Source organism: Musa acuminata, chromosome BXJ1-8 (assembly GCF_036884655.1).
Source record: "Musa acuminata AAA Group cultivar baxijiao chromosome BXJ1-8, Cavendish_Baxijiao_AAA, whole genome shotgun sequence".
NCBI lineage: Eukaryota > Viridiplantae > Streptophyta > Magnoliopsida > Zingiberales > Musaceae > Musa > Musa acuminata.
The window spans coordinates 30,362,503-30,434,591 of NC_088334.1; the positions used below are offsets into that span (position 1 = coordinate 30,362,503).

Consider the following 72,089-nt stretch of genomic DNA (forward strand, 5'->3'; position numbering starts at 1 on the left):
TTTTGCTTCAATTTTAAGCCATTTGAGGTCTATAAATACCCCAACTATTTTTACAGTGAGATGTAAGAATTAAGCAGAAAGGAGAAAGAATTCTAAGTTGTAAAAGTGTTGAAAGATTGAGTTTCCTTCTCCTTGAGCTTAGAGGTTGTTCTAAGGAAGGTGTGTGAGGGTTACCTTGAGGGGTGTAAAGGTTATCTCTTGAACTTGTAAAAAGGACAAAGAGTATAAAAGGGTAGTTGATCTTTGCCCATTGAAAGAAGATCGATAGTGGAAGCTAGTGGCCTCGAGTGAAGAGGAATCGGGAGTGGATGTAGGTCACGACGATCGAACCACTATAAATCTGGTTTGCATTTACTTTGAGCTTTTTATTTTCATTACAAACTGATTTCTTACATTCACTACGCTTATGAAAGTGTTTTCAAGTTAACATCTTTCCAATTAGTTTTCATCGAATGAGAATTTTCAAACCGACGTGATTTTATCGTAAGTACTAATTCACCCCCCCCTCCCCTCTTAGTGCTGACTTGGTCCTAATAGCTTGGGTAGTTAGATGGAGATCCAATACCCAATAGGGCAGGATCCATTAGGGTTAAGTTGACAAGGGGTCTCTATAAATATGAGGGAACCAAAGGTTCATAGGCTAGAGCTTCTCTTAGTTGCCATCTCCTATTCTCCTCTCCCCTTCTCCTCCTCAAATAACAGGTCTGAAGATTTGAGAAGCGTCGTCGTAGCCCTCCTGTGTGGATCATCACTGGAGAGGGGGGTGCATGACTTCCTTCATCCTCTCCTACAGATCTGTAGGGATCCAAGGATATACGATCTCCCTAGGTAATTATGTAGTTTTCAGTTTTGTGGATTTTGCGCACCAATCTTCGCGTGACAGTGAAGATAATTTATGAGAAATTTGGGGATTTTTATTTTCTATTTTTTCGCTACACATGTGATGTCGCCCCTAGATTTCCTTACAGGGCCCAGTTCTCTATCTCAATGTAGCCAAGCTCAGCTACTTGAGGGGTACACCTGGGCCGAGCTTACACACCCCCAAGCCATGCACCTGGGCATGAAGACCTGAGGGTGGCACCTTGGATGAGTAAAAGTTAAAAAGGATTCGCTCCCGAGCCATGCACCTCAGCGTGAAGCCCCAAGAGCTACATCTAGACCGAGCCTACATGCTTCCTAGCCATGCACCTCGGCATGAAGACCCGAGGGTTGCACCTAGATCGAGCTTATACGCTCTCATGCACTCGGCATGAAGACTTGAGGCCTGCACCTAGGCCGAGTCTACGCACTCCCTAGTCGTGCATCTCGGCATGAAGACCCGAGGGTTGCACCTAGGCCAAGTTTATATGCTCCTTAGTCGTGCACTTGGTATAAAGACCTAAGGCTTGCACTTAGGCCGAGTCTACACACTCCCTAGCCGTGCACCGTGGCATGAAGACCCGAGGGTGGCACCTCGGATGAGTAAGAGTTAAAAAGGACTTGCTCTTGAGCTATACATCTCGGTGTGAAGCCCTGAGGGCTACACCTAGGCCAAGCCTACAAGCTCTCTAGCCATGCACCTCAGTATGAAGACCCAAGGGTTGCACCTAGATCGAGCTTACATGCTCCCTAGATGTGCATTCAGCATAAGAACCCGAGGCCTGCACCTAGGCCAAGCCTACGTGCTCCCTAGCTGTGCACCTTAGTATGAAGACCCGAGGGTGGCACCTTAGATGAGTAAGAGTTAAAAATGATTCGCTCTTGAGCCATGCACCTCAGCGTGAGGCCTCGAGGGTTGCACCTAGGCCGAGCCTACATGCTCCCTAGCTGTGCACCTCATTGAGAAGCTCTGAGGCCTACACCTAGGCCAAGCCTATGTGCTCCCTAGTTGTGCACCTTAGTAAGAAGCCCCGAGGCCTACACCTAAGCTAACCCTACGTGCTCCCTAGTCGTGCACATCAGCATAAAGACCCGATGGTGGCACCTTGGATGAGTAAGAGTTAAAAAGGACTCACGCTCGAGACATGCACCTCAACATGAAGCCTTGAGGGCTACATGCTCCTAAGGGATGCACCTAGGCCAAGCTTACACGCTCCTGAGCCATGCACTCGACATGAAGACCCCAGGACTATACCTCAACCAGACCAACACATTCCAAACACCCCAGCCAATAGACTTCCATCAGAGCATGCATCAGATAGAAGAGCACGCAAGTGTGCCCTCCAAAGAAAGGCCCCGAAGGATGCCTTTCCGAGAGGGGGCAAATGATAGGGACCATTTTGCCCCCATGCCAGCTCATTTGCCACTGAAACTGACACCTAAGCAGGGCTCCTAGTCACTAGCCCCAAGATGACACCGTAATGCATCCAGATGTACCCCACTAGCAATAACCGTCCTACCTTATCAAGATCAGAGAATGATCAAGCAGTTCACCTAATCTTATCCTAAGCCAGCCAGTAAGAAGACTAAGGGATCAGGTATAAAAAGGAACCCATCAGCTCACGCTGAAGGGTGGCCTCTCTCTCTCTCTACACAGACACACACATACTCTCTCTCTCTCTCTCTCTCTCTCTCTCTTCTCTCTCTCTCTCTTGACCCTCTTGATTACTAGAAAAAGTCATTAGATCTCTCTTGAGTGTTAATCTAATTGAGAGAAGTACACTCTGATACTAATTGTTAAGATCATAATGACACTAAGAGGGGTGTGGGGGTGGGGGTGAATTAATGTTATAGCAATTTTAACTGATTTTAAAGTTTTACCGATATCCATGTAAAAAATATGATTAACCAAAAGTGCAAGTAAAGGTTGTGAGTAAAGTAAATTAGTAAGCAATTGCAGCAAATCAAGGAAAGAGAAGAATGCAAATCGATCTATAATGGTTCGATCATCCCGACCTACGTCCACTCTCGATTCCTCTTCCCTTGAGGCCATCGGCTTTCACTACCAATCTTCTTTCCAATGGGCAAACATCAACTACCCTTGTTACAACTCTTCTCCTTTTAGTAAGCTTAGGAGAGAACCTCCACACTCACTCTTTTACAAGATATCTCACCTCTTACAACTTAGAATCATCTTTGAACTCAAGAAGAAGGAAGAGACTCAAACAATGCTCAAAGAGAGAGTTTATAACACTTTTGTACTCAAGAATTAATGCTCCATCAAGCAAGCATGAGTGGGGTATTTATAGATCCCAAAAAGCTTCAAGAATGGAGCCAAAAATCCAAATCCCTGAAATTTCGGGGTACTGACGATACTATTGTCAGCACTGAGTGAAACTACTATCATCATGGGGCCAAGAATCCAAGCTCTAGTGGTACCACCATTGGCCTGGGCGATACTATCATCGAAACTATCGAAAAAGCATAATTGTGCTTTTCGATTGACTCAAGTGTTACTATTGCCTAGGCCTGGCGGTACCACTGCCTAGGCTTGCTTTAGGTCATCGATTTGACCTTCTAATAGGCCTAATTCGGTCCTAGTTCAAGCCCAATGGGTTTCTTCACAAGTTGGCATGGTTTCAACCCAATGCCAACTCAATTTGATAAAAAAAATCTCAATCAAGACTTTAATAATCCAACCACATATCCTGCATCATTATGAAGCTTTCAGCACGTTATACACCATTCCAACATGTCGTCTGATCTTCCAGCACTTCGTCTAAACCTCCGGCACATCATCATTTTCTTCAACATATCACTCAATCTATTAGTATGTCGACTTTCTCACAGCATTCGATCTTTAGGTGCAATACCCGATCTTTCCAACACGATGCCCAATCTTATTGTACGAAATCCAATCTTTAGCACATCAACTAATCCTCCGGCTCGACATCCAATTCCCGACATGATACTTTTCTCGGCACAACATCTAATTCTCTTACTTCGATAATTTGCCCTTTAATGGTTTGAGTCCGTCATCAAAGTATTTCTTGCATCACTTATCTCAAAAGTATATTAGTCTATAAATTCATCAATTGATTTCATTATCAAAATCCGGGATTCAACACTACTACCATGTTGAAAAGCATAAATAGTGCTTATCAATTGACTTAGACGATACCACCGCTTTGGCCTAGTAGTACCACCACCCAAGCCTAGTTTAGGTCACTTGTTTTGCCTTCTAATGGGCCCAATTTAGCCCGACTTCAAGCCCAATATTTTTCTTAACAAGTGAGCTTTCTTTCAGCCCAATACCAACTTAAATTGATCCAAAATGATCTCAATTAAGACCTTGACAAATCAACCACACATTCGACATATTTACAAAACTTTCGACATGTCGTACGCTCTTTTGGAATATCATCTAATCTTCCAACACTTCATCTAAACTTTTAACACATCATCCTTTCCTTCGGTATATCACCAATTTCACTAGCATATCGACTTTCCCATTACAGTCAATCTTTCGATGAAATATTCAATCCTTCATGCACGATATTCGAACCATTAGCACAAAATCCGATCTCCAACATGTCGACCAACCCTCCAATTGGATGTTCAATTTTCAATACGATAATTTTTTAATACAACATTCGACTCTCCTAATCGATAGTTAGCTCTTCAGTAGTTTGATTCTATGATCGAAGTATTTTTCTATATTATCTATCTCGAAAGCATATTAGTCTCATAAACTCATCAATTAATTTTATTATCAAAATTTAAGATTCAACATTTAGTCTAATTTAAAAAAAATTATAAACAATGAAAACAACTTGATCCATCTTTTATGTAGTCGATTTAAATTACATATAATTTGTGAACGGAGTCTAAATATTTTAGTGAGGGAATCTCATATCATATATCACCAACAACTTCAAATGAACAAAGCATGTAGCATCGATGTAATTTATGTGTGATTTGAGAACATGATATGGTGAGATCAAATATTTACGGAATTCCACATTTATTAACATGTTCTCAGTACTTCTTTTGGAGCTTAACCAGGTTTTCAAATTTGGTTCTGAATTGGCCCTGAAAAAAATGGCAAAAACAAATTCTTCTTAGTGAGGAGTTTCTTACTGATTAAGAAGCTTGCTTGAAATGGCAAAAACAAATTCATCTCAAAGAACAAATTCATCTTAGTGAGGAGTTTCTTACTGATTAAATGGCAAACACAAAAATGGTTCTCGACAAATTCTCTTGCTTGAAGTGTCATATGCGAAGTGGCTACATAGATACTCTTTTACAGGTTATAGTACGAATCGATGTGTTGCACGTGTGGCTGCTTTTGCTAGATGTTATGTTATCTTAACAATAAAGTTAAATTGAATGTCCAGTATAAAGCATAGACATAACATGAGTTGCATGCCATAATCTCGTAGGTATACAATACAAAAAAGAGGAACCCGTTTAAATCAAGCAAAAAGAAGAAACTACATTATGTTGAACATGAAATTTCTTATGTAACATTTGCAGTCGAGAAGGATCACTCACAATGACACGAGATCCATCATCTTGTCAAGAGACGCACATTTCATGTAACCTGTAAGTTTCGAGGAAAGATTTTTCCAGATTCATGCATGTTCTCACAGTTCATAACATTGAATAATTTAAAGACTCAAACATTCAAAGTCAGGAACCAACAATACAAGGCAATCATATCCACATGCCACACTCGATCCAGCATTTACAAGCATACGACAATAATGGCCCAGTACATAAGATATGCCAATGTACTAGATTTCAAAGCTAACAAGATAAGATAATACGAAATCATATTAGTGAAAGATTGAATAAAATTATAATATCACAACATTGAGAAAAATATCGAGACATTGACCCTTGTCTAAAAAGGTTTTGGACTTAGCGTCTGCAAGTTTGATATATCCACAATATCATAAACTAGGATCATCACGAACTGCAATATCTTGACATAGAGAAAGCAGGAGGATGAGTAAGATCCAGAGATATATCAAGGAAAAATAGGTCCACAATCTCATAGGCACTATGAAATCTGTGTTGTATACATCATCGAAATTCTACCTCAACCGAGTATAACAAGTTCGCCCAATCCGATAAATGTGCAAAACTAGTGGAGACCGCAAACCAGCTGTCTCTCAAACCGCAGAAATTCCGATCACAAAAGGGCAAGTGCTCACTTGCAGATTCTGTTAAATATCCATCAAATATTAATAGCATTACAAAGATGCTTGCACCTGCTATCATTCACTATTCAGGAGCATGACATATCACATCAAATAAAAGCATGCAGCTAATGATCTATCAGATAAGAGTAAAACACCCAGTAGAGTAACACACAACTTGGTAAGCATCACTTTAGGAATATCAAACAAAAAAAGAAAGACATGCTAATAAACAATGGATTAAATCTAGTACCTTTGTCGTTTGAGATGAGAATTTTCATAGCAAGGTCCACTCCAAAATTTTTCAGCAAATATCTTTTGATAATGTGGGTATCTTCGATGTTGTAGATTCACTGAAAAGGTACTGAAGCAAGGGAGCCACGACTGCAACACTCATACTGTTCCCCAACAAGGCGTACCTGCAGATAAAGTAGCATATAAATCTGCATTAATAAGCCAAGAAATGAACAGGCATCTTTATGCCATTAATCAGAACATTCTTCTGTTCCAACAAATTCACTTGAAAATTCCCCCCTAAAACCACTTCTTTCATAGATTAAGCTGTAGACACATGTTTACAAAATTTCCCTAAACCAGTTCACACCAAACAAATGGATGAAAGGATGGTTTATATCAAAACCCAGATGTATGAATGGAAAAAGAAAATAAAAGATTATATAGCATTAGTAACCAAACATAAACTACAAAAGAATTCATAAGTCTGCAAATATGAAAACCCAGATGTACAAATGGAGAAAAACTAAAAGCTTACATAGCATTAGTAACCAAACATAATCTACAAAAGAATTCATAAGTCTGCATCCCTAAATAGACAATTAAGGGATTTCAGAATACAAAATAAACATCTTCGAAAATGAAGCAGTGTTTTAACTCCCTAAAAGCTATTATGGTACAAACACTATCAATGCCAGTCCCAAGCTCATATGAAAAAGGTGGAGAATTGCATTAAGCCATTGACAGCCAATATAAGACTATGTCAAATACCATTAACATGAACCTTAACCAGCAGATGCCAAATAACTAGGACATTACAATTTGTTGTTATTGTTATTGTTGTTGCTGCTACTATTTCAAGGTACAGAAACAAAACAAGCAACAAAATATATTATAAATTAAATATGGAAATGAGAGTATGTTCTTTTGATTTGGACAAAAAGCAGTACTATATGACATGAAAACATCCATTCTAAAATCTACATGATGAGGCAAATGAAAATTAGTAACCAACCTGGAACAGATGACACATAGGCCCAAGTGGCTGAAAAACAATATGGAACTCTAACATTGCCATGATATCCCATTATTCTGTTTTGATTGTTCACTAGCAAATGGTAGCAAAAGCAACACTACAAGCTTGCACTGCACAATTTAATTGATTTTAAGCCTAAGGTAACCTTAAACAATAATCCATGATCTTTAAGTGTAACAAAAAGACCACATAACACTTTCCAGAAAAGTCTCAGTCAACTTCAACTGCAGCTTAATCTCTTAAGAACACAACTGGAAATCTGAAGTTACTTGTAAACTGGACTATAAAACAACTCACCGTTGCCTTAGGCTTGTATGTGACGGAAAGTGGAATTCCGCTGGAAAAGAATGCAAATTAGCAACCTGAAAACAGTTGAAAATTTTTAGGTCACATATACAAGTTAATTAGACATTGATCACATAACAAATGCATACCTCTCGGGGTGTAAAGAACCGAAGGCCAAGCTCTATCAAGGAGGGAGCTTCAAGTCTTGAGTTAATGTCCTATTACAAACAAAAAAAATTTATTTGAAAGAAATTTTGCAGAAAAAGTTTGCTAAAAACAACTAAACAGTTATGTGAATGCCAAAGGAAAGAAAGCAAAAGGAGAGAAGAGTTGATACCCCAGAAGTAGCCAATAAGGAGCCTGTACCCTTTACATAACGATAGTAACTCTTGGTAAAACAACAGCAGCGCCTGGACTCAGGGAAGACTACATCTTTATCTTGGTCAAGGAATGGACACAAATAACAGTATTCAAGCAAACTCATAAACCTACTATTTGACAAGACAGAATTAGAATACAAGAGAACGATACAAGGATACCCATGGCATTTCCCCACCTCTCAATCAAACTTGGTGCAACAGAGTATATGTCCCAAGCATTCTTGTATGTCCCACCTCCATCATCTTCAAAAATTTTATCATTATCAATGTCTGCCAAGTGTTTAGGTGTACTAGTACTGGTTGAAATTTTATCAATCATGTATTTACCATCAGCCGGGGAGGAAACAATCTCTGTGCCAAACCTAAATGTCATGTATTCTTGCTGATTTCCTGTAACAAAATGTGTCTCTAAAAAGTTTATAATAGGCTCACAAGAACTGTTGAATTCTTCCTGATTTCCATCATTGCCATCAGACCCATCTGTTGACTGGTTATTTTTTGATGGCATGAAGGGAGAGGGTGTCTGTAGTATTAAGTTATTGCAGGATGGGTTTCGAAAAGACAAAGGTTTTCTCTTTGCCTGCAAAGTGACAAGCATTTTAGAAAAGATTGTTTACACTATGTGCAAAAGAAATCGATTCATGATGCCAGTGCTCCTATTATGCTTTCCATGAGTAATTACGCAAATTAACAGATATATGTTTCATGCAGAAATGATTTCTAGGTGACATGATACTAAAATAAGAATTTGTATAAATATACTCAAAGGTATTTCAGCAGTCTTTTTGAAAAAAATTATGCAGTGCTTTAGAAAGGCATTCGGGTGCTTGACTAGGCACTCAGATGAGGCGACTTCAACAAGACACTGCCTAGGCATGCACCTCAATTGAGGTATTGGCTGATGAGATGCTAGCTTGGGTCTAGGATGAGATTCCAGCCCTTAAGTTTTGCACCCACCATCAGTGCATGACCCTCACTTTGTCATCTATTCCATAGGCACTAACTAGTTATTGAATTATCGCAGCAAATTATACAAAGAGAAAGAATGCATACCATGTCAAAATCTGGTATATATTAAAACAATCAAGCAATCAAAGCTCATCATGATTTGCAGAATAGTGTTGATCTTAATTCCAAACGAATGGGATGAGAGATGGTGTTAACATTATCAAATGCAAAGGAAGATTTGGTATTTTTTAATTATCACATTTTGCTATGGGGTGCTGCAGTAAGGGCATATGTATTTGGAGAAGCAAAGACATTCACTAGACAATAAAATGATAAATAAGACTGAGAACAAGTATAAAAACACCATGTTCAAGAATCTTAAAGTTTGAAAAGGAGGAAGTCGATTAGGACGAAGTAGAAGAAAATATTTGAAGGATGTATATCAAGTGGTGAAAACGAGAACAAAGCTAATGTCAATGATGATGTAGTAGACCTTGATGACCATTAAAACTCTTGTAGTAATATATGTTTATTTTTTTGTATTTAGATATCAAAATTAAATTATTATTTTATTGATTGAGTGCTCATACATACATACATACATACATACATACATATGTGTGTGTATGTGTGTATGTATATATATATATATATATATATATATATATATATATATATATATATATATATATGATGTTTTGATAATAATTATCTTGCATAGGTAATATAATATAAAATTCATTTTAGTTGAAGTTATTATTTACCTTAAATATATTTTCATAATATTTGTAATGGAAGTGCATAGCTTTGCTCCGGCAAGCGCCTAGGTGAGTGACTAGCACTTCAAGGGAACCTGACACCCATAATGCCTTGGACTTTTGGCAACCTCAAGACCATGGAAGCATCCTAGAAGCCAAGGTGACAATCACCAAACCAATCTAGTAATATAACTCATCATTATTTACATTATCATAAATCGATTAATTAGTACATGAGACAATTGTAAACACATTATGATGCTTCATAACTAAAGCAAAAAACTTTGAGAAATTCCTTTTCATGCCCAAGTTCAACAAACAAAAGTAATCAATATTGAATGGGCATACCAAGCAAAAGTACCGAGGCCTAGAATATGGTACTCCAAACTGCAATGGGCTCAAAATATATTCCTGTGTGACAAAACCAATTCCAGCCAACACTTCCATCATATGCTTGTGGGTATTGGAAGTCTGCAACAGAAGGTAAGAATTCTACTCAATAAGATCCAATAGATATGGATACGGAATCATAACTAGTTGAATAGAAACCTCAAACCCAACAACATTCTCCACAAACAACATGAGTGGAGGCTGCATCATATGTGACATATTCTCAAGGATCTTGATGAAAGACAATGCTCGAGCATCAGCTGAGTCTTTCTGCAGACCTAGAAAAAACAACACAAATTTAATGTAAAGGCAAAGAAATCTGAATACAAAAAGCAACATCAAATAGTTTTAAAACACAACCTTGTCTAGTGTATGGTTGACATGGAGGAGAAAGGAGCCATGCATGTGCTTCATACTTGTCTAAATCAAGAGGAGTTAAAATTTGAATGTTTCCCTGCGACAAAGCAATAACTGATACATCAATGATGAACCAAGAGGGTTCCATATATCTCTCTAGGCTGCCACTCAAACTATCTAGATATTTTTCCTATTACATATTTCAGGCAAAGGCCCAGGGTAATGATTGTCTAATTGAAAAACATCCAAACCATATGAACATGCATCTATGTAGTGTAATCAAATATATCGATATAACTATTTATAATTGTTGATGTCCATATAAATAGGGCATGTGTTGTTTGAATTTTGTTGGTCGGCATGGTAATGATGGGCCAAACTTAAGGAAGCAAAAGCATATTCTAAGTTTTCCAGCATGTCACTTCTGATTTGTGCCACTATATAATCTCCAATATCACATGTATACAATGTTTTTCTTCGCAATAATGTCTAAATCACATTAAAAAGAAGATTATTTAATGCATTGTGCAACTATATGTGCCTTACAAAACTGTGGCAGTCTTTTTATTGGATAGAAAATTTATGATTGCATTGACACATTTTCTAACAAGATTGATGAATAGCACATCTGAAGTTCTAAATTGTAAACAGTGTTATTCATCATACTTGGAAAATTTTGAAGTAGTTGTTGTCTTGTATCCTTTCTTTCAACCAAATGAAAAGAAAATTGGTGTTTTTTTGTTGATAAAATGTAGTGTCAAAAAAAGATTTTAAAAATAAAAGCAATAACATCTTGGATCGGTTTATCATTAATGAAACCAGTTGTTGCTTTCAGCATCTAAGGATGATGAGGTTTCACCAAGACCTTGGACATCAGAGTTGCTCTTTTATATCAATTTAGTTTGGATTTTGAAGATTGAACTCTAACGCTATTAAAAGACTTGTTTAAACAATACAAAGGAAACCCCATAGCTAAAAATAAAAAAAGAAACTAATCTCCTGCATCTAATATAACACCAAACCATCACATATTTTACCAAATTAATTTATTTCCAAGACCAATTTTTAGTCCAGAAAAATATTTTAAAATTCTAGAACACATTTTTCCAGTTGTGAACCATCTGCAATCTCCAAACTTCCAGGATACATGAGTTCTTATCATTCAAACTTGTCATCATTTCTCACTTGTGAGACTAGATATAAATCACGGTGGACACTACAATGAAAAGAATTAGCACATCGTTTATCCAAAGGAAAAATTGGAAGAAACAAAAATCCAAAAGACAAAACAAGATCACTTGTGGAGTCACAAGTTCGATAATTGGTCAACCTCCATAGGTACAGCTCCAACTGTCATTGCACAAGACCATGCAAAGCCTCCAACATGCCATCATCTTCCACTCCACTGGTCCACTGGTGGCAGTAGTAGAAGTTTGGTAGCAGTAACTACTACGAGGGATGGAGGGGAAGGAGAAGGAGAGACGAGGAACCTGGAAAGGACGATGGCCGAAGTTGTGCTCGTAGACATCGTTGGCGATGTTGTTTATGTCGAACGCTTCCACCACGCGTCCTCGAATCCCAGCCCGAAGCAGGGAGTATCTCTGCAGCCGGCGCAAACGATTCGTCAGTTGACGAATGTTATATTATGGAGAGAACAACGAACGAAACCCTAGTAGCAGTAAGTATTCACCAAACGGATGAGATCCGGGAATCGCAGTACCTACCATTCCGCCAATGCCGCTGTAGAATTCGAGGATCCTCCAACAACGACAAATCTTTTCCTCCACCTCCATCTCCGTCTCCGTCTGCATCTCCATCTCCACCACCCGTCGGGTTCTTCCGGCTACATATAGATTAAAAATGGCTGTTGTTAGAATGGGTTTGCCGTTACGAGTTGGAAAGGGCGTGGGATTTGGGCTTCACGAAGCGGCCCTGAGGGCCATGATATTTTAAAAATTAATCATGCGTGTTTAAAACGGTGAATCAAACCGGTTCATCAATAATTTAATTTTAAAAAATATAAATAATTTTAATTCAGAAATACTTTTCTTCAGCTCAATTAATCTATAAAAAACCAAACTAATTTTTATTTAAACATATCAAGCTCAATCGAATTTACTATCGTATATCGTTAAATGATTCAGATCGATTAATCAAATTGGTCCCAAACTCAAAATCTTAGAATCACTAAGATCGTATTCTAGTTGGGTCTGTTTCAATGCGATCATTCCACATATGATGTGAGCCCAATTTTATAAATCTTATAGTTCGACCAAATTGGACTGACATTCTAGTTCGATTTAATTAAATCGAACCGATTCACCAAATCAAATTAATTCATTTTAAATATATATATTATAAATTGATTAATCAAATCAAATCAAATCAAATTAATTAATTTTGAACTGATTCAATTAGATAGATCCAAACCGATTTCGATTTAGACCTACCTTACCTTAATCGAACTAAATAAAAAATCAAATTAGTTTGATTCGACCCTTAATGATTTGATTCAAATGGGTCTGAACGCACCTATCCTTTAACCTAATCTTTAACATTTAAGAAAAGAATTGGATTTGTTATCTCATCAATAAAGGACTTTAAATTAGATTGCTCCCATAAGAACCATAGAGACCAAAATGGAAATAGCCGCTTATCAAAATATTTGAACAATTCTATTCACTCCATTGTTTCATTCCAGGCCAAGGCAATGCAACTAATAACAAAACCTTCAAGACCCAATGCAGCAGAGCCGGAACCCTTTTCTCAATTGGACAGTTAGCTTAAGTGCAGAATGTTAAGTGATATATGCACATGCCTAACACATAATGCTGATTTGAGATGGACAAAACACAAGGAAAACATAACTGAAGAGAGTGTTGACTGGTTTAAACATTACAAAATGTGCCTTCAAGACCAGAATACACTTGTGGCATATGATCAAGGTGCCTTTCTTCTGCTTGCACTGCCACTTGGGGTTCTTGTAACAGCTGAGTCCACTGAAGCATGCAAGTCCCGGGTCCCCACAGAAGGACTGCCCCGAAATCCACGAGCAACATGACTGCGAGGAGACTCAGAGTGCATTCCACTTTTCCGGCCACGGGCTTCCACCTCTAATGATTGCGCCTCCTCCATTAGCATGTTTAACTGATACAACAAGGACCGCAATCAGCTCATTTCAAACTGTGCACAATCATCTTTGACATCCTGAAAGAAAATATCAGTCCAGTTTACCCTGATTTCATTTTCCTTCAACCGGCCTTGCAGAGCGCTTATCGTAGGGTTTAAACTACAAGAATCAAGATAACCAACATTAGCATGATAATCTTTCTTCAGGTAATCAAGATGAAAGATGGCATATGGACATAAAGATAACAATATCTCTTCCCACCAATACTCCATTAGTTTGCAGAGGGAAGCCTGGTATGTTGATGTATGATGAACATAATTTAGGGGGTGTATCCTCCCATTGCTGGTTGAGACACGAAATCAATTAAGCAAAAAGCTGAGTCATCATAGACTTAGAAGTACAGATCGTAGAAGAATCATAGATCAAACAGAAGACGTACCACATGTTCTCAAATATGGCTTGCTTATACGCTGATCGTTCTTCTTCAAATAGTACATGCTGCATATCTGTAAATGACTTCAAGGGAGAGTTGAGCTTCAACATATACCTAGTTGGCAGAACTTGAAGTGGCACTTCCTTCCTAACGTACTCTGCACCACTGCCAGCCAATGCAAAGTAGAGAAACAGATTAGCACCATCAGATGGCTATTGAGCACTTAAAGTTGACATACAAAAAGATTATGATCCACTTAAGCAATAAATACGTCTCCACACAGACAAAATAGCCAGACATATCAAGAAATAAGGCTAAAACAACAAAATAAAGAATTTTATTTAAGGACTCAATAAGAAAATTTTTCACTTAATAGAGGGCATAGAAGAATTGTCTGAATCATATTTATGCAATACCTCTAGATAACCACAGCAAAATCATAAGCAAAACCATGTGACTCTACACTAAGTCCTACATCCACAGTGAAGTTGTAGAATCAACATCATTCAATAAACATGGAAGTAATTTCACAGGCCACAACCTAGAGAATAATATGTTCCTTCAGACAGAAGGCGTGACAGTAGCAGTTGGAACACCTCTAAATAAAGAGTTAATAAATGGGACATACAAAAAACACAAAAGGATAAGGGACAGGATAGAACAGGCATGATAAGAAAAAAAATGAATTTTCCAATTTTGATCACATAGCAAGTCAAGTTTGCCATGTTCGATAGTAAAATATCTGTACATACCAATCAGTTATGTCAGGCAAGGGCAATCATTTCTTAGCACAAACACTCCAACTAAAAGTAAACCATCACTTGTCCGACCAATGTTGCAAGTGATCTCTTTTGGTCAATCAGCAACGATATGCTAAAGCTTAAAACACAAATATGCAAAGGTTTTATGCTTTCCTTGAATGCTTTGTACATTAGGCACTCGCACACGGCAGTACCTAATACAATCAGCTAAAAGGCCCTTGTGAAAGCCAGTTGTTAAAGAATTAAATTGGAGTTCAACAAAAAGATATCTAATCAATAATCTTAAAGATATTACGTAAATTTACTATCTTTCAGCCAAAAAATAAAGGACAGCTTAGTGTCCTATGTTCCTTCTGTTAAATAATGTCACTCGAAGCTGGATATGCATGAACCTAAATTCCAGCAGGGTTAAACTAATCTGTCAAACAATCAACCTAAAAAATTGAAGGTAGCACCTTCTTTACGAACATTTAACAACCACCAGGAATGACTATAATTAATAATTAAATAAGATGTTTATAGAAGAAAGTGTTGATGGTTTCCGAAATATCGACAAATAAAGTAAGAAGTGAAAAGCCATTTACCAAATAATCAGTTTTGGAATTATGTTTAGTCATCATAAACCTGGAGCCTATTATGGAGCTAACTTAATTGACAGTTGGTAGCCCCACCGAACAGGCCCACTCATAGAACGTGACAGCAATATGACCCATATGTGGATCAGAACCAGTGATTTAAAAAGCGCTAGGTATCAAAATGCGCCAAGGTCCCAAAACGCCCAAGGCGCTGGGCACTCATCCGAGCGAAGAGAAACACTTTAAAATATTAAAATATAAAAAATATATAATATAATTAATAAATATGATTATTTAAATAAAAATATGACATTAAATTAAAGATCTAAAGTACCAAGTCACATTATCCATCTCCTAATAGCAAAAATGTCAAAAAACTTAAAATTCAAAATAATAAAGTTTTACATCAAAGTCATTAATCATCATAATTAACATCGTCTTCATTTTCAAACAATTCATCTTCATAAGTTCATTCTCTTCCTCTAGTCTTTCTTCTTTATCAAAATATGTTTCATTCTCTTCAACAATAACAGGATCCGAGCTTCATGTTATTGCACTCATTGTTCTCTTCGTCATTTGTCTTATATATGTTTGTAATTCTCCAACACCTGAAGCTTTTGCCACATCTCCCGATGTCAAGCTATCATCTTCAAATACAAGCTCGTCTTCGGCATCTTACAAGTTCGCACCCATTTCTCTCACCAACCAATCATTTGAATCATCAATGTTTTGTAATGAGATTGAATCAATTTTATTTCGTAAATCATGATGAGCCTTCAAAGCTCGATTATACTTTATATAATAAATAAGATCGTGTAATCGTTGATGCTCGAACCGATTTCTTCTCTTTGAGTGAATCTGTTATATCATATAATTTGAAAATATACTAAAACATCTATAAAAAAAATAAATTAAAATATTTTGTTATACTTACATGCCCAAAGACACTTTAGTTTCGCTCAAAACCCGCGGCACTACATGTCAAACTAAATATTTTGATAGTAACTTGTTGTAAGTTCAAGATGGAATTTCCAAATATACTCCACTATTCAGTTACAAAATTTATTTTATTATTAGTAATAACATAGTAACATACTATATATGAAATTAATTGTATCAAATTATTAATACTTGGGAATGTAGTTGTCTTGGATCGAACTGTCATTGGAATTCCAAAAAGACCATCGGTATTCTTATAAAAAGATAATTCATAAATAATCTTATCTTCCACCTTAAGGCTTGGAACTAATCTTACAATACACTGATATAACCCATTCAGAACTTCTCTATCAAACCCAACGAATGTGGTCTTATAAAAGAATTCTGGGTTCAAATAATATCCTGTTACTTGTAAGGGATGATAAAGCTACCAATTCCATCTTTCGTCAATGATTGTAAATATTTTATTATATTTTTTATTTCCATTAAAAGACTTTTGAATCGTCTCCTTTACTCTATCCATAGCCTCATAAATATATCACATTACAGGCTTATTTTCATTATCCGTCAACCGAATAACTCGAACAAGAGAGCCCATTACCTTTAATATATAAACTACAAGATTCCAAAAGGATGACATTGAGATGATATCACTGGCCCTCTTATCTTTCGCTTCTTTTGCCCATTTGCTTATCACCCATTTCTCTGAGGTAATCATGTTTCTCAAGTTATGTTTTTGATGATACACACTTTGTAATATTAAGAAGGAAGTAGCAAATCAGATAATAGCATATCTCACCGATTCCTTGTTGCTTGTAAATCCTCTTATCATATTCAAAGCCCTAGCATGATTATAAAGAAATCCAACAACAAATATTGCCCTTTCTAAAGTTTTCTTGATTTCAGGGATCTTTCTGATATCCTCTAATATTAAATCAATACAATGTGTTGAAGAATCTATTGAATTACTTTGTATACTTGTCATTTATCCTGAAACCCTAATAATAATTTCAAATAAACAAAGATTAGTAGTATTAAAATCTAAATAGTATATTATTAATCTAATAAATAAAGATTATTTTATACATTAATTAATAATCTACTGTTAACATATTGTTAACAAGTAGCAGGGAAGAGTAGAGACCGATAGTGAGAAGTTGCGGTGAGAAGCTAAGTGGCGGATAGTAGGAGGCAATAGAGTCGTGGACAAATAGCACGAGGCAGTAGAGTCGCGGATAGATACCAGGAGGCAACAGACAGTAGCAAAAGCTACGAAGTCATGGACAATAGGAGGCAGCGAACAACAGCGGCGGCAACGGAGTCGTGTCGCGAACAACAACAAGCAGTGGACAACAGCAGCAGCAGACAACAACGGAAGCTGAGGAGACTCGATCAGCAATAGAGGAAGACTCTGAGGCAACGGGAGAAACCGTCGGCGGCGAAGGCAAAGGGAGAAATCATCAGCGGCGAACATAAAGGGAGAAATCTTCGACGGCGGAAACAATGAGAGAAGCATGCGTAGTGTTGGGATTCAGGGTCGCGCATTAATATAACAACGTGCATTGGTTCAAATTTAATTGAACCAGACTGAAAAGTCTAATTTAGTCACCCATATCACCCGAGCGCTCACCTAAAGCGCCCGGTGCCTGGGCTCAAGCGACGCGCTTTAAGGCAGCGCCTCTTTGAAGCGCGTCGCCTGGCCCTTAAACGAGGCACTCAGGCCTCGCCTTGCTTGCACGAGCACCTAGGCGAGCGCTCGAGCACCTTTTTAAATCACTGATCGGAACCCCATTACAAAGCAGGAAGAGTTACCAACTATTATTGTGCCTCAGATAAGTTGAGATCTTGTTCAATGATCCAAACTCATGTTGTGCTTCAAATTGAGGCCTAAACTCTATCATGGTCACATAAGCTCTAAGGGGCTGTCTACTATTGGGATCCCAAAAAGCCCCATAACAAAGGTTAAAACAAGATAGAACAGTATTATAAACAAAATTTTACATTATTAGTTATTTTTTATTCTTAACCCAATGTATCTAGGAATTTGGCTCTACGAATTAGCCTGAATATAAGACATTGTAAGCCACTTTAAGATATATCTTGGCAATTATTTACTCTTTTCCAAAAATTAATTCATTCTTTTTTCCTTTAACTTGTCACTTAGATGCAATTCTTGCTGGAACTAAAAGAAGCACTAATTAAAGATATTAATCCCCAACAGATTCAAACATGCAAGAATTGACACAAGAAAGACAATACAACTAACTTCCAAAAACTCGAGGTAGCTATCCATGTGAAAGAACGAATGTGAGACACTAATACCCTCATATATGTTGACAAAATAACATCATTAAAATCCACCAGATCACAATCAGAAGCACAACAGATTGTCCAACATTGAGAAAGGACACTAGGACAAAAACATATGTAAGGACACAACCATCAACAACAATTATATAACCTAGTTATTATTGAACAATACCTCATATCCATGTTTGAACGATGCAAGGCCTCCTGCATGCTTGGTGTCATATCTGAAGAGTCTGAATCAGCCCCCGCATTCTCTCTCATTCTTTGCTTTCCTAAATAATTGACATCGGCATAAGTAAAGAGCTCCCCTAAATCTGAAGATTTTCCTCCAACCTAAACAAAGCAATTGTTTTTTTATATCATAAAAAAATCACTGACAGACGTTATTCTGAAAGTCAGCATACTTATAAGTATTTATCACTAGTAAAAAGAGTCATCAAAATGAAACAAAGTTCTACTCAATATATGACTTTTCTACTTGGCAAAAGAGCGCAATGCTAGAATAAACAAAAGTTCCAAAGCGGCTAGATTCTTTAAAATCCTGCTTATATTAAAATTCAAAAGTTCTTCCAATCATGAATAAAGCGCATGAATTTGCAAAAGCCTAATTGCATACAGTAGCATACGTACAGAATTCTAGGTGCAGCAGTGCAAGCAGGTAATGAACCATCAGCCATGCAGATAAGCAAACAAAAAAGGTGTTAATATCTCAGAAAACTATCCACAAATTCACCCTAATCTTTCTAATAAGAGCAATACTAATGTGGCCCTTTTCTATCTTACAGCCTCACAAATGTATTCACTAGAAACCTTTTATGGGGCCCATGTGGAACCTCCATAGGCTTTAATTGAGTTTTAAATGGTCAGCGAGTAAACTGATTTAGTTTATGTATATAATAAAATTATGACATGACCTTAGAGGTGCTTGCTATACATGAGATCCTTTCCCCTCTTGCCTCTATCCCATCTTCGTCTCTTTCCTCTTTGCCCTCTACTTTCTCTCTTGACAGATGTTGATGACAGAAACAACAGTTGTGGATGGTGAGAACAAAACAGTCTAGTGGATATGGTGAAATGCAAATAAAGTGGTGGCAACAACAATAAACTTTTTTCTCCTTTTCTCCTCCCCCTCCAGCAAATGCAGGAAAGGAAAGCCAATGGCAGTCATGGTGACAGTTGCAGCACCCACTGCCTTCCCTCGTTCTCCTTCTGTTCTTCGTGTTCCTCCAAGGGAGACAGAGCAGCTGAAGTTGGCCAATTCTTGCCTAAATCAACCAATTCCAGTGACAAAGCAGAAAAATTGACTGGAACCAAGTAGGGAGTCATCTATCTTAACCTGGATCAGCTAATCTGGCAAATCGTTACCTTTTAGTAGATAGGACGAGAAAAAATATAAGAATGTAGTAAATGTTATAAGCATAACTGTCCACAAAGATTTAAGAGAAAATGGTTTATAAGTCAAGAAATAGCAACATAACCATATTATAAGAGTGTGTAATGTAGACAATAGATGAAATAACAAAAGAAAGACAGTGCGTGGTGCTCCTACCAATGTGGGGAATACGGAGAGTCAATGTATGCAATTTTATCCCCTAAGCAAAAAGGTTTTTTGTACAACTCAATCTTGTCAAAAACAACTTTATGTCAAGGTTCATGCTCTTGAAATAAGAACCTAAAAAATCAAAGAATGATTTTTAGTTCACGTAAAAGGATATGATATGAATAAGTTAATCCATAGTATATAAGACCAGTGTTTTGAATGTCGATCTGGTACCTACAATGATTCATACCACCCAGTTCCAGCCCAAAAAAAATAAAAAGTAATACCTACAAGCTACGTTTTTAATTTCGAATGATACCGCCCGTATTGGGTGGTATGTACTAGGCCACCAACAAACCGATATGCGGACCGCCCGCTACCGGGCGATACCGTCGATTGGGGTTGTTTCCGTCCCGTTACCATGTGAAATCGATCGATGACGGTCAATTTTAACCGTCGTCGCCCGCTACGGGACGGTATTTAGCTGAGGGAGAAGGAAGAAGAGGAAGAAGAAAATGGAGAACATCAAGATCTAGTGCCGCTCTCCCTCAACAATCTCGAGTCATCGGACACCGTAGATGAGATGTCACCTCCTCGGCGTCGTCAGACTTCTCCTCATCCGCGCAGGTAGAAGAAGCCTCGACGATCGCCAAGACTTCATGGGGAGAAGAAAACGAGGTTTCTTCTCCCCACGTGGGGAGAAGAAACGAGGTGACATCGCCCTTTTCTTTTTACTTTATTATTATTATTATTATTATTATTATTATTATATATATATATATATATATATATATATATATATATATATATATATATATATATATATATATATATATATATATATATATATATATATACCGAGTGGTATGCCAAAGCGTACCGCTCGATATACTAGTATCGTACCGTACTGAGCTAGGTTCGATACTCCGATACAGTACGAAATTACGAACCTTGCCTACGAGTACAAAACCATAAGTCTGATACTGATCCTTTCTTGGACTAGTAAATACCAGCGAGTACAGGCAGCTAGCACATAATTTAGTCAGATGAAATACTAGTACTGGTAGGCAATTCTTTTTTATTATTTTATCCATCAATACCAAGCAGTTTATGTCAGTACACCACTAAATATCCTGGAATTGTATCAGTCCGACAAATTGTCAAAACTAGCGATGGACTGAATCAAAATCTTTGCCACAAAAAAGAGATAATTTACAGAAGTAAAGAAATTGAAATACCAAAATCACTTTAGTTACAAGCATGACTCTCAAGAAACGAGACCTTGTAACTCCTTAAATCTCACAATGAATAATCATTGGAGGAAAGAAAATGATCTTATACACTCAAAAAATTGTTTTATAAAGTTAAGGAGCAATAAGATCAATCATCACATCTACCATTTTTTGAAAAATCTTCACTCCCATTATACTCCAAGAGATAACTTTCTTTATTAGCAAGATCTTTAATTAGGGATTAGTTCTATTGTAAACCATCTTCTATTGAGTATATCTTCCCAATTATCTTCCACTTTAGACTTAAATTCCTTTCTTATCCCCATAATCAATGTAGATGACATAGAAAAACATGAGATGTTGTCATGTGGTAACTTATTACATATAAAATAAAAACCAATAAAATATTAAAACTAAAATAAACATAGGAGCTCCTTCATCAAATGCTTCCAGTACGTAATTTCACCGACTGAAACAATTGACAAATCTTTGATCCAAGGATTGAAATTTTATACCGTACCGAAGTTTCAAGATTCGCTCGGTACGGTATGGTATACCGAGCGGTATATTTCGATATACCGCTCTGTCACGGACAAACTTCTAAACAGGATGTTTGATGTAATGCTTATGTATGTCCGTGTCTTTTGGTATGTTCATACTTTAACTAGCATGTAGAGGGACAGCCGAAGACTTAATAGTCCCATTTTAGTTCGGTCTGTAATGGACCATTTTACCCTTTGATGTGCAACTGTTCAGAGCTTGTAAAGTCTGTTTGTAATTTGCATTGTCTATGAAGTGTTTTCGGATATGTTTGCTTGTGGATCCCGAGTGAGGCGTTTTCTCTATCCTGTTCTCTCTTTTGTGGGTCCTAAAGGACCATGGGAGGCTTCGGGGAGGCTGACCTTTGCGGACGGACACGCAAGGGTGCCGCACGACTTAGGCAAAACCAGCTAAGTCCGTGACAGATGGTATCAGAGCGGGACAAGCACTCATAGAAACACTTAGCATACAAACGTGGGGGACCTAGCAGGGCTGCGTTGAGGGCAGTCAGCACACGCGCGACCGTTTGGGGGAAAACGGGCATGGAGATGTAGGGAAAAGGAGTCACTCGGAGGAGCGGGCATCTGAGATTGGCATTCAGAGGAATGGCCAACCCTTCACGCAAGAGGCACCACCAGAACAGATAAGCTTGGAAGAATGCGGAGCGCACAAAGGTTGGGATGGCTGAGTTTGAGCTACGGCTCAACGTTGACAACCATACTTGACGGTGCTCAAGGCAAGCGAGGCGCTTGGTAAAGGATGAAACCATGCAAGGTGGAATGAGTTGCTCAACGACCAAAAGGGTTATGCAAAGCTCACAGAGGTGAGGGGAATTGCTAACTCAAAGAATTCGGTACTCATGCATAGGCTTGTATGCGGACGATAGAATGTTCGCGGCGATCCCAAGGCGACCGAAACTCGACGCCATGGAGCATTGAAACTTTCTCTTCGGCATGTGAAGGATACGTCCGTAGGAGGCTGAAGTGTGTAACGAGTTCAGCATGTTGCTAGGCCTTGAGTGGTGCAGCGGGGGCTATATTGACGTGGAGTCGCAATCTAGCAAGTGTGTTTGCAGGAGGCAGAACAATGCACAGTTTGTTCAGCAGATCGGAGTAGTCCAAGGGGATGGGGATCTCCGAAACGAAGAGAGATGTTGCTCCAACGGGACAGTTATCCAGGAGGGATAAGTCCCGGCTCTCCAGAGGGAGAATCATGTGGGACGGACCTCACATGTTGAGAAGTACCACAACAAACAACAACTCCACGAAGCTCAATGGACTGAGCAAGCGGCGAGGAGTCGTCCCATGATCTCGTTCGGGAGAATGCATTGGTGGATGCATTGCGAGATCAAGTGGGGGAGCGACCCAAAGCAACACAAATGAAGGCACACTTGGAGTCGATATGGAGATCGGACTCAAGGGAGGGCTGACCCGTGGAATGGTGGGCGCGAGGGCCACCATCGACTCAATGCAAAAACGAGGAGCGGAGCAACTTGGGTGTAACTTGGTGAAGTACCCAAGCCGCATGAAGGGAGCCAGCATAGAAGTTGGAACATGGAGCGGAGGCACCGTGCTTTTCTTAGACAGGTCAAGGACATGAATTCTTGCAGAGGCAAGAGTAGGATCATGTTGTTCCATGGGTCCTTCATTCTAACGGAGCGGACACATCTTGCATGGTGCCAAAGACGAAGGGAGCTTCTGGGCACATGCACCTTATCTCGGAAAAGCATTTGATGGAGGAACTAAGGCAACTCAATTTGCGGAGGCGAAGTTGGGTTCAGAAGTCCTTAGCACGGGGCAAGAGGACGCAGAGGCGGGTACTCTTGAAGAATATGCCACAATGTTGTCATTCAAGTTGCTATAAAGGAAGCGGTGTGCAGCGAAGATTGTGCTGGTAGGGGTAGAGGCCCAGGATCCAGACAATGGTGCACTAATTGCAGCGAAGTCAGGGGACTTCGGGAGTTACTAGGCGACGGACTGTCCTAGAGCGGTGCTTCATCTAGGTGTGGGTGGATGAAGGTCGATTGCCAAAGGAGCGAACAAAATCGAAGGTGGAAGAGACCCTGCGATGTATTGGCAGAGGCCACACATGAAGGGTTCACAATTCGAATTCATCCCACAAGGATCAGAATGTAATAGAGATGTCACCAGGAGGCGACATGGTGCAGCGGATCGTGGTGGAACAGTTCGTGGCAATGCGATACACACAATCTAGCCCCGTGAGGGACTAGATCATATGGAGGTATGATCGGGAGCTACTGGAAGCTCCACTTCAGTGAACAACACGACGGCAAGAAGGGCTATGGATTCAAGGAGTGAAGGCCATGGTACCGCAGAGGCAGGTCTTCCGTGCGTGCATCGAATTTTGCATCGGATGAAAACCTTGGTCATCAGCATATAGGGGCTGGGTTCCACCAAGGGAAAAGTTCGAATGCAAGTACCAGTGAGTCCTATGGGAGGGACTTGATCATGCAGAGGTATGATCGAAGCAGCTGGAGAGTTGGATTGCTCCAAAGCCTATATTCGCTTAAGGGTGCCCGACAAGTCAGAGGACAAGGTCGAGTAAGCGAACGTTGCTACCAAGGAAGCTAAGGAGAACAGAATCAGTTCAAACCCTATAATGCGATGGTAGAGGCCATGCATGAGAGTTGCAGTCTGTCTTTCCATCGACCAAAGGGAGCTGCTTGGAGAACACAGAGGTGTTGAAGCAGGGGGTCGAAAGGGGCGAGGAAGCGACGATGAGTCCAAAGGGACTTAGCTACCCAAAATCAAGCATCAGTTAGAATGGAGGTGGATTGTGAAGAAAAGGGGTACAGATGCGAGGCGACGGATAGTAGTGCCATGGGCATGGCAGCGCCATGGTACCGCAGAGGCGGGACTTCCGTGAAAGTCATTGATCCCTTTCTCTCATGGAGGGAGAGCGCTTGGTCATAAAAGGGGCCGAGGAGGTGGAGCATGCAGAGGCAAACTCCAAGTACCGAGACAAGGCTGAAGGGCAGAGGCCGAGGAACTTCGTAAGACCGGTGTCAATGAGCTTCTCATCAAGATAGCCGAAAGTGAAGGACTTCGGGTCATGCAAGAGTGCACGACCAAGGAACAAAGTAGGCAGTACGCGGTGCTGTACCTTCGCTACTCAGGGGAGTAGGCGGCAGGGTTGATGGAGAAGACGGTACAATCCCAGAGGCGACCAAATCTATTAGAGAATTACTCCAAGTTGGGGTGAAAACTTCCTGTATTCTAGAAGTTCGATGGCATTGAGAAGATGAATCACAGTAGCTAACTCAACGCAAGGAGTGCAAACACTTCAAGTGCTTCAGAAGTGTGAGCAAAGAGCAGGCGAAGGCTAGTAACTAGCTCAATGCATGGAGTACAACCTCGAGGAGGCGGGCGAAGTCAAGTAACCTTTGCCTTCTCAACTCTTAAGAAAATGGGCGAAACCGAGTACCCCAATTTTCTTATCTATCCAGTAGAAGAGCTCTGCATATGTTCAAAGACCCTTCGAAGATAATGGAAGATAATAGTTGTCAAATCTTTACCAACGATGATCAGTGTTACTGAAAGTAGATTGTCCGCTTCATTTCCCAACGAAATGCCAATCGAAAGCGGAAGTGATGCAAACCTACTTGGATGTGACAACTAAGTGAAAGAAGAGTCAATGAGTAAATTTTGTGGAGGAAGGACCCAAAACTTCAGAAGTTTGCGAGATGATGCTCGTTAAAGCTCCAACAAGTATCCACCCAATTCAAGCAGCATGAGGCATTTGAGAGGCTGGCGTAGTAAGGATGGTCTTTTCCTTCATCTGGAGGATCCGCAGGAACTAACAGGGATCAACACAACTCAGCCAACCCCACACTAGAGTCAGAGTCATTGGCGAGTTGAAGCAGCATGACGGATCAAAGGTTCGACTACTTAAAAACAGCAGCGGAGAGCAGTTGGGAGCCAAGAGGCGCATTGTAGCTGGAGCAGAAGATTGAAGACTCAGCAAAGGCGAGGAGTTGCAGTGTTGGCAAAGGCTTCGACGAGGACGTCGAAGGAATAAGTAGGGGAGAATGTCATGGACAAACTTCTAAACATGATGTTTGATGTAATGCTTATGTATGTCTGTGTCTTTTGGTATGTTCATACTTTGACTAGCATGTAGAGGGGCAGCCGAAGGCTTAATAGTCTTATTTTAGTTCGGTCTGTAATGGACCATTTTACCCTTTGTTGTGCAACTGTTCAGAGCTTGTAAAGTCTATTTGTAATTTGCATTGTCCATGAAGTGTTTTCGGAGATGTTTGCTTGTGGATCCCGAGTGAGGCGTTTTCTCTATCCTGTTCTCTCTTTTGTGGGACCTAAAGGACCATGGGAGGCTTCGGGGAGGCTGACCTTTGCGAACGGACGCGCAAGGGTGCCGCACGACTTAGGCAAAACCAGCTAAGTCCGTGACAGCTCGGTATATATATATATAAGTAAAAAAAAAGGGGCGACTACCTCGTCGCCCTTTTTGGCGCTTGGGGAGAAGAAACCTCGGGTTCTCCCCACGCGGGCAGAAAAATGAGGCAACGTCGCCTTCTCCCCACGCGGGAAGAAAAACGAGGTGACGTCACCTCTTTTCTGCCCACGCAGAGAGAAGGTGGAGAGAAGAAATCGTTTCCTTCTCCCTGCGCAAAAAAAGGGCGATGAGGTGACGTCACCGTCTCGTCGCCTCATTTCTTCTTCCTGCGTGGGGAGAAGAAACGTCGCCTCGACGACGCTCGGTTTCTTCTCCCCATGACGTCGCCGAGGATTCTTCTCCCCACGCGAATGAGGAGAAGTCGCTGACGATACCGAGGCCTTATCGCGTTAGACGAGGAGGGAGAGCAACACCGGATCTCCAGGTACTCCTCTTCTTCTCCCTCTTCTTTCTTCTCCCTCAGCTAGTACCACCTGGTAGCGAGCGGTGACAACCAATTTAGGGTGGTAATGGGGCGTAAACAACCCCAATCGACGATACCGCCTAGTAACGGGCGCTCTGCATACCGATCTGCTGGCGAACCAGTGCGTACCATCCGGTACGGATAGTATTATTCGAAATTAAAATCCTTGCTTTGATCAATTAATGATGAATTCAATCATATGATATCTCATAATGATGTCATATATAACCTTCATATCTACCATGATGACAACAGAACTTCTTGGATAAATTGGTAACTATAAACAAATACGTGTAATGATTTCAAAAGAAACTAAAGAATTTAACTAGGTTAGGAATACTACTGAAATCTTCTAATTTTAACTTATATACAAAAAATGGGATTAAACTTCGACTAGTATAAAGGAAAATATACATATATGATGATTTAGGAAAAAAAGGGAAAACAACATATTGACTCTAACTCATGAAATTACTCCTAGTAAGGATGCTTCACATCTCCTCATGTCGTAGACGTGGATGATGAAATCGTACCAGAAAAACAATAATAACAAGTTGTAATGTCTAACTATTTATAGTTAGAGTTGACCACATGAATCTTTTGATATCATTGAGTTTTACAATAAACAATATCCTTATTAAATTAAGAGTAATTCAAATCCTTATTTATAGGATCTAGTTTGTTTTCTATAATCTCTTGTATCTCCTCATATCGCTAATACTAATAGTATTAGTGATACCAGGATAAAGAGGAATAGAATTTGAAAGACTGATAGTTGTATTTGCTAGAATATATCTTTTGGATTGAAAAGAAACAAACTCAAGATAATATTTTCATAAAATCAATAAATAGCTCACTACCGAATTTAAAATCACAAAGGGATATAGAAAATTCACCACCCCAAGGATACTAAACAAGGATACAGAACTAAAAATAAATGACTCACCACTCAAGGAAATGTCCAAGAGATACAGAGATGAAACCCACCACTCTATGGTAAACTAAAGAGATACAGAGTTAAGAGAGAACTCAAAAAGTTTCTATAAATACCATCAGATTCTAAACTGTTTATAACTCTAAAACACCAAAATAAGTACTAGTGCATAAAACAACCCTCCATGCATAGGGAACTACGAAATTTATTGCTTAGCAGTTGATAACTAAACTCTTTAATGCATTCCTTGATGATAAAGAAAAGTTGAATTAACTCTCCCTTTGAATATGCTCATCGGTTGGAAAGTTAAGAGTCTGGGCTTTTCCAACTTATAAAGTGTAACATCCCATTAGTCCCAAATCGGAAGTGGGCAATGTGTATGATTGGCTTATATGGGTTTGATGAGTGTACTACGTTAACTCCCGCTTAAACATTTTGATCCGTGGTTGAAGGACCAAAATGGAGTTATTGGCCAGTTGGCTCATCAGACCCGGGTCGTGACATTTGGTATCAGAGCCGACCTAGCATTTGGGCAGGGCGAGAGGGCTCGAGTAGGAAAGGGCTACCCGTGGATGGAGTCGAGAACTCATCATGACGTGGAGCCACCACTGAGTTAAACCTCACATGCACTATGCTAGGGTTCGATTTGGGTTATGTTGGGCCTTGACGAGGACGTCAAGCTAATTGAGTTGGGGATATTGTAACATCCCATTAGTCCCATATTGGAAGTGGACAATGTGTATGATTGGCTTATATGGGTCTGATGAGTGTACTACGTTAACTCCCGCTTAAGCATTTTGATCCGTGGTTGAAGGACCAAAATGGAGTTATTGGCTAGTTGGCTCATCAGACCCGGGTCGTGACATTTGGTATCAGAGCCGACCTAGCATTTGGGCAGGGTGAGAGGGCTCGAGTAGGAAAGGGCTACCCGTGGATGGAGTCGAGAACTCATCACGGCGTGGAGCCACCACTGAGTTAAACCTCACATGCACTATGCTAGGGTTCGATCTGGGTTATGTTGGGCCTTGACGAGGACGGCAAGCTAATTGTGTTGGGGATATTGTAAGTTGTAACATCCCATTAGTCCCACATCGGAAGTGGGCAATGTGTATGATTGGCTTATATAGGTCTGATGAGTGTATTACGTTAACTCCCGCTTAAGCATTTTAGTCCATGGTTGAAGGACCAAAATGGAGTTATTGGCCAGTTGGCTCATCAGACCCGGGTCGTGACACTTGGTATCAGAGCCGACCTAGCATTTGGGCAGGGTGAGAGGGCTCGAGTAGGAAAGGGCTACCCGTGGATGTAGTCGAGAACTCATCACGACATGGAGCCACCACGGAGTTCAACCTCACATGAACTATGCCAGGGTTCGATCTGGGTTATGTTGAGCCTTGACGAGGACGTCAAGCCAATTGAGTTAGGGATAATTGTAACATCTCATTAGTCCCACATCGGAAGTGGGCAATGTGTATGATTGGCTTATATAGGTTTGATGAGTGTACTACGTTAACTCCCGCTTAAGCATTTTGGTCCGTGGTTGAAGGACCAAAATGAAGTTATTGGCCAGTTGGCTCATCAGACCCGGGTCGTGACATTTGGTATCAGAGCCGACCTAGCATTTGGGCAGGGTGAGAGGGCTCGAGTAGGAAAGGGCTACCCGTGGATGGAGTCGAGAACTCATCACGGCGTGGAGCCACCACTGAGTTAAACCTCACATGCACTATGCTAGGGTTCGATCTGGGTTATGTTGGGCCTTGACGAAGACGTCAAGCTAATTGAGTTGGGGATATTGTAACATCCCATTAGTCCCATATCGGAAGTGGGCAATGTGAATGATTGGCTTATATGGGTCTAATGAGTGTACTACGTTAACTCCCGCTTAAACATTTTAGTCCGTGGTTGAAGGACCAAAATGGAGTTATTGGCCAGTTGGCTCATCCGACCCGGGTCGTAACATTTGGTATCAGAGCCGACCTAGCATTTGGGCAGGGTGAGAGGACTCGAGTAGGAAAGGGCTACCCGTGGATGGAGTCAAGAACTCATCACGGCGTGGAGCCACCACTGAGTTAAACTTCACATGCACTATGCTAGGGTTCGATCTGGGTTATGTTGGGCCTTGACGAGGACGTTAAGCCAATTGAGTTGGGGATAATTGTAACATCCCATTAGTCCCACATCGGAAGTGGGCAATGTGTATGATTGGCTTATATGGGTATGATGAGTGTACTACGTTAACTCCCGCTTAAGCATTTTGGTCCTTGGTTGAAGGACCAAAATGGAGTTATTTGCTAGTTGGCTCATCAGACCCGGATCGTGACATAAAGGCATGCCCCTTAACTCTTTAGTAATCAATTTGGGCTATTCAATCAAGTTGGGCCATTTGCAAGTTTGGATAATGGGCTTGCAACTCATTTGGCTTATGGGTTGTCACATTTGAGAGATCTGGATTAAAGGGAAGACAAGCATTTTGGCCTGTAGAGAATACCATAGGATCATCAAGATTTACGTGAGCTGATTGTAGAAAATTAGGCACTCCCGTGTCAATCTCCCCTTGTTGAAAAAAGACTTGTCCTCAAGTCCTCATTTGTTCCTTCATCATGATAAGGACTTAAATCAACCATATTGAATATTGGGAACACTCCATAATCTCCAAGTAGCTCGATCTGATAAGTGTTCTTGCCAATTCTCTTAAGCACCTTGAATGGACCATCAGTCTTTGGTTTCAATTTCCCAAATTTGCCTAGTGGAAACCTCTCCTTCCATATATGAATCCAAACCAGATCACCCTCATTAAACTCCACATGCTTTCTGTGTTTGTTGACAGCTTGTATGTACCTCTCATTTTGCTTTTCAATGGTTGCTTTAACACTCTCATGCAACTTCTTTATCTATTTAGCTCTCTCTTTAGCATCTCCACTAAATTGCTTAGTTGTAGAACGAGGAACTAAATCTAAAGGACCAATAGGATTAGCACCATAAACAACTTCAAAAGGACTCTTACCAATGCTATGATGCATAGAACGGCTATAAACAAATTCAATTTATGGAAGAATGAGATTTCATTGCTTAATGTTCTTACCAACATAGCTTCTGAGCAAGTTTCCCAAGCTTCTATTCGTTACCTCTGTTTGCCCATCGATTTGTGGATGATGAGAGCTACTGAAATTCAAAAATGTACCCAGCTTCCTCCATAGAGTTCTCCAAAAATGACTAAGAAATTTTGAATCTCGATCAGACACCATAGTTCTTGGAATGTCATGCAATCTCATAATCTCCTTGAAGTACAAATCAGCAATATGAGATGCATCATTTGATTTGTTGTACGGAACAAAGTAAGACATCTTTGAGAATTTGTCAACAACAACTATGATGGAATCCTTGTTCCTTTGAGTTCTTGACAATCCCAAAACGAAGTCAAGACTCACATCCTCCTATAGAGCACTAAGCACTGGTAATGGAGTATACAAACCAGAATTTTGGCTTCTTATTTTTGCCAAATGACACACTCGACATTGCTTCACAAGTCTCTCCACATCTCTAAACATTTTAGGCCAATAGAAATTTGATTGAACAAGAGCTAGAGTCTTATCCCTACCAAAATATCCTCCCAAAACACCACCATAAGCTTCAACCAAAATTACTAGTCTCAAAGAACAAGATGGAACACACAAGGCATTAGCTCAAAAAAGAAAACCATCAAAGATAGAAAATTGCTATAAAGAACCTGATTTGCAATTCTACCATATTGAGCTGAAATCTACATCATTCTCATAGAGATATTTGAATATTTCAAATTCAAGCACTTTAACTTCCATGGCTGATAATAAAGAATGCTTTCTACTCAATGCATCAGCAACTATGCTTTGAACACCAGATTTGTGCTTAATAATAAAGTTATAAGATTGCAAGAACTCTACCCAAGCTACATGCCTCTTGTTTAGCTAGTGCTGGAGATTAATGAACTTCAATGCCTCATGGTCAGAATATAGGACAAATGGTTTGATAAAAAGATATTAACTCCAATGAGATAAGGCTCTATAAATGGCATAGAACTCCTTATCATAGGAAGAATATCTCCTTGTATCATTCAGCTTCTCACTAAAAAAGGCAATGGTATTTCCTTCTTGACTCAAAACAGCACCAATACTCACATTAGAGGCATCACATTCAACCTCAAACACCTTGTCAAAATTAGGCAAAACTAAGATAGGAGCTTCGGTAACCTTTCTTTTCAACAGTTCAAAAGCATCATCAGCCTCACTAGTAGTCCACTTGAATTTATCACCTTTTAGGCATTCGGTGATTGAAGCAACAATAGAGCTGAAACCCTTGAGGAATGTTCTGTAAAAGGAAGTTAAACCATAGAAACTCCTCACATCATGCAATGAAGCAGGTGTCAACCAATTAAGAATAGCTTCTACCTTACTTTGATCCATCATGATCCCATCTTTTGAAACAATATACCCCAAAAATACCACATTAAGAGTAAAGAAATCGCACTTCTTTAGATTAGCATATAGCTTTTACTGCCTCAAAATAAGAAAGATCTCTTTAAAATGATATATATGCTCCTCTTCATTCTTGTTATACACCAATATGCTATCAAAGTAAACCACAACAAAAGACTCAATACATGGCTTAAGCGTATAATTCATAAATCTCATGAAAGTGCTAGGAGTATTAGATAGCTCAAATGGCATAATCAACCATTCATACAAGCCATCTCTAGTTTTAAATGTTGTTTTCTACTCATCTTCAGGCCTCATTCTAATTTGGTAATAGCCACTCCTCAAATTAATTTTAGATAAAATAGAAGCGCCATACAATTAACCAAGTAAATCATCTAACCTTGGAATGGGAAAACGATAATCAATTGTGATTTTGTTGATGGCACGATTATCCACACACATTCTCCAAAAACCATCCTTCTTACGCACCAACAAGGCTGAAACCACACAAGGACTCATGCTCTCCCGAATCAGCCCCTTTTCTACCAACTCACTCACTTGCCTTTGAAGTTCTTCATGCTCCTTGGGGCTCATTCTATGGGCTGCTTTATTAAGTAGCATAGCCCCTGGAATAAGATCTATATGATGTTGGATGTCTCTCAAAGGTGAAAGACTGTGGAATCTCCTCGAGTATAACATCTTAAAACTCCTCCAGGATTGATTTCATGATTGTTGGTGACTCCTTGTGTTGTTCATTCTTCTCTACTACTACTAGAGCCAAAATATCACCACCCCTTTCTAGTGCACCCTTACATTCACCATAGGTCATAAGAGCACTAACTTCCTTCTTTGGTGGACTGGTTTCAGAAGGTTATAATGGAGCTAAAATAATCTTCTTTTCATTCACCTTAAAAGAATAAGTATGTTTGTAGCCATCATACAACACTCTCCTATCATGTATTTTCGGAGGATTTTATGCGTAAATTAGGCGTACCGCTCAGTACGCCCTAGCATACTGCTCGATACGTCGTACCGTACTATACTGAGTAAAGCTTGATACACCGGTACAATACAAAATTTCAAACCTTGGGTAGAGCCCTGTCATTGTCAAGCTGACTTCAAAAAACTACTAAAAAAGCCTTTCTTAGGGTTCTTAAAAGGTATTCTCACTCACAAGCACAAGCAAGTATAGAACGGAATGCAACTTCCTTGCTCTCTTCCTTCCCACTCTCATTTCAATCTGCTACTTCCATGATCAATGTGGCATGGCAGGGTCACTTGCCTTGCTCACTATTAGGTATATCTCTTCCCTTGCCTATGTCATTTATCTTCTTTTTTTCTCTTATAATGTTTCTAACCTTCTCTGCTCTTAACTGATGAATTGCCCAAAGATAGAGGGAGTGAGAAAGTGAAGCATACCATAGTCTTCTTAGGGAAGAAAGCATCCTATTGGAGGGCTACAAACTAGCACTTACACTAAAGGAGATTCTCTTTCTTAAATATACGACTGGCAGTTCAGATACTCCCACATTTTACCATCTGTCAAAGTTACCCTTGATTGTTCATAGATGAAATTATATTTTTTTTCTATATTTCTTATTAACTCCACATATTTGCTTCAATATTCTCATCTCAATGACACAAACCTTTTATAAATTGTTTCTTAACCACCAAATACTTAAACCTATAAATTATTATTAGTCTAATAATTATCTTATAATTTTTTTCTTATAATCTTAAAGGATCCAATGATCCCATAAACCACAAAGCTTTTATTTTATGAATAATACTTTCATACAAGGGCCATCATTTCAGGTACAAGACCCATTCCGGTGATCTATTAGTCCAATACGTACTAGTCACTATCGGTGTTTCAGAAAGGAAGGAGAAGAGCAACGGGTAGTGGAGGAAAAGGAGGAAGGAGAAAGAAGAAAGAGGAGGAATAAATAGGAAGGAAGAAGAGGAGATGGTGGAGGAAATGTAGGAAGAAGTAGGAGGAAGAGGAGATGGAGGGGGAAGAGGAGGAAAAAGCAAACGAAGGAAGAGGATGGAGGAAAAGAAAGGAAGAAGAGATGGTGGAAAAAGAGGAGAAAGAAGAAACCAAGAGGAAAGGAGGCAATGGAGGAAGAAGAGGTCGAAGGAGGAGAAGTGGACAAAACCTACCTGTTGACAGTGAGGGTGCTCACCGTCGATGATGGGCGATAGTGTCAAGCACTCGCATTCAAGCGTTCATGAGCCCTAAACATTTAAACAGGTCAAAGAAGATCGCTCGAAACGGGGCGATCCATATATTGGTTCACGCTCGTACCGATACATACTGCCCATTTTGTATTGGTCCGAACGAAATAGCCCTTGCTTTCATTAATTTCTTAAACTTGTTGAATAATCAATTCAAGAAATCTAGAACTTCTACTTATTGGACATGTTTATCGATCCAACTTAACTATATTGTTAGTTCTTCTCTTACTATTATTAAAATTACTCTCATATATTTTGTCTTGGTCTTAGTTAATTTAAAATATTTCATTTCCAAAGTTTGCTCTTATAGCTCAAGATTAAAATTAATTTTATTTTAAACTTTTATAAACCATAATAATATTAGTAACAAATAGGTCTATCTTGTATATGACTAAGTTCATTCATTAACAATATAAAAAAGGTAAAAACTTAATATTGGTCTTCGTATAATCCTATATTAATAAGAAATTCATTGGGTGCTCTTAACATTAGTGACTACACTATCTTTTATAACATCAATATATTTAGTTAACACATCTTTCTTTCCAAAAGCCCCCAATAATAGATCGTTTCGAAAAATATCATAGGATTTTTCTAAATCAATAAAATTTACATATAAATCTTTCTTTTATTTCTCTATACTTTTTTATTACTTAATAAATAACTTTTCACTGTTAATCTTTCGGATAGAAAACTAAATTGATTTTCGAAAATATTTACATCACATCTTATTCTACTAACAATTACTCTTTCCCAAAGCTTCTTTATATGACTCATCATCTTAATTCCTTGGTCACTAGAATAATTTTGGATATCACTATTATTCTTACAAATTGTTAGTAGAAATCTTTTCCTACCATCATTAAAATTTTATTAAATAAATTAGTCAATCAAAATATTCCTTGATCACCTAAATTCTTTAAAGCCTCAATAGGAATAATATTGAGCTCCACACTCTAACCTATTTTCAGCCTTTTTCTAAGGCTTATATTGCATTACTTGCTTTAATCTTACCAAGGTTTGTAATTTCATACCGTACCGGAGTTTCGAGCTCAGTTCAGTATGGTACGGTATAAATATATCGAGCGGTATATTTCAGTATACCGCTGGGTATATATATATATATTTAAAAATAAACGACAGCTCTGCCCGTATAAGGAGCCGCATGAAAAAAAAAAAAAAAGGGGAGGCGACGTCACCGAGGCTTCATCGTCGCATTGGATCTCCAGGTTTTCTTCTTTCTTTTCCGTCATCGATCGATACTATCGCCCGATAACGGACGGTCCATGTACCGGTCTGCTGACGGACCCGAATGTGCAGTATGGGCGATATTATTCGAAATTAAAATCCTTAAATCTTACAAATAAATCAATGATTACTAAGACTACCAGCATTATTTTTATTTAGAGCTAAGTTATTTAGAATATTCATTAAATAATTTATAAAAAAATCTCAATCTTTCCATAATCTCCTTATTATTAATAAGAACCTTATGATTTTCATCTATAATGCATCTTATATTATCTAAATCCATGCACTTTCTTTTCATAGCTTGAACAATTTGAAATATATCCTTTTTGCCATTCTTAGTACTAACCTATTATAAAGAACTATCATAAATCTAGTATCTTGTCATACCTACAATCTTTGTTGCCTCTTTTTTTGTTGCTACATATCTTCTTAGATTCTCCTCATTTTTATAATTTTGTCAACCTTAGAAGCATGATCTTTTAGTAGTAATCATTTTTTGAACTTTCTTGCATCATCACTAACTCTCTCTTAAAGCTACACAACTATCTTTAGATTCTCATATAATCTCCTTTATCATTCCTTTATCATGCTCCAAAATTCTTTGCTCATCATAGTCCACAAAGTATTGATATTGTCCCCTTTCAAGTTCCAAACCTCCTCTTTTTTTCATTATATATTTAATAATCCTTACATTATTGTCTCTAAATTTTTAATTCCCTCATATCTTATTCTCATTATTCTAAAAACCGATGATAGAAACATACCATTGGAAAACAATAGCCTTGCACCAGTTATCTATATCATATCTTCGATTATTGATGTTTATTCCTTTATACAGATACCCACATGTGAGAAAAAAGTAAAACTACTCTTTGCTTTCCTCCCCTCCTCCTCGACCTCCTGCTGATTGACCCTTTGCTTGGCAAAGCAACTGCCCCGAGCTCCCCACCAACCACCCCACTTCCCCCCTACACCCCCCCCCCCTCCCCCAAACCCCTCTTTATTCTATCTACTTCTCCCAAACAGTGCTGCCACCCCCGAGCCCTACTCTTTGCTTTTACCCTGAAGCCTCATGTGTTGTCCCATCTTACTTCACCACCCATTCTACCTGTCAGCCCTCTACTGCTATCTGCCTGACCACCTCCTGCCTACACTATCTGCTTCTACCCAGCAGTGTCACACACGAGCTCCCCCACTCTGCTTCTCTTCAGCAGAGCTACTGTCCTCAAGCACCCCCCACCTCCTCTTGCTTCTCCCCAGCAGACTTGTCGCACTCGAGCTCTTCCCCTCTCTGCTTCTTCCCAACAGCACCTCCCTACCCCATTCCTTTTTCTCTGCTTCTTCCCTCGATAATGCCCCATGCTTCTTTCTCTCCCCAATAGCCCCATCTGGCCTTCTCCTGAATTTAAATGTTAATTATTGTTAATAATGGTTAACTTTCATTAATAGTAGTTTATGATTGTTTAAGGGACTGAATTTATCAATTCTAGTATATTGGATTATCATTGCAGTTTTAGGATTCTGAATCATGGCAACAATTTTATAAATTTTATAATTATCTCCTTAATTATATTTTTTTATAACTTTTATAATGGTGAGCACCTTAGCATTTTGGAACCTTGGTATTTTTAGGGCCCACTGCCTTTGATGACACTGCCAAGTAGGCATGTACAATGGATGCAACAAATTGTAGAGTAGCTATTTGTTGGCCTAGGCAACTGCCTCGGTGATAATGTCCCTATATCAAGTTAAGCAGGTTTTGACTGTCAAAAGTTCAGTACCAGTTGTTCGCCATACATAAAACAGAGAAATTTTCGTTAGATTAAACAATATATAAGCATAAAAGGAATATTTCATATTACCTTACTAGCTTTGGATGCTCTAGAGTCTCCAGTATCTTGTTCAAAGCTTTCAGTCAATGCAGGTGTTGATACCAAGAAGGTGTTGTCCGAGGAACTCCAAGATGATTCAACTTCTATAATGGAACTATTGGTAACAGGTGGTGCCTGCCTCTGTTTCCCATCCATCGATTGAAAAGCAATAACTTGAATCTTTCCCACCTGAAAGAAAAAATAATGTATATCTTATTGAGCTAAATGATGCTTTGTGATATGGAAAGGTAGCATAAGATAGACCTTCTGGGCATCTTCACTAAAACAAGAAAATATCAGTCCAATGAAACCATGTTCCAACAATTGATACATTGCTTGAGTTCGAACATCTGCAAATCACAAGTTACCAACTTCAATAGATTAACAAAATGCACATGGAAAGGATCCAACAAATTCAGTTCAATATGTAAACCAAATATAAATATAGCTACACCTAAATAAATAATCAAGACAAGTCAAATCACAAAAAACTTGCATCCCCAACATTAAAAAGGTAAAAGGTAGAATATCTTGTGTGTTTATATCCTTACATCTTTACTGCATATGCTAATTCACATATTTATCTTTTTTGCATACATATGTTATGGAAAAGGAGCTCTTACAAGAGTGTGCATTTTTAGAAGGATGACTACATACATGCAGGTAGTGAACTTTTGAACAAACTAATCAACAAATTACATTCTAGAGAGATTAATGGTGGACAACAAGAGATAGGGTTGCAAACATTAACCCACCACAAATCCTGCATTTGCAGGAGTCTTGAACATTTATTGGTGGTTAAAATCATTTTTCTGATCTTTAAGACAAAAGTCACTGATGGTCTTTAGTTCCAATAGTTTTCAGTGACCTTTTTTATCATTTTATTGAAATGAAAGAGGGAAAACTGTAGAAATTTACTGCATCAGGACTTAGTCTGACAGAGAATAAGTCTGAAAACCTTAATCCAAAGCTAAATGAAGGAAAAAATTTATAGTAGCCAAATTCACTCTTAATATGCTATTTTATAGTTTCAAAGAACGTGTTTAACTTATCTAAATTCATTCTTTTTATCAATAACCTACAGGGTGAAACCTGAGTGGAAGTTCAAATATTCAACGCAGTACCAGCTTTGTTATAGTCATGTTAGTTATAGAATACTAGTAAGTCATAACTTAACAATGGTCATTGTAGAAAGATATGAACTTTTCATCTTTCAGGTATATGAATATCATGTCAACCAGATCAAAAATTGATAACAAACTAGCTTTGCTGAAACCCAAAATTGAAACACCATTTACCTAATGAGATTTTGTAACGACGATCTCTGAACAAATCATGCATTAAATCATAAGATCCATAAGAGAATAATGGTATTTTCTACATAATAATTTCCAACAAAACTAGACATGTTGATGATTTACCTCATGTGCCAGTGAGACAACAATATGAAAATGAGGCTAAATAAGAAATTGATCACTAGTAGAAGGTGATTCTACAAATAAAAAGGTTTATTTAGAAAATAACATTTTAAGGTTTAGCTTACTTTTACTTCCATCATTCACTTTGCAATACTTAACCATATAAAGTTTCTATCAACAAATGAAACACCACAGATTACCAGAAATAAAAATAGGTTAAAAAAGCTTCAAGAAAGTACATGTGGAATAATTAACTAATTTCTAATTTGTACTGATGAAACAAACACTGTGCAAACCAAAGCATCACATAAGCTGCTACATGCTTTGGTGCCTATAGTTATATGGTAACCTTGTGAACCATATGGGGACAAGCCCCTTTTTCTGTCATCCCTCTTACCATACCAGCAATCAGCATCAGATGGGATTTATTTGAATGCCTAATTTAATCATTATATCTACTAAACTTTTACCAGTTCTTCATGGTTTATACAGGACCTATCATCTTCTCAAACAATAGATTAATATAATGTCATTCACCCTATAATGTTCAAGTGGTTTAAGTAATAAAACTATACTTGTTCGACATAAGTTAAATATCACTGATGTGATGGGTGATTTACAGGAACTGAATCCGAGTAGGGTGGTTCATGATCCACTGCCTTGATTCACTTGACTCTTGAGCAAACTGTTTAGTACAGATCAATATTTACTAGTCCAATCAAGTATCAATGTCAAAATGCATAGCTTGATACCAATACAATATTATTTAACAATAATAACAATAACAAAGTCATAAGTCCTAACTATTTGGAGTCAGTTACATGGATATTTTACCGCTATTAAGATTTGTAAAAAGTTATATGTTTAGTTAAGTTTAAAGTACTTAGATCTTTATTTATAGTTTATATTAAAGTCTTTTTAGGTCTTCCTCTATCTTTTCTCGTACCACCAACATTAATCATTTCACCTCTTCTAACTACCGCATCTAGAGGTCTCCTAAGCAAAGTCTTCAATTTCGAATAATACCACCCATACCGAGAGGTACATACCAGTCCATCAGCAGACCAGTACACGGACCGCCGGCTACCAGGCGGTATATGTATATATATATATATATATATATATATATATATATATAAAGGCGACTTCGCCGAGGCCGTTGCCCCGCGTGGGGAGAAGAGAGACGACGTCGCACTTTTTTTAAAATTTTATATATAAATAAAAGATTATATATATATATATATATATATATATATATATATATATATATATATATATATATATATAGAGAGAGAGAGAGAGAGAGAGAGAGAGAGAGGCGACGTCACCGAAGCAACGTTGCCTCGTGTGGGAGAGAAGAGAGGCGACATCGCCGAAGCGACGTCACCGAAAATCTTTTCTTTTATTACTTTATATATATATATATATATATATATTCCGAACGGTATACCGCTTGGTATACAATACCCTACCATACCAAGCGAATCTTGAAACTCCGGTACGGTACGATATTTTAATCCTTGCTTTTAAACACATGTTCATACCATCTTGAACGATTTTCTCTCATCTTATCGTCTATCGAAATAATACCTAGTTGTTCACTAATACCAGTATAATATTATTCATTTTTTATTTTTATCATTTTATTTAAAGATACCATTCAGTATGTCAATATACCACCTAGTGTACTAGTACTATACCAATGCAATAGATTACTGAAATCGATATCATATAGAGAATTATATCCTTGCTTCTTCCCCTTTGGAACTAAAGGTCTTTATCTTTAATTAGTTTATCTCTATTGTATTTATATTTTCCTCCATATCCTAGGTCAAGATATTTGACATAGTATATCATTTTTTTTTAAATGTAGAAACAAAAGAAGAAACACACTGGGACACATGTTCACCAAAAAGGCTTTTGGAACCTTATCATTTAGTGGCAATTTGAATAACACAATATAAAGGAGCAGAATAATATGATATTAACTTGTCTCAGTTTTCTGCCATAGATTAATAAAGTATTAACACATTACAACTCAAAGCAGTCATTAGAATATTCAGCTTACCTACATGAGATGGAAGAACTGTAATGTGAGGATGTGAATGATACCACCCAATAACCCTTGTTGTTCTGCCTGTTGTCAGAGTCATTCTGTGCTAAAAGGTCAAGTTTTAAATGCAAAATTTCACATCCTCTAAGATCAAAGAAAAATTAATCTAACTAGATAATGGATATCTCAGCTTGAGCTGAAGCTGCAGCAAGCAACTCAGGATTAGTCTCCACACGATCTTTGCGTCGATCAGACCGCATCTGTGGGGATGCTCCCCATATTAGTGCAGTCGCATTCCCACTATTTGAATACTACAAGGATCAGATTGTCAAAATATGCCTAAAAAAGTAAAGAAGATAATGAAAAGGCACAAGAAGAAAGCAGAATGGCTGAAATTAAAGAAAAAATAACCCTTGCATTCTCCTACAACAATAAAAGCTTGCATTAGCATCCAATAAAGCATAGGATGAGAAAATCCATCACTAGAAGAGTTAAAGAGCATGTCTAATAGCTCATATAGCTATTTTACTATCTAACAACTGATTAGAGCTTCCTACAAATAAAATCATTGTTCCAACTGCATCACAAGTTGTGATGGGCTCAAAATGCTTCTCTTGTTTTGGATCCAAAGGCTATTTACGATCATGCTTATCCAAATATATCATCATGATTCCATCCATGTTTGTCCTTATTTGTGAAAGAGAAAGTGACTTGAGACCTTGTATAACTGTGGCTTCTTATGACAAGAAAAAATTCATGTCTATTATTGACAATTTCTTCCCAACTTGTGTTTCACTATAAGTTGCGCTCCCTGGACCACTACCATGTAGTTATGAAGAAACACCAAAAGCAAAGGCAGCTCTCTCTCTCAAAATAGGTCTACAATCACAATACCACTATCTCACTCACAGCTCCAAGTTTTTCTGTAACAATCACCATGCCTATGTCAACTAAGGTCTTTACATTTTTTAACATTCAACAACATAACAAAATGGTTCCAGCAACATGATTAGTTTTATCCAAATTATAAGAGTACGTTGGTTTCAAATAAAATTTCAGAAATCACTACTAAAAGTAGTTCTCAATCAGTTTCATTAGCCTATTTGGTAGAACCACACTAAATTTTGTCAGGTAATATGACATAAAGATCAAGAAGATGAGACAAACAGGTGTCATACTCCCACTTGCAAGAACAGGCTTCATTCCCTACCATCAAAATGTAAGCTTAAAAACAGTACAGGAATTCGCAACAATTCCTAAACACGATGAAAAGTGGCAGGCAGGGCAAGACATGTCAAGGTCATGCAACAGATCACTAACAAACTCTTCAAATGGAACTTCATATTGCTATGAAATAAAAACTATAAACTATTAAATAAGTTTTTTCCTTAGTCAAGAAAACCGTCTTTGTGCCCGGTAAAATTGAGAAAAATTTCCTACAACCTCTTTCTTCAGATCAATTGTCACATCATAGCTAAGTAGATGTCGAGCAACATAGTGATCTTATCTACAACACCAGAAAAGAGAAATTTCTAGCAGAAAAAGATTGACGTCTCAAAAATAAAAATTCGTAAAATTCATATATAATTATTACCATAATATCCAGAAAAGGTAGAAACCTTGATAGAAAGAAATTGACAATCTGTAATATAAAACGTTGATTTCACCTAAAGTCATTCAAGTTAATTTTTTTTATGATAATAGCACGATGAAGAAACACTATGCAGAATCGTCACAACAAGAGGGAACAATCTAAAAGTACTTTTTAAATAAGTGAAACAAAAAGAAGGAAAAGGAAAAGAAACCCTAAACCATGGCTCCATCAATTATCACTGGACACCGAAAAAAAGCATTCTAGTAGGCAGCAAACGGATAAATATATGCAAGACCTACAAATTCTCACGCCACATAATGAATCAACGCTAATTAATCGCAACTCCAAAATGACAATTTAAAATCCAACGATTTGCGAAGGAACAAAAGGATGCTTTCAAGATGGGATTTTTTTTTCGATCTATGATGTATTACTTGGATGTCGCCGAGGAGTAGACCCATGATCTCCTCTGTTTCGGTAGTGAGCGCGTGAGTAAGACAAGTGAGCCAGACCTCCTCTGCCATTTTCACCGACGTTAGAGACATCGCTCTGAACTCTCTTCTGAATCGCACGCGTGCGTCTCCGACTCTCCTTGAAAGGGATACTCTGGTGAGGGGAATCAAAGCCAAGACGATGAGAAAACTGGAAAATAAAATTTAAGGGACGGCAAAATTGCCTATCTAGCCTTCCAAAGTTACTCATATTCGTTTTTAACCCTATAAATTTTTTTCAATTTGTATATATTATCGTAATTAATCTACATGAGTTGACTGACTCGTTTATATTAAATAACTTTTAAGAACTCATGGGGATAAAAGAAAAAACGAACGAGTATTTTAGACGAATCAATCTTTATATTTTTAATTTTTAATAAATTAATATCAATCACTATTTGTTGGTGCACATGTTGATTGTCCGAGCCGAAAGATACTCGGATCCAACTTGGTCTATCCTCTATTGTCCTATAAACACTACATTAGGGGACAAACCCCTCTAGCGTTCCTGACAACACGCCTCTAACACTCAAATGAATAAGTTGGACACGTCAAATATATTATCCCTATAGTAGACCTAGCGACACCTTTTATAACAATCACTACGCTAACCAGTAATAATTTGAATCTTTAATTTTGATGATGAAATTAATTGATAAAGTTTATGATTTAATTTATGTTTTGAATGACACATAACTAGCTTCGATCATGAAGAGATAATTAAAGCAGGAAGAATCGATGTTAGGCCGAAGTGGAACATGTCAGAAGATTGGACGTCGAGCCGAAGAATCGATTAACGTATCGGCAGAAGACTTCGTTCCATGAGTTTGTGCATTGGGCCTAAAAGAGCGGACATTGTGCCAAGAAGATCGGAGTTATGGAGGTCAACATGTCGATTGAGCAAAAGATCATAAAAGATGATGATACATCGAAGGATTGGACGAAGCGCCGATGAACTAATGACATGTCAAACAATATGTGATCAATACTTTGTAATAATTATCTAGATCGAAGTTGTTTTAAGTTGTAATTGGATTGAAATTAGGCCAACTCAATTAGGGGCCAATTCGGCCTATGTTGAAGTTGTTTTGGGCCAAGAGAAATGCTCATTCAATGACACAAAAGTTAGGTTAAGCGGTGGCACCACCAGAGGCTCAGTCTCCAAGATAGTCTCCGAGACTATCAGGCGATAGAATCGCTAGACTAGGCGATGGTACCACCTAGTGTTAGGCAGTGGTACCACCAGACTAGGCAGTGGTACTTGTTGAATCTCGTATTTTGATGATTAAACCACTTGATATATGTTTATTATTTAATCTGCGTTTTGAGTAACGCAGGATACTTCGATCAGGATGAGACAATTAAAGCAGGAAAATCATGTTGTGCTGGAGGAACATGTCAGAAGATTGGACGTCGGGCCGGTGGATCGGTCGACGTATCGACAGAAGGCTTCGGGCCGTGGACTCGGGCATCGGACCAAGAAGAGCGGGTATTGTGCCAAGGATATCGGAGTTGCAGAGTCAACTGGCCGATTGGGCAATAGGCTGCAGGAAAGGACGATGCGCCGAAGAATCGGACGAAGCGTCGAGGGACCAATGACATGCCGGACAACTTGGTTAATTGCTTAGGATTAATTGTCTCGATCGAAGTTTTTGTTTTAAGTGTGCAGGATTAACTACGATGAAAGTAAGACATGCAGCAGGAGTTGCGCCGGAGTCATGATAATGATCACGTTGGGAGTTCAAGAGCTCGACGGAAGTTCGGACAATCGTCGGAGGTTCTACGGGAACAAATCCGAGAAGTCCAGAAGCTTGCCAAAGGAGCTCATCGGAACTTGCCAAGTGGATCGTCGCAGTCCAGGAGTTTGCCGGAAGTCCGCAGGAGCATTACCGAGTGTTCATCGGATGATCGACGGAAGTTCGCCGGAAACTCGCCGGAAGAAGCAAGTGACGCACCGAAGCAAGCTGCAAAATATGTCTTAGGAAATAATCGTAGTTAGCACTTTGATTAAGTTAGAAATGGGAGGTGATCCCATCAGCTTAATCCTGGGGCAATTGGGCCCCTGAAGAACTCAAATTGGGTCGAATGGTTCAACCCATTCGGACCTAGGTTGCTGTGGGAGGTGCAATCGCCCAAGCAGGGAGCTAGCACCGCCCAGGCTATGTCTCCCAGCGAGACTGGGCAGTGCAACCGCCCCAGCCAAGAGGTGCAACCGCCCAGGGCTCAGTCTCCGAGCGAGACTGGGCGGTGCAACCTCCTCTGTCAGGAGGTAGCACCGCCAGAGCTCAAGTTTCGAGCTTTGCCAAGCGGTGCAACCTCTCCAGTCAGGCGGTGCAACCGCCTGAGCTCGGTCTTCGAGCTTTGGCAGAGCGGTGCAACCGCCCCTGACAGAGAGGTGCAACCGCTTGAGCTCAGTCCTCGAGCTCTGCCAGGCGGTGCAACCTCTCCAGTCAGGAGGTGCAACCGCCTGATCCCGGAATTCCGGGATTTGATCGTTTTGAGCTCCAAATTTGAACTGGGTTGGGGCCTATAAATACCCCACCCATTCAGCACTAAAAGCACAGAACACACACTCGAAATCTTACTGTCTTTCTGTGTTTCTTAGAGCTCAAAACTGCTAGTTCTCCTCTTTCTATTCTTCAAGTTTGAGTTGTAAAGAGAGGAGAGAAAACTTCTGTAAGGGTTGTCTCCTAAGCCCGTCAAAAGGAGTGAATCTGTAAGAGGGTGGTTGGCCTTCGCCTATTGAAGGAAGGCCTCTAGTTGACGTCGGTGACCTCGTCGGTAGAGGAAGCCAAAAGTGGAGTAGGTCAAGACTGACCGAACCACTCTAAATCTCTGGTTTGTTTTTATTTTGAGCACTTTATCATTACTGCAAACCTCCTACATAGCTACTGCTCTCTACGCTTTTACGAACAAGTTTCTAAGTTCTGATCTTTCCGAATCTGCATTCAAACGTAAATCGGTGTTTTCGTACGATCTTTACATTGCAGTTTACATTTACGTTTTGATTCTATTTATAACTGCAAACTGTCTTCTGCGCTTTTACGAACGAGTTTCTTTGCAGTTTACGTTTACGTTTTGACTCCATTTATAAACTGCAAACTGCGCTTAGACACAATCTTGCGCTTAGACGCAAACTGCGCTTAGACACAAACTGCACTTAGACGTAATCTGAGCTTAGACGCAAACTGTGCTTAGATGCAAACTGCGCTTAGACGCAATCTGCATTTAGACGCAAACTGCATTCAGACGCAAACTGCGTAAACTGCGCTTAGACGCAAACTGTGATTAGACGTAAACTGCACTTAATCATAAGTAATCTTAGAATCGGCTTTTGCATCAAAATAGTTTTTATCGAACGAACGCAGCTTTCGTTTTTAATCGCTGAAAGATTTCCGCTGCACTAATTCACCCCCCCCCTTAGTGCTCTCGATCCTAACAATTGCTATCAGAGCGGGGTTTTTCTCATTTCGGATTTACACCCGAGAGAAATGGCTCTTCATAGCTTTCAAGAGGGCTTTTCGGTCTTTCGTCCACCGTTGTTTAACGGATTGGACTACACTTATTGGAAAACTCGAATGAGAGTTTTGTTGATTTCTTTGAATTTGGATTTATGGAATATCGTTGAAAACGATTTTCAACTTCCCTCTAAACCGATGAACGAATGGTCGGATTTAGAGAAGAAGTATTTTTCTTTAAACGCAAAGGCTATGAATGCCTTATTTTGCGCTTTGGACAAAAATGAGTTCAATCGGGTTTCTTTGTGCGAAACGGCTTTCGATATTTGGCGCACTCTTGAAATCACGCACGAGGGAACTAGTAGAGTCAAAGACTCGAAAGTTAATATTTTACTGCATGATTTCGAGCTTTTTCATATTAAAACCAAGCGAAACTGTTGTTGACATGTACACCCGTTTTACGGATGTCGTCAATGGTTTAAAATCACTTGGTAAAAGCTTTTCGGATTTTGAACTTGTTAACAAAGTTTTGCGCTCACTTTCTAAAACTTGGGATTCAAAAGTAACTGCTATTCAAGAATCGAAAAACTTGAACCAATTTCCACTTGAAGAACTAATTGGTTCATTGATCACATATGAAATGACGTGCAATGCACGTAAAGAACTTGTGAACCACCTTCCAAAGAACAGGAAGGATTTGGGACATAGAACATTTGAAGACCACTCGAGCATAAGTTCAAGTGATGGTGAACTTAAACTACAAATGAAACAAAAATTAAAAAGTAAAAAGAACGGAACTACTTGCTTTGAACGCAAGAAGAAGAACAAAAATTGGGATGAATCGAGCTCCTCCGAAGACGAGGAGAAAATCAACAAAGGCGAGGTGGCAAACTACGCCTTTACGCCTTTCGACACTGAGGTAATCAAAATGCCTTTAATTTACTTTGAAATTATATGATGCTTAAAGCATTTTTCTTTTTTATTTAATTTTCTTGAAAATTACATGTTTAATATTTTTATAATGAAAATACAAACAATTAGGAATCATGCTTATCATTCTAGTAATTTTGAAAATAATCATGAAAATTACATGTTTATGATAAACAAAATGATTGTGATTAAAAATACCTTATGAAATCATGCTTAATTTGAAGTTATGATTAATGAGTATATATTTTATGTATGATGATTCTTGATTATCGATTTTCATGATAATAACAGTGGCTTTAAAAAATTGATGCATGTTTTCATAAATGAAAAGGCATGCTAACATGAAATCGACCACTTAAAATGAAACACTTAAAAAGGGAGAAAATATATTATCAATGAAATCATGAATCTATTTATGTTATAAATTTTTTGAGCCATAGAAATGATTTTGATGACCAAAAATTGAAATGAGTTTTATCAAAAGCATGATCTTGATTTATCAAATTGAATGAAATGAAAATGAATAATAATTTTCTCTTGAATGATTGTGACTTGTATTCCTTGTCTTCATGATATGATTTTTATGCAATTCTTTGTATTCATGAAATATTTATCTCATCACCCAATTATTTCTTTTCAATATTCCTCAAGTGATGATATGAATGCATGAGATATTCATGAATTTATTTTGATATATGCAAATGAGAAGTTTCGATCATGCATGGTAGGATGCAATGTGACAAATTAATACCATGAGGATTTGAAATATTTATGATTTGGAATGATGCATATGCTTTTTATTATGATAATGTATGATGTGTATCATGAATGCTTTAAAAAAATTAAATAAATAAATGTTTATATCATGTTAGATGGTTTTACATATTATGCATGATAAGCTATAGTGATGAGTGAAACAATGATTGAAATAATATGAATGATGATTTGGAATCATGCATATAATAATGAGTTTATATGTTTTGAAAATGTGCATTTTTAATTTGAAAATATAATGATGCACAAATGAAATTGATACTAACCTTTGTCATGATTTAAAAATTGATGTAAAGGGTTTTTCCCTTCTTTTTGACAATGACAAAAGGAGAGATAGCTAGCTTGCACAATTCAAGAAGAAAGCAAAAATTGCACTTCTCAAAAGAGAAGAAATTGCTATCTTGAACATCACCAAGAAGTGCTATCTTGCAAATCTCAAGACACACAAATGCAATCATGCAAAATTTGTAATTTTGCACATCATTAAAATTTATGATGCTTTGGTGATTATGTATGTTCTAAAATGTTATAAAATTCATTAGCTTGCATGATGTAGAACTTAGCTATATTGAACATCACCAAGGAATGCTATCTTGCCTATCTCAAGAAGCAAAAAGTTAACTTGCACATCTAGCAAAACTTATATTTCAAGAAGCAAGAGTTGCTTTCTTGAACATCTCAAAATTGCTAGCTTGCGGGCCTTAAAATGTAGAAATTTTTTGCTAGCTTGTATATGGTAAACTTGCTATCATACTACCATGATGATGAGCATGCCTTATCTTCATGATTATATTTGAAAAACTATGGCAAAAATCTGTTCGAATGATTAAATCTGTTAAAATTATTTTTTGGACTTTTTTGATTAAATGATCAAATCACTTGATTGCCATAATGATTTTACACAATTACTTGCCATGATTACATGTTGGAAATTATGTGCTTGAATACAAAAATTTCCATGATAATAAGCATGTTTTACCTTCATGAGTGTAATTGAATATCTCTAGTAAAACCCTGTCCGAATGTATGAAAGTGTCAAATTTCATTTTCGGATTTTCTTGATACATTATCCTCTTTCAAACTTAACAAGCATATGTCATATCTAGTTTAATTCACATCATTGATTTTTGACATATGGAATCATCTAGCAAATGCACTTATCATGTGAAAAATATTTTTCGAGAAACATATTTGATGGTTCCCTCTTATAAAAGGAAGATATTTTTACATACAAGGATTTGACTCACTTACATATCTTAATCCTTGCAAAAATGAAGTGTGCTATAATATCTTATCGATTTGAACTTCACATATGGCTTTCCTACTTCATGTAAAAAGATAACAAATAAAAAGTAAGAAGCAATAAAAGCTATCTTCATGTCATGTTTTCCTCGAGATGTTTGGATTACTGGCATCCTATCACTCACTGTTGGAAAATGACATGAACAAACTTATGGCATCGCACTTATATTTAAAATTTGCTTATATCGTTCTCCTTGTTGTTGATGACAAAGGGGGAGAAATATATGAATTGATATGTTTGCTATCACTAATGGTTGCTATCACTGATGTTGATATGTTTGCTATCATTGATGTTGATATGATTGCTATCATTGCTATGATTAGGCCATACTTGCATCACCAAGTAATATATGATTGCTATCATTGCTATATGCCCTGTATCAAGATATCAAACAAAAATTTGCATCGTACGAGCTGATATCTTACCATGTGATGCAATGCTACACTTGCTAAAATATTCGAAATGTGTACATCATGAAATGATATCAAAATCTTGCTTCATAGCTTTACATGTCGATATCATGCAATATATTGAATTGCTATAATTGATAAACACTTGAAATAGTTGCGTTACGATATCAAAAGCTAACACTGCAAAGGAAGCAAAAATTTGCTAGCTTGCAACTTGCATATTTCAAGAAGCAAGAGTTGCCTTCTTGAATATCTCTAAACTGCTAGCTTGCATGTGCTATCTTGTATGCCGTAAAACTTGCATATCTAAAACTTGATAGCTTGAATGTTCTAAGCATGATGTAACATTTGCTAAATTTTCTGGCTTCAAACTTGCATGATGATAAAACTTGATATTATGTTTTTCATGCAATGAGTTGAACCAATATCATAAACACTTGATTGTGGTACTTCTCCTTTTTGTTGATGACAAAGGGGGAGAAGTATGTTGATGACATGACATGTTATGCATAAGTTTATGCATAAGTTCATAATGATGTGTTGCAAGTATTCATGAAGAATATTGCAATGACTTGAATTCAGTTTGAATTCAAGATTCTATCAATATGGCATATTGATAGGGGGAGTTTGTTTAAACTCCGGGAGTTAAGTTTAACTCCGTCATCAAGTGGTTGTCATCATCAAAAAGGGGGAGATTGTTGAATCTCGTATTTTGATGATGAAACCACTTGATATATGTTTATGATTTAATCTGTGTTTTGAGTAACGCAGGATACTTCGATCAGGATGAGACAATTAAAGCAGGAAAATCATGTTGTGCTGGAGGAACATGTCAGAAGATTGGACGTCGGGCCGGTGGATCGGTCGACGTATCGATAGAAGGCTTCGGGCCGTGGACTTGGGCATCGGACCAAGAAGAGCGGGTATTGTGCCAAGAATATCGGAGTTGCAGAGTCAACTGGCCGATTGGGCAATAGGCTGCAGGAAAGGACGATGTGCCGAAGAATCGGACGAAGCGTCGAGGGACCAATGACATGCCGGACAACTTGGTTAATTGCTTAGGATTAATTGTCTCGATCGAAGTTTTTGTTTTAAGTGTGCAGGATTAACTATGATGAAAGTAAGACATGCAGCAGGAGTTACGTCGGAGTCATGACAATGATCACGTTGGGAGTTCGAGAGCTCGACGGAAGTTCGGACAGTCGTCGGAGGTTCTGCGGGAACAAATCCGAGAAGTCCAGAAGCTTGCCAAAGGAGCTCGTCAGAACTTGCCAAGTGGATCGTCGCAGTCCAGGAGTTTGCCGGAAATCCGCAGGAGCATCACCGAGTGTTCATCGGTTGATCGACGGAAGTTCACCGGAAACTCGCCGGAAGAAGCAAGTGACGCACCGAAGCAAGCTGCAGAATATGTCTTAGGAAATAATCGTAGTTAGCACTTTGATTAAGTTAGAAATGGGAGGTGATCCCATTAGCTTAATCCTGGGGCAATTGGGCCCCTGAAGAACTCAAATTGGGTCGAATGGTTCAACCCATTCGGACCTAGGTTGCTGTGGGAGGTGCAACCGCCTAGGCAGGGAGGTAGCACCGCCCAGGCTATGTCTCCCAGCGAGACTGGGCGGTTCAACCGCCCCAGCAAAGAGGTGCAACCGCCCAGGGCTCAGTCTCCGAGCGAGACTGGGCGGTGCAACCTCCTCTGTCAGGATGTAGCACCGCCAGAGCTCAAGTTTCGAGCTCTGCCAGGCGTTGCAACCTCTCCAGTCAGGCGATGCAACCGCCTGAGCTCGGTCTTCGAGCTCTAGCAGAGCGGTGCAACCGCCCCTGACAGAGAGGTGCAACCGCTTGGGCTCAGTCCTCGAGCTCTGCCAGGCGGTGCAACCTCTCCAGTCAGGAGGTGCAACCGCCTGATCCCGGAATTCCGGGATTTGATCGTTTTGAGCTCCAAATTTGAACTGGGTTGGGGCCTATAAATACCCCACCCATTCAGCACTAAAAGCACAGAACACACACTCGAAATCTTGCTGTCTTTCTGTATTTCTTAGAGCTCAAAACTGCTAGTTCTCCTCTTTCTATTCTTCAAGTTTGAGTTGTAAAGAGAGGAGAGAAAACTTCTGTAAGGGTTGTCTCCTAAGCCCGTCAAAAGGAGTAAATCTTTAAGAGGGTGGTTAGCCTTCGCCTATTGAAGGAAGGCCTCTAGTTGACGTCGGTGACCTCGTCGGTGGAGGAAGCCATAAGTGGAGTAGGTCAAGACTGACCAAACCACTCTAAATCTCTAGTTTGTTTTTATTTTGACCACTTTATCATTACTGCAAACCTCCTACATAGCTACTGCTCTCTGCACTTTTACGAACAAGTTTCTAAGTTCTGATCTTTCCGAATCTGCATTCAGACGTAAATCGGTGTTTTCGTACGATCTTTACTTTGCAGTTTACATTTACGTTTTGATTCTATTTATAACTGCAAACTGTCTTCTGCGCTTTTACGAACGAGTTTCTTTGCAGTTTACGTTTACGTTTTAACTCCATTTATAAACTGCAAACTGCGCTTAGACGCAATCTGTGCTTAGACGCAAACTACGCTTAGACGCAAACTGCGCTAAGACGCAATCTGCATTTAGATGCAAACTGCATTTAGACACAAACTGCGTAAACTGCGCTTAGATGCAAACTACATTCAGACACAAACTGCGTAAACTGCGCTTAGACGCAAACTGTGTTTAGACGTAAACTGCACTTAATCATAAGTAATCTTAGAATCGGCTTTTGCATCAAAATAGTTTTTATCGAACGAACGCAGCTTTCGTTTTTAATCGCTGAAAGATTTTCGCTGCACTAATTCACCCCCCCCCCCCTTAGTGCTCTCGATCCTAACAATTGGTATCAGAGCGGGGTTTTTCTCATTTCGGATTTATACCCGAGAGAAATGGCTCTTCATAGCTTTCAAGAGGGCTTTTTGGTCTTTCGTCCACCGTTGTTTAACGGATTGGACTACACTTATTGGAAAACTCGAATGAGACTTTTCTTGATTTCTTTGAATTTGGATTTATGGAATATCGTTGAAAACGATTTTCAACTTCCCTCTAAACCGATGAACGAATGGTCGGATTTAGAGAAGAAGTATTTTTCTTTAAACGCAAAGGCTATGAATGCCTTATTTTGCGCTTTGGACAAAAATGAGTTCAATCGGGTTTCTTTGTGCGAAACGGCTTTCGATATTTGGCGCACTCTTGAAATCACGCACGAGGGAACTAGTAGAGTCAAAGACTCGAAAGTTAATATTTTACTGCATGATTTCGAGCTTTTTCATATTAAAACCAAGCGAAACCGTTGTTGACATGTACACCCGTTTTACGGATGTCGTCAATGGTTTAAAATCACTTGGTAAAAGCTTTTCGGATTTTGAACTTGTTAACAAAGTTTTGCGCTCACTTTCTAAAACTTGGGATTCAAAAGTAACTGCTATTCAAGAATCGAAAAACTTGAACCAATTTCCACTTGAAGAACTAATTGGTTCATTGATCACATATGAAATGACGTGCAATGTAAGTAAAGAACTTGTGAACCACCTTCCAAAGAACAGGAAGGATTTGGGACATAGAACATTTGAAGACCACTCGAGAATAAGCTCAAGTGATGGTGAACTTAAACTACAAATGAAACAAAAATTTAAAAGTAAAAAGAACGGAACTACTTGCTTTGAACGTAAGAAGAAGAACAAAAATTGGGATGAATCGAGCTCCTCCGAAGACGATGAGAAAATCAACAAAGGCGAGGTGGCAAACTACGCCTTTACGCCTTTCGACACTGAGGTAATCAAAATGCCTTTAATTTACTTTGAAATTACATGATGCTTAAAGCATTTTTCTTTTTTATTTAATTTTCTTGAAAAATACATGTTTAATATTTTTATAATGAAAATACAAACAATTAGGAATCATGCTTATCATTCTAGTAATTTTGAAAATAATCATGAAAATTGCATGTTTATGATAAACAAAATGATTGTAATTAAAAATACCTTATGAAATCATGCTTAATTTGAAGTTATGATTAATGAGTATATATTTTATGTATGATGATTCTTGATTATCGATTTTCATGACAATAACAGTGGCTTTAAAAAATTGATGCATGTTTTCATAAATGAAAAGGCATGCTAACATGAAATCGACCACTTAAAATGAAACACTTAAAAAGGGGGAAAATATATTATCAATGAAATCATGAATCTATTTATGTTATAAATTTTGTGAGCCATAGAAATGATTTTGATGACCTAAAATTGAAATGAGTTTTATCAAAATCATGATCTTGATTTATCAAATTGAATGAATTGAAAATGAATAATGATTTTCTCTTGAATGATTGTGACTTGTATTCCTTGTATTCATGATATGATTTTTATGCAATTCTTTGTATTCATGAAATATTTATCTCATCACCCAATTATTTCTTTTCAATATTCCTCAAGTGATGATATGAATGCATGAGATATTCATGAATTTATTTTGATATATGCAAATGAGAAGTTTCGATCATGCATGGTAGGATGCAATGTGACAAATTAATACCATGAGGATTTGAAATATTTATGATTTAGAATGATGCATATGCTTTTTATTATGATAATGTATGATGTGTATCATGAATGCTTAAAAAAAATTAAATAAATAAATGTTTATATCATGTTAGATAGTTTTACATATTATGCATGATAAGCTATAGTGATGAGTGAAACAATGATTGAAATAATATGAATGATGATTTGGAATCATGCATATAATAATGAGTTTATATGTTTTGAAAATGTGTATTTTTAATTTGAAAATATAATGATGCACAAATGAAATTGATACTAACCTTTGTCATGATTTAAAAATTGATGTAAAGGGTTTTTCCCTTCTTTTTGACAATGACAAAAGGGGAGATAGCTAGCTTGCACAATTCAAGAAGAAAGCGAAAATTGCACTTCTCAAAAGAGAAGAAATTGCTATCTTGAACATCACCAAGAAGTGCTATCTTGCAAATCTCAAGACACACAAATGCAATTATGCAAAATTTGTAATTTTGCACATCATTAAAATTTATGATGCTTTGGTGATTATGTATGTTCTAAAATGTTATAAAATTCACTAGCTTGCATGATGTAGAACTTAGCTATATTGAATATCACCAAGGAATGCTATCTTGCCTATCTCAAGAAGCAAAAAGTTAACTTGCACATCTAGCAAAACTTATATTTCAAGAAGCAAGAGTTGCTTTCTTGAACATCTCAAAATTGCTAGCTTGCGGGCCTTAAAATGTAGAAATTTTTTGCTAGCTTGTATATGGTAAACTTGCTATCATACTACCATGATGATGAGCATGCCTTATCTTCATGATTATATTTGAAAAACTATGGCAAAAATATGTTCGAATGATTAAATCTGTTAAAATTATTTTTTGGACTTTTTTGATTAAATGATCAAATCACTTGATTGCCATAATGATTTTACACAATTACTTGCCATGATTACATGTTGGAAATTATGTGCTTGAATACAAAAATTTCCATGATAATAAGCATGTTTTACCTTCATGAGTGTAATTGAATATCTTTAGTAAATCCCTGTCCGAATGTATGAAAGTGTCAAATTTCATTTTCGGATTTTCTTGATACATTATCCTCTTTCAAACTTAACAAGCATATGTCATATCTAGTTTAATTCACATCATTGATTTTTGACATATGGAATCATCTAGCAAATGCACTTATCATGTGAAAAATATTTTTCGAGAAACATATTTGATGGTTCCCTCTTATAAAAGGAAGATATTTTTACATACAAGGATTTGACTCACTTACATATCTTAATCCTTGCAAAAATGAAGTGTGCTTTAATATCTTATCGATTTGAACTTCACATATGGCTTTCCTCCTTCATGTAAAAAGATAACAAATAAAAAGTAAGAAGCAATAAAAGCTATCTCCATGTCATGTTTTCCTCGAGATGTTTGGATTACTGGCATCCTATCACTCACTGTTGGAAAATGACATGAACAAACTTATGGCATCGCACTTATATTTAAAATTTGCTTATATCGTTCTCCTTGTTGTTGATGACAAAGGGGGAGAAATATATGAATTGATATGTTTGCTATCACTAATGGTTGCTATCACTGATGCTGATATGTTTGCTATCACTGATGTTGATATGATTGCTATCATTGCTATGATTAGGCCATACTTGCATCACCAAGTAATATATGATTGCTATCATTGCTATATGCCCTGTATCAAGATATCAAACAAAAATTTGCATCGTACGAGCTGATATCTTACCATGTGATGCAATGCTACACTTGCTAAAATATTTGAAATGTGTACATCATGAAATGATATCAAAATCTTGCTTCACAGCTTTACATGTCGATATCATGCAATATGATGAAATGCTACAATTGATAAACACTTGAAATAGTTGCGTTACGATATCAAAAGCTAACACTGCAAAGGAAGCAAAAATTTGCTAGCTTGCAACTTGCATATTTCAAGAAGCAAGAGTTGCCTTCTTGAATATCTCTAAACTGCTAGCTTGCATGTGCTATCTTGTATGCCGTAAAACTTGCATATCTAAAACTTGATAGCTTGAATGTTCTAAGCATGATGTAACATTTGCTAAATTTTCTGGCTTCAAACTTGCATGATGATAAAACTTGATATTATGTTTTTCATGCAATGAGTTGAACCAATATCATAAACACTTGATTGTGGTACTTCTCCTTTTTGTTGATGACAAAGGGGGAGAAGTATGTTGATGACATGACATGTTATGCATAAGTTTATGCATAAGTTCATAATGATGTGTTGCAAGTATTCATGATGAATATTGCAATGACTTGAATTCAGTTTGAATTCAAGATTCTATCAATATGGCATATTGATAGGGGGAGTTTGTTTAAACTCCGGGATTAAGTTTAACTCCGTCATCAAGTGGTTATCATCATCAAAAAGGGGGAGATTGTTGAATCTCGTATTTTGATGATGAAACCACTTGATATATGTTTATGATTTAATCTGCGTTTTGAGTAACGCAGGATACTTCGATCAGGATGAGACAATTAAAGCAGGAAAATGATGTTGTGCTGGAGGAACATGTCAGAAGATTGGACGTCAGGCCGGTGGATCGGTCGACGTATCGACAGAAGGCTTCGGGCCGTGGACTCGGGCATCGGACCAAGAAGAGCGGGTATTGTGCCAAGGATATCGGAGTTGCAGAGTCAACTGGCCGATTGGGCAATAGGCTGCAGGAAAGGACGATGCGCCGAAGAATCGGACGAAGCGTCGAGGGACCAATGACATGCCGGACAACTTGGTTAATTACTTAGGATTAATTGTCTCGATCGAAGTTTTTGTTTTAAGTGTGCAGGATTAACTACGATGAAAGTAAGACATGCAGCAGGAGTTGCGCCGAAGTCATGACAATGATCACGTTGGGAGTTAGAGAGCTCGACGGAAGTTCGGACAATCGTCGGAGGTTCTGCGGGAACAAATCCGAGAAGTCCAGAAGCTTGCCAATGGAGCTCGTCGGAACTTGCCAAGTGGATTCGTCGCAGTCCAGGAGTTTGCCGGAAGTCCGCAGGAGCATCACCGAGTGTTCATCGGATGATCGACGGAAGTTCGCCGGAAACTCGCCGGAAGAAGCAAGTGACGCACCGAAGCAAGCTGCAGAATATGTCTTAGGAAATAATCGTAGTTAGCACTTTGATTAAGTTAGAAATGGGAGGTGATCCCATTAGCTTAATCCTGGGGCAATTGGGCCCCGGAAGAACTCAAATTGGGTCGAATGGTTCAACCCATTCGGACCCAGGTTGCTGTGGGAGGTGCAACCGCCCAAGCAGGGAGGTAGCACCGCCCAGGCTATGTCTCCCAGCGAGACTGGGCGGTGCAACCGCCCCAGCCAAGAGGTGCAACCGCCCAGGGCTCAATCTCCGAGCGAGACTGGGCGGTGCAACCTCCTTTGTCAGGAGGTAGCACCGCCAGAGCTCAAGTTTCGAGCTCTGCCTGGCGGTGCAACCTCTCCAGTCAGGCGGTGCAACCACCTGAGCTCGGTCTTTGAGCTCTGGCAGAGCGGTGCAACCGCCCCTGACAGAGAGGTGCAACCGCCTGGGCCCAGTCCTCGAGCTCTGCCATGCGGTGCAAACTCTCCAGTCAGGAGGTGCAACCGCCTGATCCCGGAATTCCGGGATTTGATCGTTTTGAGCTCCAAATTTGAACTGGGTTGTGGCCTATAAATACCCCACCAATTCAGCACTAAAAGCACAGAATGTTAGGATCGGAGCGGCACTAAGAGGGGGGGGGGGTGAATTAGTGCAGCGGATTAAAACTTCGGTTTCGACAACTCTTTCATACGATAAGAATGGAACTTGAAAAGCTAAACTTGAAAGCGTATTCTTAAAGTTGTGCAGCAAAGGTAATAAGAAACTAAAGTATGTAAGAAGGTTTGCTGTAATGTAAATAGCAATAATGAAATGCAAACCAGAGATTACGTCGATTTTAGAGTGGTTCGGTCAAATGACCTACATCCACTTGCGAGGCCCCTCTTTGATGAGGCTCTCACCTTCCACTAGCAAATCTCTTGAAATGGAAGGGCAAATACCCCTCTTACAACCTTTTACAAGTAGTTCAACCTCTTACAAATTTTCAGCAAGAAAGAATGAGGAGAACTCTAGCTAATTGAAAACAAGAAAGGCAAAGACTCTTCTAAGACTTTTCTCTCAATCACTTGCTGTACAAAAGTTGTATTCTCAGCTGAGACTTGAGGGGTATTTATAGGCCTCAAGAGGATTCAAATTTGGGCTCCAAAAATTTGAATTCTCTTATGTTCCCGATGCTGGCGGTGCCACCGCCCAGCGCTCGGGTGCTGGACGGTGCAACCGCCCAGCCCAGGAGGTGTCACCGCCCAGCTCTCGGGTGCTGGGCGGTGCCACCGCCTAGCCTAGGCGGTGCCACCGCCTAGGCCAAATCAGCTCACTGGTTGGGCTCCAAACTTGGCCCAAACCAGTCCGAACTCGGGCCCAATTGGCCCCTACTTGGGTTATAGGATTAACACCTAATCCTAACCCTAATTAACGTGCTAACTACGAATTTAAAGACATTTTCTAAGCTATTACAAAGTCCGTAAGTCAAGACTTCTTTCGACGAGCTTCCGGTAAACTTCCGGCGGTCTTCCGACAAACTCTCGGAAACCATTCTGCGGACTCCCGATAAGCTCGTAGACTTCACGATTTGATCTCGGCGAGTTCCAATGAGCTTCTTTGGCATGCTCCGATCTTTCTCGGTGAGCTCCATGAACTTCCGACGAACCTTTTGGCGAGCTTCCGAAAAACCCTTCGGCAAGCTCCCTACTCATTCTCGGCTAGTTCCGGCAGCATTCCCGACGAACCTTCGGACTTCCGTCGAACTCTCGAACTCCCAACGAATCCTTCGTGCTTGACTCCGGCATTTTGTTTCGCTTTATGTCTTCATCGTTATCATAGTTAATCCTGCACACACAAGCCAAAACTCTACTCCGATCTAGACAATTATTACAACGCGAATTGACATTCTGTTGCCCGGCACGTCATTGGTTGGCGCTTCGTCCGATTCTTCGGTGCATCATCCTCTCTTGCGGCTTGTTGCCCAATCGGCGGTTGACCTCCGCAACCCCAATATCCTTGGCGCAATTCCACTCTCCTTGGCCCGACGCCCGACGTCCGAAGCCTTCTGCCGTCCAATACCCTGACGTGATCTCCTCCGTCACAACGTCAATTCCTCCTGCGTTAACTGTCTAATCCTGATCGAGTAGACCTGCATCACTCAAAATGCAGTTAAATATAAACATAATTATCAATTAGTTTCATCATCAAAATATGAGATTCAACAATCTCCCCCTTTTTGATGATGACAACTAATTGATGACTAACGGAGTTAACTTTAACTCCTCGGAGTTTAACCAAACTCCCCCTATCAATATGCCATTGATAGAACACTTGGATTATCCCAAATCCAAGTAACATTCATCACTAGTTCTGATAAACATTTAAACCATCATGCAAATATATAAAATATTCAATTTAATGCATGAAGTCATCAATATACTTCTCCCCCTTTGTCATCAACAAAAAGGAGAAGTTCCTACTCTTATGTGTTTAGAGAAAAAAAGTTTCATACATTGCATGAAAAACATAGTATCAAATTTTATCATCATGCAATCTAGCAATTAAAGATGTGTAAGTTTAGCATGTTTGCATTTCTTGATATAACAACTAATTGCTTCTCTTTAGACTACATGCTAGCAAGTTTCAAGCTAGCAAATTTTTGCTTCCTTTGCAATGTTTGAGCTAGCAATTTTGCTTCCGTAACAAGTTAGCATGCTTTGTATTTTGAGATAGACAAGATAGCACATTTGCTTTTTTGAGATAGCAACTCTTTTGAGATAGTGATCTTAGCAAATTTTTCATCATGCAAGGTAGCAAATTTTTGTGATGTTCAAAATAGTAAGTTCTTTCTTCTCTTTAGAGAAGTGCTATTTTTGCTTCCTTTACAAAGTGCAAGCTAGCAAAGTTTTTGAAAAAGTGAGCAAGTTTTGCAACATACAAGCTAGTAAAAATTTCAAAAGCAAATGCAAGATAGCTTTCTTATGTAGGCCCATGACTCTTGCTTCCTATTGCAATGTGCAAGTTGCAAGTTTTTGAAATATCCAAGTTCAACATTGGATACCAACATTGCATAATTAACATAATTTCCTAGTTTTATCATTATGCAATTTTGCTATCATCATAGATATGCAAGGTAGTATGATAGTAATTTCTACAACATACAAGCTAGCAAATTTTACAATATTTTTAGAGCATGCAAGCTAGTAATTTTGAGATGTACAAGAAAGCAACCCTTGCTTCTTGAAATATACAAGTTTGCTAGATGTTCACGTTAGCATGTTTTGCTTCTTGAGATAGGCAAGATAGTAATATTCAAGAAGACAACTTTTGCTTCTTGAAATAAGCAAGTTAGCAATCTTTGCTACTTAAGATAGACAAGCTAGCAATCAAGTTTTGCATCTCCTTGACTTGTGCAAGCTAGCTATCTCCCCCTTTGTCATTGTCAAAAAGAAGGGAAGAACAATACAATCATGTAATTCATTTCCCTTTACTATAATCTTCAAATCATGACAAGGGTAAATAACAAAGATAAAATTGATTGTCAAAAGACATATATCATTTTTGACAAATTTCTTCAATTGTAAATAGAAAACATGATATGAAACAATCTTGATTCAAAAGGAAAACTCAAGTTATAAATTATCAAGATATCAAGTAGCGTATCATGGTTTACAAGAACAAGTTTCTTGTTAGTTAATAGCGAAAAGAATCATAGGAGAACAAAATCTCAATTCATGCATATAAAATCTTATGATTCACATCATATGCAATACATACATCATGTACATCATTATCATAAGTATTGCATACATCATTTTAACTTTATGAATATTTCATCATTGCATGCATCATACCAAAACATTTCAAGCCATGCAAGCCATAAATACAAAGAAATCATGTCATGAAGGATAAAATCATTTGAATACCAAAAGACATGATTCATATAGTAAATATCTTCTTTAAATAAAATATCAAGAAAAATCATAGGAGTACAAAGAAGAGATCTTGTTTTAAAAGAAAAATCAAGTAATAACTCCAAGAACTCACAAGGAAAAATCATGATTCATTTTAGAAAATCTCCTCTCAAGAGAATATCAAGTAAAATCGTAGAAGATCGATTAATGAGAAATTTTGATTTATAATAAAATCTCATGTATCGAATGTCGAGAAATCAAAATGATGATTTATATAAAAAAAATATCACAAGTTATATTCAAGAGAAAAATCATCATTCATTTTCAACTTATTCAATTTGTCACATCAATATTTCTTAGATATGCATGATACCAAAACATGATTTTAAATCTTTAACATATAACATGCATAAATTGAAAGGAGAAGGGAAGAATTCAAACGTACAAAGATTTCAACCATCTCATAAACAAATGTAAGACCAAGTCATGAATCCAAAATTCCATGAATCAAAATGATCATCAAAGGTAATCTCATGTTATTCCAAGAAATCAATATCATGATTTTGATAAAACTCATTTCAAATTTAAATCATCAAAATATCAACATTACTTTCAAGAGATTCAAAATGGTATACATAGATTTATCATAATAAACATCAAGATCAATAGGATAGAGAAAAATAATTTTTCAAGGAAAAAATATTTTCCTCTTTTTAGTTGTTTCAATTCATATGATTTTATTTCACTTACACCAAATAAAAACATGTATAATGTTTAAAACCGAAAGTGTAAGATTTATTACAACAAAGATTAATAAGGCATTTTCATTATGGTAAAAATCAATAATCCATAAATCACAAGATTCATATGCATAATTTTGAAATTTATTAAGCATGATCATTATGCATGACACTAAAACATGGTTTCAAAATATTTAATATTTTCATTACATCATTATGCAATGGTTTCATTGAACATAATTTTGAATGATTCTTATAGATAACTAAAACTTCTTTAGTTTTAATTTATGTGATTGACTTTATATTAGCATGCTCAAGTTTTGTTCTTATGTCAAAAACATACATCATGTTTAAAAACCAAAGACAAGGTTTTAAAAAAAATATCATCAAGCCTTCCATATAAAAACCATGCATCATCATTGAAAGTTAATATTGAAATCATCAAAATACACATTCTTGCTTCTCAAGCACATATATATGATTATTTAAATCTAACATTTTATTCTATTAACATAAAACATACAATTTTCAAGAAAAATAATTATTCAAAAGAAAAGAGAAAATGCATCATGGAAAACATCAAGTAATTTCAAAATAATTCAAGAGAGTTGAGTTACTTACCTTGTAGTCGAAGCCCGTCAAAGCCCAATTCGCCGTTTCACCTTTAGAAGTTCTTGATTCATCCTTAGTTGCCTTCCTCTTCTTTGGCCTCTTCCTCCGTTCAAGTTCATTGTTTATTTTAGATTTTTGTTTAATAAATTTATTAAGATTTAGTGTTTGAAGTTCAAGTTCATCATTGTCCTCATCACTTGAGTCATCGCTCAAGTGGTATTTATTTGTCCGGAGTTCCAAATCCTTCCTGTTCTTTGGAAGGTGGTCCAAGTGTTCATTGTGTTCATCATGTGCATTGCGCACCATTTCATATGTCATCAATGAGCCGATAAGTTCTTCAAGTGGAAAAATATTTAAATCTTTTGTTTCTTGTATTGCCGTTACTTTTGATTCCCAAGCTTTAGAAAGTGATCGTAAAACTTTACTAACAAGTTCAAAATTCGAGAAACATTTGCCAAGAGCTTGTAAACCATTGACGACATCCGTAAAACGGGTGTACATGTCAACAATGGTTTCGCTCGGCTTCATTCGAAAAAGCTCGAAATCATGTATTAAAATGTTAACTTTCGAGTCTTTGACTCTACTAGTTCCCTCGTGTGTGATTTCAAGTGTTCACCAAATATCAAAAGCCGTTTCACACGTTGAAATCCGATTGAACTCATTTTTGTCCAAAGCACAAAATAAGGCATTCATAGCCTTTGCGTTTAAAGAAAACATCTTCTTCTCCAAATCATTCCAATGGTTCATTGGAAGAGAAGACATTTCAAATCCATTTTCGACTATGTGCCATAAATTCAAATCCAAAGAAAGTAAGAAAACTCTCATTCGAGTTTTCCAATAAGTGTAGTCCGTCCCATTGAAAAAGGGAGGACAAATGAGAGAGTGACCCTCTTGAAAACCGTAAAGAGCCATTTCTATTTGGGTGTTAAACCAAGGTAGAAAAACGTGGCTCTGATACCAATTGTTAGGATCGGAGCGGCACTAAGAGGGGGGGGGGGGGGGTGAATTAGTGCAGCGGATTAAAACTTCGGTTTCGACAAATCTTTCGTACGATAAGAATGGAACTTGAAAAGCTAAACTTGAAAGCGTATTCTTAAAGTTGTGCAGCAAAGGTAATAAGGAACTAAAGCATGTAAGAAGGTTTGCAGTAATGTAAATAGCAATAATGAAATGCAAACCAGAGATTACGTCGATTTTAGAGTGGTTCGGTCAAATGACCTACATCCACTTGCGAGGCCCCTCTTCGATGAGGCTCCCACCTTCCACTAGCAAATCTCTTGAAATGGAAGGGAAAATACCCCTCTTACAACCTTTTACAAGCAGTTCAACCTCTTACAAATTTTCAGCAAGAAAGAATGAGGAGAACTCTAGCAAATTGAAAACAAGAAAGGCAAAGACTCTTCTAAGACTTTTCTCTCAATCACTTGCTGTACAAAAGTTGTATTCTCAGCTGAGACTTGAGGGGTATTTATAGGCCTCAAGAGGATTCAAATTTGGGCTCCAAAAATTTGAATTCTCTTATGTTCCCGATGCTGGCGGTGCCATCGCCCAGCCAAGCGGTGCCACCGCGTAGCGCTCGGGTGCTAGACGGTGCAACCGCCCAGCCCAGGAGGTGTCACCGCCTAGCCTAGGCGGTGCCACCACCTAGGCCAAATCAGCTCACTGGTTGGGCTCCAAACTTGGCCCAAACCAATCCGAACTCGGGCCCAATTGGCCCCTACTTGGGTTATAGGATTAACACCTAATCCTAACCCTAATTAACATGCTAACTATGAATTTAAAGACATTTTCTAAGCTATTACAAAGTTCGTAAGTCAAGACTTCTTTCGACGAGCTTCCGGCGAACTTCCGGCGGTCTTCCGACAAACTCTCGGAAACCATTCTGCGGACTCCCAATAAGCTCGTAGACTTCACGATTTGATCTCGGCGAGTTCCAATGAGCTTCTTTGGCAAGCTCCGATCTTTCTCGGTGAGCTCCGTGAACTTCCGACGAACCTTTTGGCGAGCTTCCGAAAAACCCTTCGGCAAGCTCCCTACTCATTCTCGGCTAGTTCCGGCAGCATTCCCGACGAACCTTCGGACTTCCGTCGAACTCTCAAACTCCCAACGAATCCTTCGTGCTTGACTCCGGCATTTTGTTTCGCTTTATGTCTTCATCGTTATCGTAGTTAATCCTACACACACAAGCCAAAACTCTACTCCGATCTAGACAATTATTACAACGCAAATTGACATTCTGTTGCCCGACACGTCATTGGTTGGCGCTTCGTCCGATTCTTCGGTGCATCGTCCTCTCTTGCGGCTTGTTGCCCAATCAGCGGTTGACCTCCGCAACCCCAATATCCTTGGCGCAATTCCACTCTCCTTGGCCCGACGCCCGACGTCCGAAGCCTTCTGCCGTCCAATACCCTGACGTGATCTCCTCCGGCACAATGTCAATTCCTCCTGCGTTAACTGTCTAATCCTGATCGAGTAGACCTGCATCACTCAAAATGCAGTTAAATATAAACATAACTATCAATTAGTTTTATCATCAAAATATGAGATTCAACACAGAACACACACTCGAAATCTTGCTATCTTTCTGTGTTTCTTAGAGCTCAAAACTGCTAGTTCTCCTCTTTCTATTCTTCAAGTTTGAGTTGTAAAGAGAGGAGAGAAAACTTCTGTAAGGGTTGTCTCCTAAGCCCGTCAAAAGGAGTAAATCTGTAAGAGGGTGGTTGGCCTTCGCCTATTGAAGGAAGGCCTCTAGTTGACGTCGGTGACCTCGTCGGTGGAGGAAGCCTTAAGTGGAGTAGGTCAAGACTGACCAAACCACTCTAAATCTCTAGTTTGTTTTTATTTTGACCACTTTATCATTACTGCAAACCTCCTACATAGCTACTGCTCTCTGCGCTTTTACGAACAAGTTTCTAAGTTCTGATCTTTCCGAATCTGCATTCAGACGTAAATCGATGTTTTCGTACGATCTTTACATTGCATTTTACATTTACGTTTTGATTCTATTGATAACTACAAACTGTCTTCTGCGCTTTTACGAACGAGTTTCTTTGCAGTTTACGTTTACGTTTTGACTCCATTTATAAACTGCAAACTGCGCTTAGACGCAATCTGCGCTTAGACGCAAACTGCGCTTAGACGCAAACTGCGCTTAGACGCAATCTGCATTTAGATGCAAACTGCATTTAGACACAAACTGTGTAAACTGCGTTTAGACGCAAACTACATTCAGATGCAAACTGCGTAAACTGCGCTTAGACGCAAACTGTGTTTAGACGTAAACTGCACTTAATCATAAGTAATCTTAGAATCGGCTTTTGCATCAAAATAGTTTTTATCGAACGAACGCAGCTTTCATTTTTAATCGCTGAAAGATTTCCGCTGCACTAATTCACCCCCCCCCTCTTAGTGCTCTCGATCCTAACAGTACTACCCAAATATAGTCTCTCAGACAATGTCAAGTGGTGGTACCGCCTAGCACAGGCAATGGTATCACCAGGACCTAGGAAACCCAAGATGAGACCTTTTTTACTCTAATTTTGTAGTCATTTGGGGTCTATAGATACTCAAGCTATTCCTGTATGGAGATACAAGAATGGAGTAGAAAAGGAAAAAATATTATTGAGAAAGAAAGGTTGTAATTTCTCTTGAAGTTTAGGGTCACTTCTTCCTAGCATTTAGAAGTTCCTCTAAAGAGAGAAGTGAGGTCTAAGAAAGAGAGGTTGTAAAGGTTCTCTCCTGAACCTGTGAAAAAGAGAAAGAGTTATAAAATTAGTTGATCTTCGCTCATTGAAAGAAGATCGGTAGTGGAAGTCAATGGCCTCAAGTGAAGAGGAATCGGGAGTGGATGTAGGTCACGACGACCGAAGCACTATAAATCTGGTTTGCATTTACTTTAAGCTTTTTATTTTAATTACAAACTGATTTCTTACTTTCACTACGCTTATGAATGTGTTTTCAAGTTAACATCTTTCCGATATTAGTTTTCATCGTACGAAGTTTCAAACCAATGTAATTTTTCGTAAGTGTTGATTTCCGATATTAGTGTTGATTTTGGTCCTAATAGTTGGTATCAAAGCCAAGATTTCTCTCGGTTTGGTTTAACACCCAAGAGAGATGGCTTTTTTCAGCTTTCAAGAGGGTCTTTTTATCATTCGTCCTCCTATATTCAATAGGAACACTTATTGGAAAACTCGGATGAGAGTTTTCTTACTTTCTTTGAACTTTGATTTATGGAATATCGTTGAACTTGGTTTTCAAATCCCCTCTAAACCTATGAATGAATGGAATGACTATGAGCAAAAATTATTTTCTTTAAATGCAAAAACTATAAATACTTTATTTTATACTTTAGATAAAAATGAGTTTAAACATATTTCGACTTGTGAAACTGCACATGACATTTAACACACTCTTGAAGTCACACATGAAGGCATAAGTAGGGTTAAAGATACTAAAGTTAATTTTTTGATGCATGATTTTGAATTGTTTCGTATGAAACCAAGCGAAACCAGTGGAGACATGTACACCTGTTTTACGGATGTCATCAATAGTTTAAAAAGTCTTAGTAAATATTTTTTTAATTTTGAACTTGTTAACAAAATACTAAGATCCTTTTCAAAAAGTTGGGATTCAAAAGTAACGAAGAACTTAAACAATTTTCCACTTGAAGAACTTATTGGGTCTTTGATGACCTATAAAATGACTTGTATTGAACATGATGAACATGAGAACTACCTTCCAAAGAGCATGAAGGATTTGATACTTCGAACAATAGAAGACTACTCAATAGAACGCTCAAGTGAAGATGACATAGAACTTTTGACAAAAAAATTTAAAAAATTCATGAAAAAGACTAATTCTAAAAATGATCTTAAAAATGACACGACAACTTGTTATAAATCGAAGAAGCTACTAAAGAAAAAAAAAGCATTCAAGGTGACATGGGATGAATAAGTACATTCGAAGATGAGGGGCAAACCATGAAAGGCGATGTGTGAACTACACCTTAATGACTTTCGACAATGAGGTAAATGACTCAATCGAATCTCATTTATCTTACAATGAATTGCTTGATGCTTTCCATGATTTATTTGATGAATGTATGCTAGTTGATAAAAAATATAAGTTGTTAAAAAAGGATCATGCTTTTTTTGCTAGTAAATTTAAAAAATTAAAAAATAAGCATAATAATTGCATGTTAACTCCTTGCACTAAGTATGAAGAGTTAGACTCACTTAAAAAGGAAAATTTATTTTTTAAACAAATGTTAGATAAATTTAAAATTGATAGCAAATCTTTAAACATGATTCTTACCAATAAGAGTCATGTTCATAGAAAAGAAGGAATCAGCTTTGTGAGTAACATTGAACAAAAGCCAACCAATTTTGTTAAAGGACCCACATTACATGTTTTCCTTGAAAACAAATGTAATTTTTGTGGTAGATATAGTCATTTTGCATATAAATATCTATTCAAAAAGTATGGCTCACATAAATTGGTTTGGGTTCCTAAAGGAACTATGAATGACTTAATGCCAAAAGCTAAGAGTGAAAGATCAAAACATAAGGGACCCAAAGTTAAATGGGTACCTAGAACAAACCCATCTTTCGTGTAGAAATATCTATAATCGAAAGCTATAAGCAAAAATAAAATTTTGATAGTGGATGCTCAAGATTTATGATCGGAGATCCAACAATCTTTATAAAGCTCACTAGCCAAAATAATAAAGGAAAGATCATTAGAATTAGAACTATTGGTATCAAAATGATTTTTATTAAAGATACTTTATGAAATCATGTTTGATGATTTAATGATGTAATGATATAATGAAAATGTTAAAATTTTTGGCATTATGCTTGATGATCTTATATTATGTATGATGATTTGAAGTAATAATGATTTTTATGATTTATGATTTATTGATCTTAATGATTTTTGTGATAAGTCTTGTTTTTAGGTTTTAAACATGATGCATGGTTATGACATTAAAAAAAAAACCTTGGGCATGTTTGAATGAAATTAATCACATAAATTGAAACAACTAAAAAGGGAATGTATTTTAAAAATTTCTATATCTCTATCTTATCAATTTTTTCAATAAGAAATTGATAAATCTATTTATGTCATTTTGAATCTCTTGAAAGTGATTTTGATGATTTGAATTTGGATGAGTTTTGTCTGATAATGAATTTTGTCTTAATTTCTTGATATTTATAACTTGAGATTTATTCTATATGAATTGAGATCTTTTATCTTCTATGTTTCTTTTTGCTATCTACTATCCAAATGAATCATGATTGATATCATTGCTATTTTATCTCCTATGTTTCATTTTGCCATTTGCTAAAGAGGAGAATTATCTATATGAATCATGGTTTATCTTGATTTCTCTGTTTTCAATGACTTGCAATTTTCATTTGAATCAGGATCGTTTACTATGATTCATCTTTTCACTATTTGATTTATCCAAAAGAATCATAATTTGTCTTTTGATATTCACAACTTGAAATTTGTGTTCATGAATTATATATCTCATCACCAAGTTATTTTTTCTTGATATATTTCATGCGATAATTTGAAAAATGATGTAAAGGGAAAAGTTTTGCACTATAGTAACCTTCCCTTCTTTTTGACAATAACAAAGGGGGAGAGAAAATTGCTATCTTGCATATATCAAGAAAAGCAAATTGCTAACTTGCAAAGAAAGGCAAAACTTACGAGTTTTCACATCTCAAAGGAGAAAGAACTTGCTTGCTTACATATTGTAAAGAAAGCAAAAAATTGTTAGCTTGCACTTCTCAAAAAAGAAGAAAGAACTCACTGGCTTGCATGTTCTAAAGTGATAAAAAATATACTAAATTGCTAAGCTTACATATCTCTAAAATATTGATAATTGCACTTCTTTTTATTGATGAGAAAGGGGGAGAAGATATGATAATGATCATGCATGGAATGATGTATTGAAATTTTGATTATGCATAATTTTATGATGACATGTTGCTTGGATTAATAAATTATTTTTAAATTTATATTTCTATCAATATGGCATATTAATAGGGGAAGTTTGGTTTAAACTTCGTCGTCAATTGATTGTCATCATAAAAAAGGGAAAGATTATTAAATATTAGATTTTGATAATGAAACCAATTGATAGAGTTTATTATTTAATTTACATTTTGAGTGACGAAAGACTAGCTTCGATCATGAAGAGACAATTAAAGCAGGAAGAATCAATATTGGGCCAGAGTGAAACATGTCAAAAGATTAGACGTCGAGTCGGAGGATCGGTCGACGTGTCGGTAGAAGGCTTCGTGCCATGAGTTTGGGCATCGGGCCTAGAAGAGCAGATATTGCACCAAGAAGATCGGAGTTGCGAAGGTCAACATGCCAATTGGGCAAAAGGTTGTAAAAAAGGACGATATGTCAAAGGATTGGACGAAGTACTGATGAACCAATGATATGCCGGACAACAAGTGATTAATGCTTTGTAATAATTATCTAGATTGAAGTACTTTTAAGTTGTAATTGGATTGAAATTAGGCCAATTCAATTAGGGGTTAATTGGGCTTATGTTGGGGCTATTTTGGGCCAAGAGAAAGGCTCATTCAGTGACCCAAAAGTTGGGTCAAGCGGTGGCACCGCCAGAGGCTCAATCTCCATGACAATCTCCGAGATTGTGCCAGGTGGTAGTACCGCCAGACTGGGCAGTAGTACTGCCTAGTGTCAAGCGGTGGTACCACCTAGCCACAATATCCCAAACTATGTCTGCCAGTCATAGGTGTCATGCAAGCCAATCACTTGAGTGATGGCATGTGTGACTTGACACATAGTTTTTTTGCTTGTTATTATTATTTAACATTTTATCATTTTATATTATCTATTGTTTGAATATATTGTGATGTCCATGGATCTGTGTAATGGGAATCGGATCGTGATGAGATCACAATAATGAGACCGATTCGCCTTTAAATGCATATCCTAAATAATCCCGATTATAGGTTACTCAAGAGAGACATCGAGATAACTGGACAGACTGATATGCTGTATACCCGTCCATATGATAGATGCAACTGGTCTCATAGTTGCTCATGTGGGGACACTAGGGATACAGTACAGGTGCTCATTGGGAAATGAGTTCACTAATTGATCCACTTATAGAATGTTAGATGGTTGATGATGCCTTATTGTCAGATAGCGATTCCGTAGTCTCAGTGGTGTATCTAGTCCTTAGACTTGAGATACTAAGGATGTCTTATATGAGTACTCCATTCTTTGATACCAGACTTATAGGTCTGGAAGTTCCAGATCTAGCACAACCGGTCATCGGAATGGTAGCTACCCTTACGAGGACTATTAAGTGTCGATAGAGAATCATCCACTCTCAGTGTCATAAGAGGAATATCTAATGTATTCTTGCTCAAACAAATCCCTAGCCAAGGTCATTCGGATTGAGAGAGAAAGACTTCTACGGGAGAATCCGATTAGAGCGAGACTCGAGCAAAAACCATATGGGTCTGATAGCACCATGCCCGGTATACGATCTTTGGGATATTAGATGGATGAGGGACTATGGGTATATAATAACTGATGACAGGCAGATCCAATGGATTTGATTCCCTTATATCATCTGGGGACTACAACGTAGTGGCATAGTACGTTCGCAGTCGATGAGTTGAGTAAATTATTATGGACATAATAATTCAGAGTTTTGATAGATATGACTCATGGCCAGCTTGATATTGGGCCTAGAGGGTTACACATATATGGTAGGCATTACGATGAGTAGAGGTTTGGATATAAGATATCCGCCGGAGCCCCTATCTTATTGGATATCTAATAAGCCCCTGAATTATTGGATCCTATGGATGTGATCCAGTAAGAGCCAATAAGAGATTTTTGGATAGAGATTCACCAATCTAAGAGGCTTGGGTAGTTGGATGGAGATCTAATACCCAATAGGGCATGATCCATTATGGTTAAGTTGATAGGGAACCTTTATAAATAGGAGGGAACCAATGGTTCATAGGCTAGAGTCTTTTTGTGTTGCCTCTCCTATTCTCTTCCCCTTCTCCTCCTCAGATAGCAGGCTTGGAGAATTGAGGAGCATCGTCGCCACCTTGTTGTGTGGATCACTACTAGAGAGGATGATGTTGGGAAAT

At 38.0% G+C, this 72,089-nt stretch overlaps 2 protein-coding genes across 4 annotated transcripts; both read right to left on the minus strand.

Moving 5' to 3' along the window:
- Positions 1 to 5,681: 5,681 nt before the first annotated feature.
- On the minus strand, positions 5,682 to 12,334 carry LOC135587711 (tRNA (cytosine(38)-C(5))-methyltransferase 2-like). 3 transcript variants are annotated; one of them, XM_065079407.1, is made up of 13 exons: positions 12,171 to 12,294; positions 11,941 to 12,051; positions 11,781 to 11,863; positions 10,454 to 10,547; positions 10,253 to 10,371; positions 10,052 to 10,174; positions 8,325 to 8,577; positions 8,157 to 8,240; positions 7,955 to 8,049; positions 7,767 to 7,835; positions 7,630 to 7,694; positions 6,316 to 6,481; positions 5,682 to 6,086 (listed from the first exon to the last, which is right to left on the minus strand). In XM_065079407.1, the coding sequence occupies exons 3-12, from the start codon at positions 11,805 to 11,807 to the stop codon at positions 6,367 to 6,369; spliced, it is 1,044 nt and encodes a 347-aa protein (XP_064935479.1). In that variant the 5' UTR covers positions 11,808 to 11,863; positions 11,941 to 12,051; positions 12,171 to 12,294; the 3' UTR covers positions 5,682 to 6,086; positions 6,316 to 6,366. The 3 variants fall into 3 exon arrangements, with proteins under 3 accessions (XP_064935479.1, XP_064935480.1, XP_064935478.1); XM_065079408.1 differs by having other exon boundaries at positions 12,175 to 12,190; XM_065079406.1 differs by lacking the exon at positions 11,781 to 11,863 and having other exon boundaries at positions 12,175 to 12,334.
- Positions 12,335 to 13,103: 769 nt separating this feature from the next.
- On the minus strand, positions 13,104 to 43,279 carry LOC103994889 (uncharacterized). Its single transcript, XM_065079409.1, has 10 exons — positions 43,052 to 43,279; positions 41,208 to 41,334; positions 41,039 to 41,125; positions 37,817 to 37,902; positions 37,544 to 37,741; positions 18,771 to 18,931; positions 14,020 to 14,178; positions 13,842 to 13,922; positions 13,685 to 13,739; positions 13,104 to 13,597 (listed from the first exon to the last, which is right to left on the minus strand). The coding sequence occupies exons 1-10, from the start codon at positions 43,160 to 43,162 to the stop codon at positions 13,391 to 13,393; spliced, it is 1,272 nt and encodes a 423-aa protein (XP_064935481.1). The 5' UTR covers positions 43,163 to 43,279; the 3' UTR covers positions 13,104 to 13,390.
- Between the last annotated feature and the right edge of the window lie 28,810 nt (positions 43,280 to 72,089).

Bases quoted from the DNA above. Each gene is read 5' to 3' on its own strand.
- LOC135587711 (XM_065079406.1), bottom strand. From the start codon at position 12,267: ATGGAGATGCAGACGGAGACGGAGATGGAGGTGGAGGAAAAGATTTGT. The intron at 12,052-12,174 runs GTAGGTACTGCG...CGCCGGCTGCAG, and splicing joins ACAGCGGCATTGGCGGAATG to AGATACTCCCTGCTTCGGGC. The intron at 7,695-7,766 runs GTATGCATTTGT...AACTGTTTTCAG, and splicing joins GGTTCTTTACACCCCGAGAG to GTTGCTAATTTGCATTCTTT.
- LOC103994889 (XM_065079409.1), bottom strand. From the start codon at position 43,162: ATGTCTCTAACGTCGGTGAAAATGGCAGAGGAGGTCTGGCTCACTTGT. The intron at 37,742-37,816 runs GTCTATCTTATG...TTTTTCTTTCAG, and splicing joins TTAGTGAAGATGCCCAGAAG to GTGGGAAAGATTCAAGTTAT. The intron at 18,932-37,543 runs GTAATATGAAAT...TGCTTTGTTTAG, and splicing joins GAGCATCCAAAGCTAGTAAG to GTTGGAGGAAAATCTTCAGA.